Here is a 72089-nt window from a genome sequence, read left to right as displayed (position 1 = left end):
GAAGTGTTTTCTATTTCAAGACATTCGAAGATAAAATTTTGTAATATTCGTGACTTTGTATAGACGTGAATGTTGTCCATCGTCTCTCCTTATCGTGTTAACCTCAACCATCACGTTCATTCGCTCTGCATTTTAGGGTTCCAAAATCAATTCATTTTTCTCCTCTTCTCTCACAATGCATTCATGGAAAGATAAATTTACAGAAAAGATAGCCAATTTCTTTTACGAACCTTCTTCTTCTTCATCTTCTTCTCCATCGTCTTCTGATCACGATCAGGTACCCCATCTACATCTCTCTCTCTCTTTCTCTGATATGTACATTGATTGTTTTCCAGTTTTTCTTCGAATTGGCTTGCTATCATCGTGAAATTCATCTACTTTTCGCGTTCTTAAGGAACCGTATTCATGTAAATTTGGTTTTTTACGATCTGGGCATAAAAATTAGAAAGTATTTAATTCCATTTATCCAATATGAATTCATAATTTGTGAAATTTTGACTAAAGCTTGAAGCTTTGACCATGGCGTTCTTCCTTATTTGCAGACCAGTTTACCTCTTAAAGATGAAAGCTATTTGTCATCAATACTTTCTTTCTTGTTTCCCTCGCAAGAGTCAATTTCAAAAGAAGAGAATGATTACGAAGCAGGCAGCCTAAAGATTATAAAATGTAAGAATTCAGATACAAAAGACGAGAATCCAGACCTAGGGTCAGGGAAGAGCACCAGCAGTAGTGATGTGTTTGAAGATGCCATTGATCTAAAGACCCCCAAAAAGCATGTTCATGACCTAAATCTGGATTCGGTTTTTATTTCTTCCAATTTGAGCCAATTTTTTCAATCTTGCCTTCCCAATATAGTAAAAGGTTGCAAATGGGTTTTAATTTATAGGTAATAATATCTCCTTATGGTTATCATATACAAATGTTTGACATTATATGTTGTACCATAGAGTGGATGGAATGAGAGTAATGTCAAACTAAATTTGTCTGATATAAAAAACATCAAATATAAAATAGTTCAGTTCAATTCAGTCCAATGTAGTCAGTTTTGTTGAGACAAATGCACTCTTACTCTAAATTGGGTTGTTGACGTATCTTTTCTTTGAAATGAAGGGCAGTACCTTGAAACATGGCATATCACTTCGAACACTTATTCGGAACACATTTGAAGTTCATGGGCCTTGTTTGTTGGTAAGATTTGGTTACTTAAGAACAAATTGGTTTAATTTCAATATATCTGACATATTGTATTCTTTACGTAGATTACTGGAGACAATAAAGGTGTTGTGTTTGGAGGGCTGATAAATTCCCCGTTAACACCTACTCCCCAAAGGAAATATCAAGTAAGTTAGTCCCAAGTTTCTTTTTCTCCCAGTGTGTTACGGATAAAATACTTGATTTTCCAACTTCTTTTCTGCATTATGTCAAAAACAAACACGTATATATAACGTATTAGATTATGTCATTAAGTCCATCAAATCGAAAAAGGAAACACTTTAGTTTGCTAATGAGTTGTTTCTTTGACTTAATGGGCAGGTACTGGAAAGTCTGTTTGTTATTTTACTTAATCAGACAGAATGACCTAACGAGCTTAAGCCGAAATAAATAAATAAATAATTTGATTTAATGTATTAAGCCACTAATGTTTTATGTATGTTCTCTTCTGTTTTTCTACCAACCCCTCTCACTTAAAATTGACGATTATTGTGATTTTTTTAATGTATGGACATTTAGTCTCATTTATAGAATTTATGTATACAACACATTATTCAGACAAAAGCCACGGGAGAAAAGTAACGAAACAAAACTTTGAACTATAAATAAGTTAACTTCTACACTACTGTATCCACGTGATGCTATATCATACATTTTCTAGTGTTAATTAATGGGTTTCAACACTCTGCACTTTTGAATTGTTGTGGCAGGGAACAGTTCAGACCTTTGTTTTCACAACATTATATGGTGCACCAACTTTGTTTAGACCAACTGGTAAGCCATATTTGTTATATTGTAAATGACGTAAATATCATCATCCTCATTGTCATACCCCCCCGTATTTGTAATTACATTTGGTAATCCTACCATGGTTTTACCGAATTTGAGTAATCTTTATTATTACACTCATGAACTAATAATTTCTTTTTCTATTTCAAAAGGTGCAAACCGGTACTTTTACATATGTTCCAATGACATGCTAGCATTTGGAGGCGGAGGAAGTTTTGCGTTACGCTTAGATGGAGATTTGTAAGATGCTTTATGTGTTACTACTTAATAACAACAAAAATGATATTATTACTATTATTACTATTATATGTTATATCATCTTATTATCTCTTTGTGTACTTAGGTTGACTGGAACTAGTGGACCTTGTGATACATTTGGTAATCGATGTTTGGCTCATAATGAAGAGTTTGAGTTAAAGAACGTTGAGGTATGTAACACTCTAAACGTGTGCATAACATGATATAGGTGCTGTTTGTTTTTTTTTAAGCCAAAATGTCTGCAGTCTGCAGACCACATCTGCATGCCTCTGCGGCAGAAGAGGTGGACCAAATGTCTGCGGTCTGCAATAAGAAGACTGTTTGTTTTTAACGTCTGTAGCCGTTGAAATAAATTAATTTTTCAATCTTAATTTCATGTCATAAAGATTAAAAATGCATTTTCAGCAAAAAGAGAAAGAAAAAAAAACGGGTGGTCTTTTTTTTTTTGGTTAAAATGAGGTCTGAAGACCTTTGAAGACAGTGGCCCATGTCTGCGCCAGGAAGACCTCGCGCAGACGTTTTTTGGTCTGCGCACTTCCAAAAAACAAACACTCTGCGATGGCATATGTTTGCGCGTTGTCTGCGCGGCGCAGACAAAAGTGGTTGCGCAGCTCTTCACAAAAAAAAACAAACAACCCCATAGTTAGTATAAGTAGTGAAGGCTTTAAGCCTGAAGAGCTAGTGTATGAGTTTCAATTTCAATATACATCAAATATAGTGTGGGAAATGTTATTTATCATTTTTTTCTTCACCTTGCAGTTGTGGGGCTTCACTCATTCCTCTCGATTTCGTTAACCTAGTCGAAGATTCACAGCTCCAATCAACTTTGTTATTGGTTCTTCAATGACATTGATACACGAACATGCTACTTGATATAGAAAGATCCTTGTATACTTCAATGACTACTAGACAACTTAGACTTTTTTTATATTTGTTCCTACAAATGTATATAGAATGCATGTATTACATTTCAAATGACGTAATTTATTTAATTCAAAGTCATGATTTGCATGTAATGTTAGTTAACATTTATATGCATATATCATGCAAAGTCTCATATAACCAAATCTCAACAGCCGCATTTTTTTTCTGAGAACCTTTGCCATAAAATGAATTTAATATTATGGTATATTTTTACATAATAATCAATAGTATATTACATTTACAGATAAAGATCATGCTATTGATTTCCGATTTTCCAGATGTGATCACATCATTATGACATTGATTCATCGCTACAATGACAACACATTCAATCACATGCTAAATAGAATTTCTTGCTTGATACACAATGTATAAAAAATATCACCTTAATATTTATCCTATCCAATCGTTAATCTTATCATTCGCCATGACAACTTGTAATGAACATGCTAACATTGTTCTGGCTACATCTAATTCTTTCTTTAATTTTGAAATTACTAGGCAAGTTGAATCATGTTGTTGAAAAAGACAAATATACCCTTCAACTTACTCTTACACCATCAACATAAAGAGGAGTTCCTACCTTGTTGTATGCAGTTGTTGCTCTAATGCAAATGCAGATAACACCATAGCATACCATTCCTAGTGTTATACAAACAAGAATCAGAAGGTTTTTGATAATATACTATCATATAAAATGTAGAATTCATATAAATTATAATTATGATATATTAATTTTGAAGAGCATGGTGTAATTGGATAACTATTAAGTAATGTAGACTTCTCTCTTTACTTAAGGCTAGTGAAGAACTAAGCAAAATGCAAACATGTTCACCTTATTCAAGAACATAAACCCTAGAAAGAAAAATGAATGCACTATTATGTGTCTCTCGATCAACAGCTTCTCAAAAAGTAATCCAGACGAATTAGAAACAACAGGCACTTCCGGAACCTCGCCGGAGACTGGACGGGTGACATGGACAGTAAAAGATAAAGTAGATCGGATAACAGTTATGGTGCTTGATTGTAGAAAATCGTAATATATATGTATGAAGAAAAATGATGAAAAGAAGATTGGATACTTGAACAGATCATTGTGCAGGAGGAGGGGCTAGGATTTTACAGTCGATGTTGATGTAGTTGAGAGAAGTGACGACGAGAGGGAGGAGACGACATGGAGGAGTCTACACTCGACATTCTACACTCCGGGTAGGCATTCCTTTTAAAACAATTTTGGACTTTTAATTTTTGTAAAAAGTAAAAGAAAAAATTGTAAAAGATATTTGGCAAAACATAAAAATTCTTTTAAATCAACTTTTTGTTATGAATAAAAAGGAGTTTTCTAAAAGTCATAAATTTTTTTTATGGCTTTTGGCTTTTAACTATTAAAAGTCTTAAAAGTCAAGCCAAATATATTTAAAGACATCTTTTTAGAAAAAAATTCTTTTACAAAAAGTCTTTTATAAGAGGACTTTTAAGTTAAAAACGAATCCCAAACACACCCTGGATAGAGGGTGCAGGATTGAAAAGAAAAACATGGGTCAGTTCAAAAACTGTAAAGGAAATTGTTGGAAGTTTTCACATACGATAACTGTAGTAAGTTGTAGCGGTTTTGTTTTGTTCACATCTTTGTAATTTTTTTTGTACACATTTAGGTAACAAAATTGTTGGAAGTGTTCACATATGACCATTATGACCGGATGTCATATGTGAACAATTCTAACAAATTCATTACCTAGATATATAAAATAAATAAATAAATAAAGTTACCAAAATGTAAACAAAATGAAAATGTAATTATCTTGATAATTAAATTTTCCTTTTTTCTTTTAATCTAATCTTATAATTTTGATTGGTATAAAATTTAATCTAAATAGTAAATATTTTTAAAACAACATTATTTTGGTAAATATCTTTTTAAAATATACCACTTTGGTAAAAAAATAATAATAATAATAATACAAAAAATACAAAAAATAAAATATATTAATACTAAAGACATTTTGATTGACCGTCTTAATAAAAATGGATTTTCCCCCATGTATAACATGAATTTAAAATACAAATAATATAAGTATGTTTTATTTACATCGATATGCTCTTGTCTCATACATATAGAGCTAATTGATAATTATGCTATCAAAAACGGCTTCCAACATGTCCTCACAAATTTAAATGCTCATAAATGGTCATAAATATTGTTTTATATAAATTCAATTGAATATATTAATACTACAAGACATTTTGATACTCTTAATAAAAATGGAAATTGGCTTATTAAGGTAATTACCTTTTCGTTTTATTCACATTTTGATAACTTTATTTTTTATAAACATCTAGCTAATAAACTTGTTGTAAGTGTTTACATTATGACCGACTGTAACAGTCAGTCATAATGATCATATATGAACACTTCAAACAATTTCTTTATTTAGATGTGTAAAAAAACAACAAAGTTACGTAAATGTGAACAAAATGAAAAGTTAATTACATTGATAACTCAATTTTCCTAGAACGTATTTTCGTGAAATTACAAAAAAATAAAAAAAAAATTAAATATCTATCAAACTTATATGAGATGTAAATGTTTATATGATCTTATTGAAGTTAAAAGGTTAGATCGATATTTCAATTCAATTTTTGTAATTTTAAGCTCGAGGTTTTATGTAATTTAAGTTAGGCCTTTATCTTTGAACTCGATTGATAAAAAGTGTGTACGAGCTTCACTAAATTTCATAAAACTCATTTTGTTTACATCTCTAGTTATTTTATATATTTTTAGGCAAATACCATAAAGCACCAAATTATACACACTTAACTGGCAAAAGCCTTACATTAAATTTTTTGTTCACTGTAGCCTCAATAATTAGGTTGAGTTACCAATTAAATGTAAGGTCCCAAAAACCATACTAATTTTTTTAATTTTAAAGGAATATATGTAGTTTTTAAATCACCACGAGTAATCAAAACATTGTTTCACAATATATCATAAAAATTAGAGTATTAAAACATAGTGTCTCTTAAATCCAAGGTTGTAAAAATCGTTTGACGGTAGCTCGACGGTCGACTGGTGTTAAAGGATTAATCGGTCTTGACGGGGATTAATCGGAAACCATAGATTATTAATAAAATATTAAAATTAATTAAATATTAATTTATCATAAGAAAAACAAGTACTTCAAAATTAGCAAATAAGAAAAAACTGTAATTTGGAAATTTGGAAATACGAAAATATGAATATTTTGGTATAATATTTTAAATTTTGAAAATTTGAAAATTTTGGAGTAAAAAAAAGTTGCTTTTTGGAATTTTTTAAAATTTTTTTCTAATTCTTTTTACCTTTTTTTTGACTTTTTTCGACCTTTTTGACTTTTGTTAACTTTTGTTGACCGATTAATCCCGCCAAGACCGATTAATCCCGTCAAACCCGATTAATCATAAATTTCCGATTAATGCCCTAATCCTCAACGGTTGGAGAACGCCAAACGATTAATCCACGATTAATCGCCGATTAATCCCGATTTCTGCAACCATGCTTAAATCATAAAAGACTTTTGGAAGATGTGTTGTAACATCCTAAAATTCGAGTCCAAAAATTTCGTTTTTAATTAAATATTTTATAAAATCGTTTACTAAAAACATTGCCGATACCATATCAATCCATAAACCATCATGAACATGTCTCAAAATCAAAACGTCGAATAGTAATAAAACCAGAGTACAATCTCATGAATCACATAGTGCGGAAATCCGATGTGCGTGTGATGTGCAGCTACCGCGATGACTCTTTCCCCTTCGCTGAAGAGGTACCTGAAACAAAACAAAAAATTGTAAGCACGAAGCTTAGTGAGTTCCCCCATCATACCACATACCACATAATAATGTCTATTCATTGGTATCTTCCAACCGGTAGCCGGGAACTACCCTCCCCTTCGGTATCTTTTAACCGGTAACCGAGAGCTAACCTCTCCTTTGGTATCTTTCGACCGGTAACCGAGAGTTAACCTCTCCTTCGGCATCTTTCAACCGGTAATCGAGAGCTAACCTCCCCCTCGGTATCTTTCAACCAGTAATCGGGGACTATTTCACCCCTACCACTATCACATAATAATGTGTCATGATAATACTACTAGGCATGCATGGGTACAATCCACCCCTTCGGTATCTTTCAACCGGTAACTGGGGACTATATCACCTCTACCACTACTACACATATATCAAAGCATCCTAGCACATAAATATAATAAATTCAACATTCCAGACAGTTATCACAAAGATAATCATCTTTACTACATTCTCCTACTAATGGGTCGACCTTGGTGCCTTAGACCCATTTCTACTGGAAGGTAACTCACCTCGTAAACTGTTTGTCGAACCTCGCGGAGGAAGTCTCTAACAACTACTCCGATGACTCCCGACTATCAGAGACACATAACAATCAATCAGAGTCTATAACACTACTCAGGGTAAAATGACCGTTTAACCTTCGGTCCAATTGGATACTTAAGTCCCAATTCTAACTTATTACTCCTACCTCTCTTACGGTCCATTAAAGATTACCTAAGGGCCCACTCACTGTCCAGTTTCTGAATTAGACCTTATTTTCTTCAAACAGGCCCAAAAATTCCTAAGTCCAATATAATAATTCTCAAGGGCCCAATCTTGTCCCAAAAAGGCCCAATACTCAAGTTCCATATTCCTTAGTCCAAAATGATACTTCACAGTGGGCCATGGGGCCCAAAAGTCCAGGCCCATCCTCTTAGGGCCCAAAAACTCAATTTTCCCAATCTACATGTGTACGCGCGACGTACCTGGCATGTACGCCTAGCGTATGCTTGCCTTGACCACGACGGGGAGTTTGACCTAGTACGCGCGGCGTACCAGGGAGTACGCCCAGTATACTGGATAGCTTCTTTAGGACTTCATTCATGACTTAATCCGTTAAGTCTTTACATCAAAAATGAAGATCCAGGTCCTTTTAGACCTCCTAAACCGTAAAGTCACGAACTTTACGTGCTTGCATGCAAGGTTGGGGTCAAAACATGATTTTGGTCCTTTTAATAATCTTTAAGACCCCAAAACACTTGCATGGTTGTGGATTAACCATCAAGGTTCAATTTTTATGACTCTTAGTGCCTCTAAGAGCCCAAAAGGATAACTATTATGGTTTGAAATCATTAAGATTCCAGAAGCCTCAACAATAGAGTCCAAAAGCAACTTTAAACACCCCCATAAACAAATGTAATGATATAATGGCCAAGGTTGGAACTTGATACCTCAAATAAGTCAGAAAATGGTGCTAATCTTTTGGATTTACGAGCTCTTGGTGGATCCTTGCGCCTTCTTCAAGTTCCTTCCTCTTCTAAAGCACCAAAACTACACCAAAAACTCTCAAATAGCTCCCAAATCACAAGAACACACAAAAGTAGGCTAGGGTTTTCATTAGGGCTATGCGAAAAACCGCACAAACCGCACAAACTGTCCGCACCGCACCAAACCGCACCGCATAACGCGGTTTAAAATTTCGTGGTGCGGTTTGCGGTTCATCATTTTATTAAACCGCACTATGCGGTGTGGTTTGCGGTTTGTATTTATAAAAATACGGTTCAAACCGCACCGCACCGCATGTTATATATACTTTTTTTCTTTACTTTGTTATAAGTTCAAATCACGATTTAGAAATGATGTATATAAATATATTTCTTACAATAACCAAATATCTATAACGTAACATTAAATCACTATTTGATCAAGATCTGATGGTTTACAAGAATATAGCAACTATAACAGCAATATAAAGCAATAACAATGATACTTACAAAACTATAGTAGCATGAATCACAATTTATTAAAAACGATTTAACTCGAAAATTGTATTTGTTTTTATAAAATGAATGCAATCAATTTTTTTAACCTGGTCAGGTTTTTGGTTTTTGATAGATTAATGTTGAACAACTCATCAAACCGCACAAACCGCAACTAAACCGCATAAACCGCCCGCATCAAACAACACGCAGTTTTGAACATCTGTGGTGTAGTTTGCGGTTTCTAAAATATTCAAACCGCATATGCGCTGCGGTTTGCGGTTTTGACTCGAAATCGCACCAAACCGCACCGCGCACACCCCTAGTTTTCATGGAGGCTGTATGAGGGTGAAGGGAGGCTGAACAAATGGGGCTAATGTTCATTATATAGGGAGTAAACCCTAAGTTTTAGGGTTTAAAGAGCTGCACACGTACGCTGGGCGTACTCCTGGCACGTCGGGCGTACGTGCTTGGCCTCCGCGCTTCCTTTCCACGAGTACGTTGGGCGTACACGACAATGTACGCCCCGCGCACGCAGCTTCCTCAGCCCATTAGCAAGGCCCAAAGGTCAAAGCCCAAACCAAACCACTTTACACTTCAATTAGGATGAATAATAATAATACCTGGAAAATCCCGGATGCTACAAATCTCCCCCGCTTGAATTAGACTTCGTCCTCGAAGTCCATTGCCGCTGCTGAAAATAACTCGAGGTAGTGCTCTCTCATCTCATCCTCCGGCTCCCAAGTCAATTCTGAGCCTTTGCGGTGCTGCCACTGCACCTTCACCAACTCTATTTCCTTGTTCCTCAGCGCCTTCGTCTTCCTATCTATAATAGCTATCGGTCGCTCGATGTAGCGCAAACTATCACCCACATGAATATCCTCGAGAGGTACCATTGCAGAGTCATCTACCAAGAATTTCCGCAGCTGGGAGACGTGAAATATGCTATGAATCTAACTAAGCTCGGCTGGGAGATCCAACCTATATGCCACCTTGCCCACCTGGGCAGCGACCCTAAAAGGACCGATGTACCTGGGGCCCAACTTTCCCCGCTTACTGAACCGGATGACACCTTTCCAATGTGACACCTTCAGGAGGATCATATCCTCGACCTGGAATTCCAGGTCCGAACGACGCTTGTCAGCATAACTTTTTTGCCGACTCTGAGCAGTCTGAAGCCTGCTCCGGACCTACTGGATCCTCTTCATCGTCTTGAGGACCACTTCGGTACTCCCCATAACTCTCTGCCTAACCTCACCCCAGCAAATCGGGGTCCTGCACTACCTCCCGTATAACATCTCGAAAGGAGGACGATCGATACTCGCATGATAGCTGTTGTTGTAGGAGAACTCAGCTAATGGAAGGTAGGTATCCCAGCTACCACCGAAGTCTAAAACGCATGCCCGCAGCATATCCTCCAGAGTCTGGATAGTTCGCTCGCTCTGACCATCCATCTGCGGGTGAAAAGCGGTGCTAAAGTGTAGACGAGTACCCAACTCGGCATGGAATTTCTTCCAAAATATGGAAGTAAACTACACATCTCTGTTAGAAACCATGGAGACTGGCATTCCATGTCGGGCCACAACCTCCCGAATGTAGATGTCGGCCAGCTTCTCGGCCGATATGCTTTTCTAGATTGGTATGAAATGGGCACTCTTGGTCAATCGTTCCATGAAATGACCCATATGAAATCCACTCCCCCGCGCGGTCCTGGGAAGTTTGGTGATGAAATCCATGGTAATATCTTCCCATTTCCACATAGGAATATCTAGCGGCTGTATCTTTCCGTGTAGCCTCTAGTGCTCCGCCTTGACCTTCCTGCAAATCAAGCACCGCTCTACATACCATGCTACATCCCGCTTCATGCAGGGCCACCAGTAATCAGGGCGAAGATCTGTATACATCTTCATCGCTCCGGGATGAATAGAAAACCTGGGTTTGTTCGCCTCCTCCATCAAAACCTAACGCACACCCCCATGATAGGGAACCCACACCCTACGATGTAGCCTCAACAACCCATGGCTATCGTAGTCAAAAGAGGAAACATGTCCCACAATACGCTCGCTCTTCCGATGTTCCTCCTTCATGGCCTCCTGTTGGGCCTCTCGGATCTGCTCTAAGATCGGAGTCACCACTGTCATTCGCAAGCAAATGTCTCTGATCGGTGCAGCCTTGCAGCTAAGAGCATCGGCCACCACATTGGCCTTCCCCGGGTGGTAGAGGATCTCACAATCGTAATTTTTCACCACATCTAGCCACCGACGCTGCCTCATGTTCAGATTCGGCTGGTCCATGAGGTACCTCAAACTCTTGTGATCCGTGTAAATGGTACAATGGACCCCATAGAGGTAGTGACGCCAAATCTTGAGGGCGAAAACAACTGCCCCCAACTCCAAGTCATGCGTCGGATAGTTCGCCTCATGAGGCTTCAGCTGCCTTGAAGCGTAGGCGATCACATGCCCCCTATGCATCAATACTGTGCCTAAACCCGAGATGGACGCATCACAATACACAACAAAATCCTCCACGCCCTCTGGCAGGGCTAAGATTGGCGCCTCACACAATCTCTGTCTCAACCTCTCAAATGCGGCCTGCTGCTCAGACCCCTAGTGAAATCCAATGGCTTTCTTTGTCAGCCGGGTCAAGGGTACGACTATCTTGGCGAAATCCTGGATGAATCTCCAATAGTAGCCGGCTAATCCGAGGAAACTCCAAATCTCAGATAGAGACTTCGGAACCTCCCATCTCATCACTTCCTCCACTTTAGCCGAGTCGACCAGAATACCATTTTGGTTGACAAGGTGCCTAAGAAACTTCACCTCGCGCAACCAGAACTCACACTTAGAGAACTTGGTGTATAAGCTCTCCCTCCTCAGAGTATCCAAAAACCCCTCGCAGATGCACCTCATGCTACTCCTGCATCTTAGAATAGACCAAGATATCATCAATAAAAACTATCACTGACCGATCCAGCATCAGCCTGCACACGCAGTTCATGAGGTCCATGAATGCGGCAGGAGCATTGGTGAGCCCGAAGGGCATCACCACAAACTCGTAGTGGCCATAGCGAGTCCAGAAAGTAGTCTTTTGTATATCCTCATCCCTGACCCTCATCTGATGATAGCCTGACCATAGGTCTATCTTGGAAAACCAAGATGTCCCCTGAAGTTGGTCGAACAAGTCATCTATCCTCAGAAGTGGGTAACGGTTCTTCACCGTTACCTTGTTCATCTCCCGGTAATCTATGCACATGCGATGCGACCCTTCCTTCTTCTTAACAAACACGATCGAGGCTCCCCAAGGCAAACTACTCAGCCTGATAAATACCTTGTCTAGCAGTTCCTGCAGCTGCGAAGACAACTCCTGCATCTCGGGTGGAGGCAACCGATATGGTGCCTTGGCTATCAGAGCCACACCAGGGACTAGGTCGATCCGGAACTCCACCTGTCACTCCCGGGGTATCCCAGGTAGCTCCTTTGGCAATACATCCGCGTACTCTCGGACCACCGGTACATTGCTCTCCGACGCCTTGCCCGCCTCCCAGGTATCCGTAGCATAGGCGACATACCCAGCGCAACCCTGGTGAAGGTAGCGCCTAGCCCTCGCTGCTGAACATAATTTTGGTCCATGTTGTGGCCTCTCGCCCTGAATCACCAACTCTCCCCCACCTGGGGTCCTAACCCGCACTAACTGTTGCGCATAATCTATCACTGCCCCATTGGGGCTCAACCAATCCATACCGATAATCACCTTGTTTCCACGACGAAATGGGAACCAAGTCTACCAGGTAGCGCTCCTCGAATAGCCTCAGAACATAATTTCTAAAAACTGCTGATGCTTGTACTGATCTGTCATCGACAATCTCAACCTCTAAAGGGCAATCCAACATGCCCGAGGACTTGGGGAACCTCTTGCTAAGTGCAAGGGAAACAAATGATCGAGTAGCACCTGAATCGAACAACACATGAACTGGGATACTGTTCACATGGAACAATCCTAAACAAGCATACAACATGATACATCAATATCATAAGCAACATATAGTAAAAACTAGGGAGAAGAAACCATACCTGTCACCACATTGGGTGCGGCGTGTGCCTCCTTGGTAGTCAACTAGAAGGCTCGGCTCCTCACCACAGGAGTCTCTGCCTTGCCCTGCCAGCCTTCAGTGATCCGCAGGGTCGCTGGAGCTAGTGCCGCCACTAACATTGCTGCTGCTGTCAATCTCGGGCGATTGGCCTTTTTATGGCCCTTCTGATTGCAATGAAAGCAAATCAGGTCTGATGTCTGGAATGTGGGAGCAGTGGCAGTACAATCCCTACCAAAATGTCCAGACTTGCCGCACTTGTAGCAGCCTGATCCCGACCCAGCATGACAAACTCCCTCGTGTGATCTGCCATATTTCCCACAGTGGCTTTGGCCCTACTGGCCCTTCGACCTAGAGTCGAATCCCTTGGGTTTCTTTCCAGAAACCCCTGTCACCTGCCCCTCCTCCGACTTCCTCTTCCGGATGTTCTCCAAGTCAATCTCCCTCTCCCTCGCCCTGGCAATCATAGAATCCAGGGTCGGGCATGATTAGAAGCTGACATGCTCTCGGATATGTGCTTGTAACATGTCATGATAGCGGGTTTTCCGCATCTCCTCGTCTCCGGCATATTGGGGCACCAACAATGCCCTCTCCTGGAACTTGGCGGTAATTCCCGCCACTGTCGCTATCGTCTACCTCATATCAAGAAACTCCATGGCTAGTTGCTGAAGCTCCACAGCTGGCGTGAACTCAGCCCTGAACCGGGCTACAAAATCTGGCCACGTCATAGCCTCAATAGCCGAGGCTCCCAGAGAGTCACTAACTAACTCCCACCAATATCTAGCCATGTCCCTCAAACAACCTGCAACATACCGAACCTTCAATCCCTCAGGGCAGAAGCTAGTCAACTGTGCAAACTCGATGTCTGCAATCCATCTCCTGGCCATGATAGGGTCATTTGCCCCATGGAAATCTGGCGCATTGCTCCCCCTGAAGTCCTTGAAGGACAATGTGCGCAACCTTGATTGGCTAGATGTCATGTCGCTCCGGAATGCCCTAAGGCGATCCTCCATCAACTCTATGATCCCTTCCTTGATCGACCCAAAGATAATCGAGGTCTCCTCAAGGATGCCTCTGGTGATCTCAGAAGCAATGAACTCACATAGTCCCTCATCAAGTGGCTCGACACTTGATCCTGAACCTGATCCTCCTCCGTGACGCGTAGTCATCACCATTCTGAAACAAAAAAATAATTGTCAGGGTCATACACAACCTCAAGAGGTCTCATATACTACAACTTTCATGGTACTATCTTGGCCCTCCTTGACTCGAGTATGTATCCTCTACTTTCTATAGTACGGGCCCATACGACCTTCCACATCTATCCGTACTTTCCTCAAGGATTGCTTCGACTTCACCAAGTCCCTTTTTGCACTACTGTACTTAGTGCTAATATATTCCTAGGCTCACCCTACGGTAACTCCTCCAACCTACTCTCCGCCATCAACTGCATGAGAAGTTCCTGCCACTTTCACCTAACTAGCTTGCGGATACCATTACATACCACTAAGACCAGATAATTCTTTGAATGAGAGGTCCTGCCCTACAACGGTTGGACTCAAACAAGAGTTGCGAAATAGGGATAGACCTAACCTTCTGAAATTATTTAATCCTCGCAATATGTAATGTAATGTATCTGTTTACTAGTTAATTGAAAATAACTAGAACTCCTATTAGCACAAAGCAAGCAACATTCGGGCATTGAGTAGCCCGTCCCAAACATATCCTATCCGGGCTATCATGCAACTCAATAAGCGTATACAAAAGGCATAACATGCATCTTCCTAAATCCTTAGCCCTATTCTAGCATGTAGTTCTCATATACACATAGCAGGCATAAAAGGCATCCTCCGTAGATCCTTAGACCTAATCTAGCATGCATTTCTCATAACCATATCATAATAGAACATAAAGTGTGCGGGTATCTTGGGGAAAACTTACTTGAGCTCGGCCGGTCGCGCACATCACACACCTTGTTCTTTCTCAAAACTTTCTTACTTTAACTTTTAGAAAACATTTTCTTGTGAAAATCTTTCAAACCCTCAGTTTGAGTCCAGGCACCCTGAAGGTGTGTCCGAATCCCTCAAACCAAGGCTCTGATACCAACTTGTAGCATCCCAAAATTCGAGTCCAAAAATTTCGTTTTTAATTAAGTGTTTTATAAAATCGTTTACTAAAAACATTGTCGATACCATATCAATCCATAAACCATCATGAACATGTCTCAAAATCAAAACATCGAATAGTAATAAAATCAGAGTACAATCCCATGAATCACATTGTGCGGAAAATCCAATGTGCGTGTGATGTGCAGCTACCACGCCGACTCTTTCCCCTTCGATGAAGAGGTACCTGAAACAAAACTGAAAACTCTAAGCACGAAACTTAGTGAGTTCCCCCATCATACCACATGTCACACCCCAAAACCAAGAATGGCAGAAACGTTCTGGGGCGGAGGACGTCATGTAATGTATCACAACAATGTAAAGTAGTAAACAAGCAACAACATCATCCATTGCATTAATAGTATAATTTTAATTACAAGTGTGTTCTTTCATAGTACACAACAACATAATGAATAATCAAAATAAAATATGAGTCTGAATGGCTCCATCTTCACAATACCTGGTCGTCGAACCTGTCTATTTGTGACCTGAGAATACAAGTTATTTTGATAGCAAGTATCAGCCAAAAAGCTGGTGAATTCATAAGTATTAATGTGTCTTTAATTTGTAAAACTTGTAATGAAAGACTTGAAATTGTTTTGAAAGAAAGTTCGTATAAGTATGAAAATGTTTGTAAAACAACTGTAAACGTTTGAAAACCCTAGAAATCCCTATGATTCCTACTAGTATAAAAGGGAGTCTTCTACCCAGACCTAACTTTTTTGAAAGTAATCTTCTACCAAGACCTAACGGTTTTGAAAATAGTATTTTACCAAGACCTAGCTGTTTTGAAAGTAGCCTTCTACCAAGACCTAACTGTTTTGAAAGTAGCCATCTACCAAGACCTGAACTATTCTGAAAGTAGCCTTCTACCAAGACCCGACTGTGCTACTCTTATTATTATTATAAGAAATTGTATCCTTTGGTACTAGGATACTCAAATATAATTCACCTCATCGGTTGTGTGAATGAGTCACAAGATAAAGGTAATAATATAAATAACCTAAGTATTATCCTTTTGTACTAGGATAACTAATAGTGTTAACTGAAGACATCCGTAGATGTACATTTACCTCTGTTGCTAACAACTGGGTATAGGAATAGTTAGTCCTTTAAAGTATACCTGTAATGGTATCAACATCCGTAAATGTGCATTTACATATGTAGCTAACAAGGTTTTAGGAATGGTTAGTCCTGCAAAGTATCCCTTGGTACTAGGATATTACGTCCAATCTATCTCGTCGATTATGTGATTGAATCACATAATAAAGATAAGAAGGAGAATTATATAACTGTATCTATACATGTAATATGTTATAGTAACTCATCATATATTATCAATGTAAACGTACTCATGTAAGCATATCTATGTGAACGTATTCATGTAAGCGTATCTTATGTAAATGTATTCATGTAAACGTATCTATGTAAACGTATTCATGTAAGCGTATCTATGTAAACGTATTCATGTAAGCATATCTATGTAAATGTATTCATGTAAGGGTATCTATGTAAATGTATTCATGTAAGCGTATCTATGTAAATGTATTCATGTAAGCGTATCTATGTAATTGTATTCATGTAAGCGTATCTATGTAAATGTATTCATGTAAGCGTATCTATGTAAATGTACTCATGTAACATGTAATGTACTAGTATAGACTCATGAATGAACCGACTCTTGTGTGATTCCATGTACTTTTGGAATGGTAAGTAGTATCTCCTAACTATACCAATAATAGTTACTAATGGTGTATATGTATAACTTGAAGTGTGCCTTTGCTACCCAAAGGTACTAAGCTGACTGAAAAAAACTTTTATGTCTCTATATGTATACATGATATATAACTGATGGTTAAACAACCTTCAGACGGATACCTGATACCCACCAGACCACATCCCAATGGGGAAAAGGAAATAGAGCGGGTTAGCCTTCCTAAGTCCTTTAAACATTAATTATATAACTATACATATACAGGCATGCATTTGATAATATAAAAGCATAAAAGAAGTTTTGTAAAACCTTTGAAAAAGATTAATATCTAAGGAAAGATCGACTTGATGTCAGTTTATAAAACGGTTTGAAAGTATTTGTTTGATAAAACAGTTAAGTATAAAGGAACCTTTGTTTGAAACACAATTGTAAAAGAGTTTGAGATGAAACACATGGTGTATAATGAATAGTTTAATAAAGAGTTTTAAACATATAAAACGTTTAAGAAAATCATTTGAAGAAATTCGTTTGGTAAAACGGGTAACGTATAGTAAATCCGTCTGCATGTTAGTTATTAATCACATGTGATTGATATAATAACTAGCATGTTTCAACTTGATCCCCCCATAAAGAATTTAAAAACATTTAGAAACATTTAAAAGGTTAATTCAAGGGGTATGAACTCACCTGCAGTGAGCGGATCAGAAGGAAGTGTCGGATATGGTGCTAGGTGACAAATGGAGACTTGTACACACACACACACACGAGCCTAGTTATCATATAATAAACATATATATATATATATATATATATATATATATATATATATATATAACTAATTAGTCAATTTATAACTAATAAATTAAGTTGGGACAGTCCAGAACATGGAAACACTTTGATAAAAGTGTTAGGAGGCTATCGGGTTGCAACAAAGGAGTGCAAGGCTTCATACGGGAGTTTATGGTCCAATGACCATGTTTGTTTGAGTTTACAGCCCAGGGGAGTAAACTCCTGGCCGTAAACTCTCATTTGGTCACCAAAAGGGGCTTAAAACTCTAGGGGTTCAAGTGGTTAAGTGCTCCAAAGGTTAAACAAGTGTTTGGGTGAGTTTAAGGTCTTAAAATGACCCTAACTTGGGTTTACGGTTTTTGAACCATGTTCTTGGGAGTTTACTACTGTAAACACATGAGTTTATGGTAGTAAGGTTCTAGGCTACTAGTCAAGGCTTAAAAGGGTGTTTAGGGCATTAAAACACACTTTGGGGGAGTTTACGGTTTTGGGAGATTCCCAAACCGTAAACCCATATTCTAGGGGGTTTTATGGTGCTTTTCTCGTGCTAAGCACATCAAGGAAGGATTTAGACATGTTTCCTAAGCTTGTGAAGGGACTAGGGCCGTTTATGCACACTTTTGGGGTGTTTACGGTTTTGGGAGATCCCCAAACCGTAAACCCATATGCAAGGGGTCTTAAGGTGTTTTTCATGAGCTATAACTATTAGGGAAGGGTTCCATACTAGTTTCTAAGCATAAGGGAAGACTTGGGAGCACTTTGGCACCCAAAATGGTTTTTAAGGTCCATGGAGATCTTGGGTCGTAAACTCCTTCTTCTTGTGATTCTTGAGTGATTTCTAACATATCTAAACATCTAGTAAGCTTTAAAACACTCTACGGTAGAAGTACTTACAATACGGAGCAAAAGATTGAAGATCATTGGGAGAGAATTCGAGCTTTTCTCTAGATGAAATGGAAGAAATGAACTAAAAATGGCTAAGTGCCCTTTATATAGTCCGTTGAGTTTTTGGTCCAAAAATATTATTTGAGCCATGAACTCCAACCTCGTGGAGTTTTGAAACTTTCATGATGCACAAAATACTCTAGGGCATCCTCTCTCCTGCTATCACCTGAAGTGTAAATCCTAACATACTCAAACTTGTTCCAAAAAGTTTGAAACTCAACAATAACTTTTCTGACTTCTACTGTATTGAAGGGTTGTACAAAATAGAAATTTCGGGTTGTCACACCACATACCACATAATAATGCCTATTCCTTGGTATCTTCCAACCGGTAGCCATTAACTACCCTCCCCTTCGGTACCTCTCAACCGGTAACCAAGAGCTAACCTCTCCTTCGCTATCTTTAGATCGGTAATCGAGAGCTAACCTCTCCTTCGATATCTTTCAACCGGTAACCGAGAGCTAACCTCTCCTTTGGTATCTTTCAACCAGTAACCGGGAGCTAACCTCCCCCTCAGTATCTTTCAACAGGTAACCGGGGACTATTTCACCTCTACCACTATCACATAATAATGTGTCACGATAATACTCCTAGGCATGCATGGGTACAATCCACCCCTTCAGTATCTTTCAACCGGTAACCGGGGACTATTTCACCCTTACTAGTACTACAAATATATCATAGCATCCTAGCACATAAATATAATAAATTCAACATTCCAGACAGTTATCACAAAGACAATCATCTTTACTACATTCTCCTACTAATGGGTCGGCCTTGGTGCCTTAGACCCATTTCTACTGGAAGGTAACTCACCTCGTAAACTGAGTGTCGAAACTCGTGGAGGAAGTCTCTAACAGCTACTCCGATGACTCCCGGCTATCAGAGACACATAACACTCACTCAGAGTCTATAACACTACTCAGGGTAAAATGACCATTTTACCCTTCGGTCCAACTGGGACATACTTAAGTCCCAATTCTAGCTTATTACTCCTGGCTCTCTTATGGTCCATTAAAGATTCCCTAAGGGCCCACTCATTGTCCAGTTTCTGAAGTAGACCTTATTTTCTTCAAACAGGCCCAAAAATTTCCAAGTCCAATATAATAATTCTCAAGGGCCCAATCTTGGCCCAAAAAGGCCCAATACTCAAGTTCCATATTCCTTAGTCCAAAATGATACTTCACAGTGGGCCATGGGGCCCAAAAGTCCAGGCCCATCCTCTTAGGTCCCAAAAGCCGAATTTTCCCAATCTGCATGCGTACGCGCGACATACCTGGCACGTACGCTGGCCTTGACCAGGATGGGGAGTTTGACCCAGTACGAGCGGTGTACCAGGGAGTACGTCCAGTGTACTGGCCAGCTTCTTTGGGACTTCATTCATGACTTAATCCGTGAAGTCTTTACGTCAAAATTGAAGATCTAGGTCCTTTTAGACCTCATAAACCGTAAAGTCATGAACTTTATGTGCTTGCATGCAAGGTTGGGGTCAAAACATGATTTTGGTCCTTTTAACAATCTTTACGACCCACAAACACTTGCATGGTTGTGGCTTAACCATCAAGGTTCGATTTTTATGACTCTTAGTGCCTCTAAGAGCCCAAAAGGATAGCTATTATGGTATGAAATCATTAAGATACCAGAAGCCTCAACAATGGAGTCCAAAAGCAACTTTAAACACCCCCTATAAACAAATATAAGGATATAATGGCCAAGGTTGGAACTTGATACCTCAAATAAGTCAGAAGTGGTGCTAATCTTTTGGATCTATGATCTCTTGGTGGATCCTTGCTCCTTCTTCAAGTTCCTTCCTCTTCCTAAGCATCAAAACTACACCAAAAACTCTCAAATCACAAGAACACATAAAAGTAGGCTAGGGTTTTCATGGAGGTTGTATGCGGGTGAAGGGAGGCTGACAAAATGGGGCTAATGCTCTTTATACAGTAAGTAAACCCTAAATTTTAGGTTTTAAAGAGCTTCACACGTACGTTGGGCGTACTCCTGGTACGCAGGTGGTATGTGCTTGGCCTCCGCGCTTCCTTTCCATGAGTACGCTGGGCATACACGATAATGTACGCCCCACGTACGCAACTTCCTCAACCCATTAGCAAGGCCTAAAGGTCAAAGACCAAACCAAATTACTCCACAATTCAATTAGGATGAATAATAATAATGCCTGGAAAATCCCTAATGCTATATGTGTACAACCATGCTTTCAACAAGCCTTGATCATCAGAAATACCTGAAACATTTAAATATATGTAATATCCCGATTTTCAAGTATTTATCTTTTAAATCCCCCACCCCCCAGTATGATAATTGTTTGCATTTTGGGCCTTTGTGGTGTTTTGGTGATTTTGGCTAAGGACTTTCTACGTTGGGCGTACGTTGTGTACGTTGGGCGTTCATGGGCGGAGCTTAGTATGCTGGGCGTACTCCGCGTACACATGGCGTACGTGGTGGATCCTCAAACCCTACTTCTTAGGGTTTGGTCTCTCTCTCTCTCTCTCTATATATATATATATATATATATATATATATATATATATATATATATATATATATATGTATATGTATATACAAACCCTACTTCTTAGAGCTGGGTACGTTGGATGTACTCAGCATGTAATGCCTTATTTTGAATCGTTTCATAATTTAGTGCTGTGACCCGAGGACCGGTCATCATAAGGCTTAGGGCCTTTGGAAAAGAGACCTAGACCCCCTTTTTCGTGTGGGTAATATCAAGTCTATTACGGTTATGTTAGCAATCGTTATGTTTCATGATTTTGAAATTTTGCAGATGGACGTCAAAACCACTTTGCTTAATGGGAAGCTGGCTGAAGATGTTTACATGTGTCATCCAGAAGGTTTTGTGGACGCTAAATACCCTAATAGAGTGTGCAAGCTTGAGAAATCCATTTATGTATTGAAGCAAGCATCTCATAGATGGAATCTTTGCTTTGATGAGAAAGTCAAAGAGTTTGGTTTCTCTAGGAGTAAGGATGAGTCCTGTTGTATGGCAAAGCTGGTGGGAGTATAGTTAGCTTTCTAGTTTTTTATGTCGATGATATAATTCTCATAGGAAACAACATCTCAACCTTGCAGGAGGTTAAGTACTAGCTTAGGAAGTGTTTCGCTATGAAGGATATATGGGAACCTACTTATATCCTAGGGATAAGGATTTTGAGAAATAAGAGTAAAAGACTAATTGGACTTAGTCAAAGTACTTACTTGGACAAGGTGTTAAAACATTTTAGCATGGAGAATTCAAAGAAAGGGGAGTTACCGATCCAGAGCAATACCAAGTTGAGTAAGTCTCAACGTCCGAGTACCGATGCCGAGATAGCGGAAATGAGTCGAGTGGAATATGTTACTGCCTTTGGATCGATCGTGTATGCTATGACATATACTCGCCCTGATGTGGCTTTTGTATTGAGTATGGTAAGTCGATATCAAGGGAACCCGGGTAAAGCTCACTGGATAGCATTTAAGAACATTCTTAAGTATCTATGAAGGACTAAGGACTGGGTCCTTTTACTTGGTGGAAGTGAAGACTTGAGAGAGACAGGGTATAGTGACACCAACTTTCTGACTGACAGAGCTAACTTCCGATCTCAGTCGGGCTGGGTGTTTACCTTAAATGGAGGAGCAATGACTTGGAAAAGTTCCAAGTAGCAGACCGTGGCGGAATTAATGTGTGAATCAGAGTACATTGCTAAAAGCGAAGCGTCAAAGGGGGCTATATGGTTGAAGAAATTCATTGGAGACCTTGGAGTTGTACCAGCCATAAAGGAGCCTATGGAGATTTTTTGTGATAACGACGGAGCGGTTGCCTTAACTAAGGAACCGAGGGATAATGGAAGATCCCAACATATCGACAGAAAATATAATTTCATCGGATATTGGGTAAAAGAAGGACTCCTCGTGGTCAAGAGGGTATCGTGAGAAGAGAATCTAGTGGATCCCCTCAAAAAGGGTATGAGTAGGATTAAGCATGTTCAGCATGCAAGGAATATTGGCCTGATGGACAATAATAGTTCTAGTGATTAGATAGATAGTTAGAAACTTGTAACAATATAAATGTAACTGACATTTGATGATTAATTAATGGAAGATTTATTTATGAGTAAAGTATACTATCTTTTGTCAATTGTTTATCTTGTGTTTCACTTTGCATGTTTTACTTCCCGAATAATGGGATTGTTCAAATTATCCACAGTCGTTCATACTTTTGAAGTAAGTTATGAAGTAAGGTTGTCATGAATTGGTTTGTAGATTGTTGACATAGCAAAAGTTTGCTACAACGTTCATGAGTACTCCTGAAATAGTATTTGAGTATTGCATTAACTCACGATCATTTGAATCACTTCATGGAATTTATCACAAGTGATTGTGAGATGATAATATCGTATAATCTTTGAACCGAGATATATGAGTTGTTGTTTGCGAGTTGGTTGTGCATTGATAATGCGTAAAACGCATCAGTGACTTGATTTTATAGAACGTATTGTTGTGTACGATTTGATGAGTAAATAGTATAAGCATATAAGTCACAGTTTATACGTTCCCTTTATCCCAAGGGGTAAAAGCAATACCTTGGGCCTCTCGATGATTTTGTGTTCATTTATGTGGCGAGCCCGACAAGGACTGAGTTGATGTGTTCAATTATGATCCTTATCATACAAATCAGAAATCGGGAAACAAACTGGTGGACATTGAGAATGATTTTGATCCATGTCTTATCCCACAAGATATCTTGTAGAACGGAGGATTATATGATCCCTTATCTAAGGACACACAACTAACTAGGTCAGAGTTCGACAACTGCTTTTAAGAGCTACGATTGCTAATCAGATTCTGAAGTCATACTTCCATTTATGGTTACTAGACTTATCCAAGTGGGAGACTGTTATATTAGGTGTCTAAGCCCATAACTATAATTGGTATATACTTGATTTGATGGTAGCATGGTCTTTTTGGGTTGCCTTCACACTGGCAACTACACAGGATGACCATCGGAGAGAGGCTGATTTTATTTTGAATGATAAATTGGGGCATAAATATGATTTATTAATATATTATAAGAATAATATATTAATTAGAAATCATATTATCAAGTAGTATTTAATCAGAAATTAATTTAGCATTAATTTTGGGATTAAAGGAACTGATTAAAAGTGCAAGGGTAGTTTTCTAATTATTTGATAGTTGAGCTTTTGGACCATTGGATCACCCTTATTTGGGAGGGTCGAAACTCCTAGGTGGTTCTAGGTATTTTCGTCCAAGCCTTAAGATAAGGGAGTCCATGGACTTGCTTAGGCCCTAAGCTAAGGAATTAGGATTTCCACCTTAAAACCCTAGCTGACCTCAAGTATAAATAGACCCCTTGGCTCTTGATTTCATGCCACCCCTTGTGAAATCGTAGGAGAGACGATTTTTGGAGCAATTCACTGTCTCTCCTCTCTCTTATATTCATCCTCTTGCTCTAGTGTGTTTGTGAGCCATTAGAGGTACTACAATTGTGGTACTTGTTCTCAAAAGAAAGGATCTTCAAGTTTGAGTTTTTATTACTATATGGCAAGAAACGTATGTGATCTAATATTTCATATGTGATTTTTGAAATTATTAGATGCATATTAGGGTTTTCTATTTGTGTTCTTTTGTTGTATGTCTAATAGTGAAAGCATATATCCAAATTAGAGTTGCATGCACACATATGATTGTTTGTATAAAACCCATCAGTGGTATCAGAGCCTTTAGTTTTTGTTTTCAACTATATTTGATACAATAGTTTGAACTTGACAAATTAGGGATCTTGGCAATTAAACCCTAGGGCTTGTGTTAGAACAAAGTTCTATCAGGATCGATTGATTCTAAGTGCGCAAACAAGAAAGTATGTAAAGTGAACAAGAATATGGCTTGAAGACGCAAAACTCAATTGTAGTTAATAAGATGTGTAAACCATAATGCACACATGCATTCATATATATAGTCTAACCCTAAGAGATAATCACGGATGGACAGGCCCAATCCGGATATATACAAAAAGCCCTAAGACGCAACACAATAAGCCCCAACAATCTCCCCCTTTGCGTCTTTGGGACCGAGACTTCAACTTTGTTTAGGAACCGAGGGCTTCTTCATCGTCTTGAACACTCTCGGTATGATAGCTAACAGATGGTACCGAAAGGTGATATACCACCGAAGCATATCAGTAAAAAATTTCTTATCAGCATCCGACTTCTGCTTGCACTGATGTATCAGATTGATGATGTGCTCCAAGCAGTCAGTAGAAAACAGATGTTTATCTACCAAAGTGAACAAGAACTTATGAGCATCACCCTTCGTAAACATCACAGTTAAATGAGTTGAGTCAATTTGCCCAATCTTCATCTTGTTCACATCACCAGGATTTTGAGTAGGCTTAACCGTCGGCTTCTTGTTCATTACTCTTGCTATCTCCTGATCCATTGTTGGAACTTCATGGATATAGGATGCCAACATTCTTTTTAAATGTTCTATAATCGGTTCATACTCCTTGGAATTATTGAGCAGAATGTTGACTAGCAAAATCCAATCGTGTGGATTGAGATTGGGAAGGTCAGCCAGTGATATCAACGAAACAGAGTTTGTAGTCCCTCGTGTAACCTTAAAATGGACGTTCACAAACTTGCCAGCTAGAGTCGGCTTCAATACCTTGATAGTTACAATCTTTTGTGCACTCCATGTCAGATATTGAGGTTGACCATATTTTAAGTACCATTCGATAAGCTCTCGGTCAACCTTTGGACTTGGAAAGGGAACCTCAACAGTTGTGTCAAAACAGTGAAAAGTAAATGCCTTCCCTGTAATCGGCATATCAAACTGCGAGTCCTTGGAATTGTCGCAGTCAAACGAAGCAATCGGTTCTAACCAGTAGATACTCGGTGCTTCAATTGATTGACTGATCAACACATCCCGAGTCCATTCAGGAAATAGAGCCTTCTTACATTGTAAGATATCTTCGGTTTCTTTATTTTGTCGCTCTGTTTCCTCAGCCTCCTTTGTGATCTTCAAATTTTCATCTAACTCTTTATCCCTTTTCTTTCTTTTCAGGGCATCAGCAATAGTCTCATCTATATCATCACTATCGCTGTCATGTACAATCTGTTTCAGCTTTTCTGTTGGGCCAGAACCTGAAGCTACATTATCCTTCAGTTCTTTTGTGATAACTTCTTTCTGAGATCCCTCTCCCCCTTGTTTTGGAGTAATAAAAGGCTCCGAAACACCTTTCATTTCATGAAGAATAGCAAGGGCGGGAAGCAGTTTGCTTGTGAGATGATTGCGGATGGTGAGAGTTAGAATCGGATCATGAGCACCAAGTATGTTGGTCAACATGTCCTTAACATTATTGACACAAATACGAAAGACGGATCTTTCGGTCTTCAACAACGAAATTTCCTTCTCTGCTTGAGCAAGTTGGACTTGCTAAACTGCAATCGTAGAGGCTTGTCGTGTAATTTCTTCTTTTAGAGTACCCTCTTTGGCAACATCTGCACGCAGGGAGTCCAGTTTGGAGGAAACCAAACTAATGAGAGAGGCATTATCAGCTTTGTGTAACACCAAAAATTTTAAAATAATTTTTCGCATTTAATAAAGACAACTTCATTTAATATTCATAAAAACCATCATTGTTTGTAATTCGTTTCATAACATATATAAAATCCCCAAGATCACATAATATAAATATTACGCGTGTGTGCACTGATCAGGCCGGCGCCTTCCCGCGACCCTCACTAGTACCTGAAACAAATAACACCAACACTGTAAGCATAAAGCTTAGTGAGTTCCCCAAAATACCATATAACACATATTAGCCACTCGAGGCTATAACTCTGTGGGTCCGTGCACCCATACTCTGTGAACCCTCAGGTTCTAACTCTGTAAACAAGCATAGCATAAATCACATAGAAGAATGCAGTGCAACACATAACATACATAGCATACAACTACTCTATCACATAGCTCTGGTTACCTACTCAAGGTAAAGTATAGTGAGAAGACTCACCTCGTGTGTCTCGATATCTCACAACCTAGGAATCCCTCGTGCCCGATTTTCCAAGCTCTAATCCTCTTATAACATCATAATGTCCCTAGTTAACACTTTATATCTCTAATGTTGACTATCCCTAAGAAGTCAATACAGGTCTACTCTGGTCAACGGTCAACGGTCAACTTTGACCGGACTCGGCGAGTGCTAGGGCGACTCGGCGAGTCTACACGTTCTCACCAATTCTCTAAGATCCCCTTTCTACACGTCGAGTATCCCCCCTTGACTCGACGAGTTCCTCCTGGAAGAATCGCGGGGCCACCCCGACTCAACTCGCCGAGTCTGAAGAACAACTCGGCGAGTCCCAGTTAATCTTCAAGCTACTCGCCGAGTCTGTTCATCGGACTCGGCGAGTCCATGCCATGCAACCGCTCAAACTGCTTCCTAAGGTCAGGTCTGCTCCGACAATTCACAGGTCTGGCCTTCCTAAACTGGTTCATCACGTAAAGCCCTCATTTCGGTGCTCATAATACACCCCATGACTCATAATTTACATTTTGACCTAAGGCATAAGGATTCCAATCCAAAACCTCCATTGATTCCCGAAATGCGCAGGCATGGGACATTCTGGACTCCTAAGGGTCCCAATATAGGGTTCCAATCGCTTGGGGGACTAAGGAAACACTCAATCTAGCCACAAAAGGGTTCAATAAACCCTAAATCCATATACACATCAACATAGAATAATGCAACTCGAAAATATTACCTGAATAACGTTGCTCTGTGTCCCCAAATCCTCAGAATGTGGCTTCTCTTGTTGTTCCCTTAACCAAGCCTCCTCCTCCTTGCAAAATAACACTTCCCAGATCAATAATGGTCTTCAACCTTGCTCCAGATGCTCACAATCGAATTAGGGTTTCTCTCAGAGGACTAGGATGAACAATGACAGCCATAAGGCCCCTTATATATGTCCCAAACCTGGACGGTTAGGGTTTCGCTAAACAGCGCAGACTCGCCGAGTCCATATCCGGACTCGTCGAGTCTAGTCGCGAACCCGCGACCAGATCTGCGATCCTACTCGGCGAGTCTGAGCTCCAACTCGCCGAGTCCCCTCTTAAAACACCCAAAAATCATAAATATAACGATACCTGGAATTCCGGGCTGTTACAACTCTCCCCCACTAGGACTAGACTTCGCCCTCGAAGTCTCACTCTGAAAATAGCTCCGGATGCTGCTCCCGCATCTCACGCTCCGGCTCCTAGGTCATTTCCGATCCCTTCCGGTGCTGCCACTGAACTAACACCAGAGGTATCTCCTTATTCCTCAGAACCTTGATCTTCCGATCTCTGATGGCCACTGGTCTCTCGGTATAATTCAGGCTCGCATCCACCTGAATGTCCTCTAATGGAATCACTGCCGACTCATCGGCTATACACTTTCTCAATTGCGACACATGAAAAGTGTCGTGGATCTGACTCAATTCCACTGGCAACTCCAAACGGTAGGCCACCCGGCCTACCCTCGCAATCACACGAAAAGGCCCAATATACCGGGGCCCCAACTTGCCCCTCTTCCTGAATCGAATCACTCCTTTCCAAGGAGAGACCTTCAGGAGTACGAAGTCGCCGACCTGAAATTCAAGCTCGGATCGGCGTCTGTCTGCATAACTTTTCTGTCGGCTCTGGGCGGTCAGTAACCTCTGTCTAACCTGCTGAATCTGCTCTGTCGTCTGAAGCACGATCTCTGTACTGCCCATCACTCTCTGTCCCACCTCTCCCCAACAAATGGGGGTTCGACATCTCCTACCATACAACAGCTCAAAGGGCGGCATATCGATGCTCGAATGATGGCTGTTCTTGTAGGAAAACTCCGCCAAGGGCAAATACGCATCCCAGCTACCCCCAAAATCCAACACACACGCCCGAAGCATGTCCTCGAGCGTCTGAATCGTCCGCTCACTCTGACCGTCTGTCTGGGGATGATATGCGGTACTAAAATGCAATCTAGTACCCAACTCCTCATGAAATTTCTTCCAGAACCTAGAAGTGAAACGCACATCACGATCTGAAACAATCGAGGTCGGCACCCCATGCCGAGATACTACTTCTCTCACATACACCTCAACCAATTTCTCTGCTGAAGAACTCTCACTAATGGAAAGGAAGTGAGCGCTCTTCGTCAATCTGTCTACAATCACCCAAATTGCATCAACTCCTCTGGCATTCCTCGGCAATTTGGTGATGAAATCCATAGTGATCTGTTCCCACTTCCACTCGGGAACCTCCAATGGCTGCAACTTTCCATGCGGTCTCTGGTGCTCGGCCTTAACCCTACGGCAGGTCGAGCACCTCTCGACAAACCACGCGACGTCCCTCTTCATGCAGGGCCACCAATATTCTCTCCTCAAATCCAAATACATCTTTGTAGCCCCGGGATGGATCGAGAATTTCGATCGATGTGCCTCCTCCATCAAAGTAGTACGCGTACCGCCCACAAACGGTACCCAAATCCGACCCTGAAAGGTCATCAACCCTCGATCATCAGTAACGAACTCTGAAACCAAACCAACGACCCGTTCCCTCTTCTGCATCTCCGGTTGCATAGCCTCAGACTGTGCCCCACGAATGGCATCCAGTACTGGAGCTATCACGGTCAACCTCAAACATACATTTCGTAGTGGAGTGCTCTCCCCCTTACGGCTCAACGCATCTGCTGCCACATTAGCTTTGCCCGGGTGGTACAGGATCTCGCAATCATAATCCTTGACCACATCCAACCACCTCCTCTGACGCATGTTTAGGTTGGGCTGGTCCATCAAGTACTTCAAACTCTTATGGTCAGTGTATATCGTGCAACGAACTCCATACAAGTAATGACGCCAAATCTTGAGGGCGAACACTACCGCCCCCAACTCTAGATCATGCGTGGGATATCTCGTCTCGTGAGGCTTCAGCTGCCTCGATGCATATGCTATTACATGTCCTCTTTGCATCAGAACTGCACCCAACCCCGAAATAGATGCATCACAATAAACTACAAAATCCTCCATCCCTTCTGGGAGAGCTAACACCGGGGCTTCGCACAATCTCTGGCGAAGTGTCTCAAAAGAGGTCTGCTGCTCGGGTCCCCATGAGAATGCAACCCCCTTTCGGGTCAATCTAGTAAGTGGCACTGCAATTCTGGAGAAGTCCTTAATAAATCTCCGATAGTACCCTGCCAATCCAAGGAAACTCCTGATCTTAGAGGGTGACTTCGGCACCTCCCAACTCATCACCGCCTCAACCTTGGCCGGATCGACCAATATCCCTTCCTGATTAACAACATGTCCTAGGAATTGGACCTCCCGCAACCAGAAGTCACACTTGGAGAACTTTGCATAAAGCTTCTCCGATCTCAAAACCCCAAGGACCTCCCTCAAATGTTCCTCATGCTGCTCTCTGGATCTCGAATACACCAAAATATCATCGATAAATACAATCACTGACCGATCCAACATCGGCCTACATACCCTGTTCATGAGATCCATGAATACAGCCGGGGCGTTGGTGAGCCCAAAAGGCATCACCACAAACTCATAATGCCCATATCGCGTCCTGAATGCTGACTTCTGTACGTCCTCATCCCGCACTTTCACTTGATGATATCCCGACCTCAAGTTGATCTTGGAAAACCAAGATGCTCCCTGCAACTGATCAAATAAATCGTCGATCCTCGGTAATGGGTAACGGTTCTTGACCGTCAACTTGTTCAACTCCCGGTAATCAATGCACATCCAGTGTGAACCATCTTTCTTCTTGACGAACAGAATAGGTGCTCCCCACGGCGAGCTGCTCGGTCGAATGAATCCCTTACCCAACAACTCCTGAAGCTGCGAGGATAACTCTTGCATCTCTGGGGGTGCAAGACGATAAGGCACCTTAGCGATAGGCGCGGCTCCCGGAATCAAATCAATACCAAACTCCACTTGCCTCACAGGAGGTACTCCCGACAGCTCCTCGGGAAAGACATCTGGAAACTCACGCACCACCGGTACCTCCTCAACTGAACTCGGTCTCTCAGAAGTCGCTCGCGTATCCATCACATACGCCACAAAACCCTTACAGCCCTGCTGTAGACACTGCCTCGCTCTGGCGGCCGAACAAAAGGCTGATCCCGAACGCGTACCCTCGCCGTACACCGAAAGAACTCCCCCACTAGGGTCTCGTATAGTCACCAGCTGACACTCACAGTCGATGACTGCGCTGAATCGGCTCAACTAGTCCATGCCCACAATGACACAGACATCACCCATCGCGATAGGAATTAGGTCAATCGGAAACTCAACCCCAAAAATCTCTAACACACATCCCCGGAAAACCCCCGTGGCACAAATCACTCTATCATCAGCTATGGAAACTCTCAGAGGCCGACTCAATGCCTCACGACTAGCACTGATATGCTGACTAAAGGCCAGAGATACAAAAGACCGACTCGCACCCGAGTCAAATAACACTAAAGCAGGCACAGAATTCACAAGGAAGGTACCTACGCATAACCTAATATAAGCATAATATTTCAAGATCAATATAAATACATGAAAGGAAACGTACCAGCCACCACGTCGGGCGCAGCGCGGACTTCCTCCGCAGTCAGCTGGAAGGCTCTCCCTCGAGCTCTCGGTGCCTCGGTTTTCATAGGCCGACTCTCTGTAGCTCTGATGGCGGCAGGAGCAGATCCCTGAGGTGCTCCGCGCAGCTGCGGACACTCAGCCTTCCGGTGTCCAGTCTGGTTGCAGTGAAAGCACACTGCAAATCCCTTGGGGCAGTCCTTGGCCATGTGCCCCTCCTTGCCACATTTGTAGCAAGACCCCGCTCGGCAAACTCCGTCATGCCCCTTGCCGCACTTTCCGCAAGTGCGGCCCTTCTGGCTCCCTGGTCTGGGATCAGCAGGCTTGGCGTGCTTGGCGGCCGGCTGCGACTGTGCCGGTCGCTTATCCCTCCCCTGAGACTCCGCCTCCTCCCTGGCCTGGGTCTCAAGCTCGATCTCCCTCTTCCGGGCATTTGCCTGAAGCTCGGTAAATGTCCGGTACGAGGAGTTTGCAGCAAACTCCCGTATATCCCGCCTCAAGACACTCAAGTAGCGGCTCATACGTGCCTGCTCAGTGGGCACGTGCTCAGGGCAGAACATCGCCCTCTCGTGGAACATCCTCGTGATTGCTGTAACAAACTCAGTACCCTGCTTGAGGGTCACAAATTCCTGTGCTAAACACTCCCTCTCCACCTGGGGAACGTACTCATCTCGAAACATGGTGGTGAACCTCTCCCAGGTCACCGCAGAAAGCTCGGCAGGCGTATAATGCGCCGTTGCAAACTTCCACCAGTCCTTCGATCCCAAGCGAAGCTGGTTCAGCGCGAATCGGACCTTCAAATGCTCAGGAGACGAGCAAGTGAAGAAGCACCCCTCAATATCAGATATCCACCTCATCGCTGCCACCGGACCCGGGGTCCCATCGAACTCTGGTGGTTTTGTGTTGCTGAATTCCCGGAATAGTAATGCGTCCCCACCCTGCGGCCTTGCAACAGTCACCGCTGCGGTAGCCGCTGCAGCAGCAGCCTCAGTAAGAGCGGCATAACGCTCGTCGAACGTCTCAATCAGTGTGGTCTTTATGGACCCGAACATCTCCGGAATCTCGGCCCTGATGGCGGCAGCTACCTCCTCCTGGATGATCCGACGGATATCCTCCTCACTGGTACCACTGCTCTCGGACGTGAAACGTGTCCTCACCATGATTTACCGCTGAAATACGACATACAATAAATTTAGAATCCCCACGAACACACTCACACTCATCAACTCTTTCCTCCTTGATTCTTGGCATTCCAAAGATTCTTACTTGGGCTGCACCCCTCTCCGGTGCTTCCAGTAGTACGGGCCCAATACTACTGTCCGCACCGCACCAGAATACACTCCAAGTCCTCCTCTTCGGATTCCAGGTCTCAAGTACTCTATCATGCGTAGACCACTCTCTAATATATCTATCATAAGTCCCTCGCTGCTACCTACTCACTCTCAAGCATCTCATAGCAGCTCACCTCTCCCTAGACTAAGGCATCACAAATCAGGCCAATCTATTCCTAGTAGCAATGCCTAGCCTACTCTAGCATGCAGATACATCATATCAATATTAACATCACATAATGTAAGGGTATTTTGGGAAATCACCGTTCGGGCGTGGGCTGATCGTACACACATCTCTTGCTCTGCGTCTTTTAAAAATCTTTTAATCTTTTGAAAATTACATCTCAATCCTCAGTTTGAGTCCAAATACGCCCGAAGGTGTACTCGAATCCCTCAAACCAAGGCTCTGATACCAAATTGTAACACCGGAAATTTTAAAATAATTTTTCGTATTTAATAAAGACAACTTCATTTAATATTCATAAAAACCATCATTGTTTGTAATTCGTTTCATAACATATATAAAATCCCCAAGATCACATAATATAAATATTACGCGTGTGTGCACTGATCAGGCCGGCGCCTTCCCGCGATCCTCACTAGTACCTGAAACAAATAACACCAACACTGTAAGCATAAAGCTTAGTGAGTTCCCCAAAATACCATATAACACATATTAGCCACTCGAGGCTATAACTCTGTGGGTCCGTGCACCCATACTCTGTGAACCCTCAGGTTCTAACTCTGTAAACAAGCATAGCATAAATCACATAGAAGAATGCAGTGCAACACATAACATACATAGCATACAACTACTCTATCACATAGCTCTGGTTACCTACTCAAGGTAAAGTATAGTGAGAAGACTCACCTCGTGTGTCTCGATATCTCACAACCTGGGAATCCCTCGTGCCCGATTTTCCGAGCTCTAATCCTCTTATAACATCATAATGTCCCTAGTTAACACTTTATATCTCTAATGTTGACTATCCCTAAGAAGTCAACACAGGTCCACTCTGGTCAACGGTCAACGGTCAACTTTGACCGGACTCGGCGAGTGCTAGGGCGACTCGGCGAGTCTACACGTTCTCACCAATTCTCTAAGATCCCCTTTCTACACGTCGAGTATCCCCCCTTGACTCGACGAGTTCCTCCTGGAAGAATCGCGGGGCCACCCCGACTCAACTCGCAGAGTCTGAAGAACAACTCGGCGAGTCCCAGTTAATCTTCAAGCTACTCGGCGAGTCCATGCCATGCAACCGCTCAAACTGCTTCCTAAGGTCAGGTCTGCTCCGACAATTCACAGGTCTGGCCTTCCTAAACTGGTTCATCACGTAAAGCCCTCATTTTGGTGCTCATAATACACCCCATGACTCATAATTTACATTTTGACCTAAGGCATAAGGATTCCAATCCAAAACCTCCATTGATTCCCGAAATGCTCAGGCATGGGACATTCTGGACTCCTAAGGGTCCCAATATAGGGTTCCAATCGCTTGGGGGACTAAGGAAACACTCAATCTAGCCACAAAAGGGTTCAATAAACCCTAAATCCATATACACATCAACATAGAAGAATGCAACTCGAAAATATTAGCTGAATAACGTTGCTTTGTGTCCCCAAATCCTCAGAATGTGGCTTCTCTTGTTGTTCCCTTAACCAAGCCTCCTCCTCCTTGCAAAATAACACTTCCAAGATCAATAATGGTCTTCAACCTTGCTCCAGATGCTCACAATCGAATTAGGGTTTCTCTCAGAGGACTAGGATGAACAATGACGGCCATAAGGCCCCTTATATATGTCCCAAACCTGGACGGTTAGGGTTTCGCTAAATAGCGCAGACTCGTCGAGTCCATATCCGGACTCGTCGAGTCTAGTCGCGAACCCGCGACCAGATCCGCGATCCTACTCGGCGATTATGAGCTCCAACTCGCCGAGTCCCCTCTTAAAACACCCAAAAATCATAAATATAACGATACCTGGAATTCCGGGCTGTTACACTTTCATATAGGAATGAACCTCTTCAAACTTCGTTTGTTCTTCCTTTAAAGACTGGGAAAGAGAGGCAACCAATTCATGAATTGTAGCACCATTCACATCCGCATGCCCTTTCAAAGAATCTAATAAGGTGTGTGTATTGCGAATAACTTCAGTAACATCAGCAGAAGCTTTCTTGCAAACTAAAGTCGATTCTTTGACAGCATCGGTTGATTTATCCATAGCTTTTGTATATTGCTCTATAGCTGTCTCCACAAAATCTTTAAGAACAACCCCTCCATAGGCTTTAGTATCAGCAAGCAATGTATCCAACTTTTCATGAATATTTTCTAAGTGTTGGCGGTGAATAGGAGCTTCAATATCTTCATCAGATTGTAACCGATAGGGACTAAAGTATGTGGAGTCATACTCATTACTGTCGCCTCCTAGAGTAGCACCTGAATCAGTTGATTGGGTTGGCGAGAGAGGTATAGTGATGACAGGGGTTTCGGATACAGTAGGTGCCCCCGTATGAGATACGTTGACCGTTGCTGTTTGTTCAGGGATTGTAGTGGTTGTGACTGGGGTACTGATGGGAGTAGATAAAGGTGTTGTGGAAATAGAGACAGAAGAAACTGGTGGAGGTGGTAGAGAAGTTTCTGTTATAGAAGTGGGGACAACCGAAACTGGAACTTTTGGTGTCGGTGTTGGAGGTGGCTGTTTCGGAGGTTTTTTTTTTGGGGTTGTTTGTTTTGGGGAAGGGGTTGGAGTAGGAATTTGAACGACTTCTGGTTTAGGAGGTGATTGTTTTGGAGATGGAGGTGGAGCTGGAAACTTGACTTCTTGAGTTGGGGTAGGAGATCGAGGTGGAGTATTACTTCTTGGAGACATATGAGGAGATTCGGCTTCTTCATCATCTTCATTGTCAGATTGTGGAGGAGTTGGACCCTTAGGTTTTCGTGCCATTCGTTTAATCTTCTTTGGCTTAGAAGAAGTCTCTGTCTCTGACTTTCGCTTCTTGCTTTTGGAAGAATTAGAAGTTTTATGCTCAGTTGTCTCCTTCTTTGTAGTCACCTGTTTACTGCGGTTACTCGGCTTGTCAAGAGCATCCAAAGCAGCTTGTTGTTCGGTAGTGAGAACTCTCTGCTTTGTGGGATGAAGCTTGCTGTAGTCGGCCATCACCTTACCGTGCAGTGTAACACTGCGGTACATGGTCTCCAGAATGGAACCATAGTGATGAAACTTGGATGGGTCGGAGATGATGATCTTCTTCGTATGGAAGGTTGCAATTGACGCAATTAGAGTATCCTTCATTACCGGAACTTCCAGAGTATCAATGGCCCGTCGAGTAATAATGGTCCAAAACCATCCACAGGAGATTTCGGATTGACGAGTGGAAGTGTTCAGGCTCTGGACAAGACATCAGTATAGCCCTTGCTAGTCCAGGTTTAAACCAATATACAAACCATAGAGAATAGTCAAGAACCCCTTGCTAGTGCCATCTGATCCAGCACTTTGTTCTACCAAGCCTTTGATCAGTAAAGTGAGAAGACCATTCCACTGAGATGGTAGACAGGACTTCTTGACTTTGGCAATGGTTGTCAAGACATCAGTATAGCCCATTTCATACAACATGGAGAAGAGTTGTGTTGTGGTGATAAAGTCAGGAGAAACCACCGAAGAATCGACTGCGAGATGAAGTAAAGAAGAAAACCTCCCTCTGGAAATTGAGGCCTTGTTGTTGTGGATTTGGAAATATATTCGTTCCTTATTCTTGTCATATGATGCAGATGAGTAAACATGAGATAATAATGACATCGGAACAGCCTCGAACTGGGTTAGGGCAACAACTAGCGGACAATACTTCAAACACTCCACAACGTGCAACATATAGGAATCATACACGAATGGAGTGAGTTCAATAATCATGTTCTGATTAGGCTTGATGGTAAGAAAAGGCAGACGAAGCAGTTTGATCTTGTGCAGAAGAAGAGGTCGCCATTGTTGAACAAGTGAAGAAGGTGAATAGTGGGAAGCGCCGTTACAGTTTAGTAATCTTTGAAGCGATAGAAGACAAGGAATCGTGCAATCCCTTTATATACCGTTGGTAGGAGAGAGAAAATCATGACGATTGTGACGTTATCTCTAAAAAGTAGACTGAAAAAGCGCGATTTGACAGGTTGGATGTTCCTAGGTAGGCATCAACACGTGTGCGTATAGCGACCGTTCAAATTCACACGCCCAAAAGATTTCAACAATATGCATTTGAATTAGAATGTACCATCGGAACCTGAATTGCCCTTGATTCACTAGATGACAAAGATACTCAAGCATCTCATCAATAGAATGAGGAAAATTAAAAAAATTTCATGCATCAGAGTGACAAAAGATAAAGTAATAAAGCAAATGTGTATGGGTTGTGAGTGATGTTTGACAATTAGACGAAAAACAGAGGATTCCGGACAAGAATCACTTCCTTCGAAGTCAAGAGAGACTCAAAGTGCTTGTGTGGATTCCTGAGAATACGATCAAGTGTTTGTTAATAAACATTGAAAGGCTTCTTTTCATGACATAGGCTTATGGTGGCTTATCTTCAACCGAACATCAATACTTAGAATAAGACCGAGTGTCGGAGGAAGTACTTGTGAGACCGATGTGGTCTGTTGAACAAGTAGGCAGGTGTTAGTTTGTGATGACAAAAGAGTGTATAAAAATCTCAAAAAAAAGCTGGATCTTTATGGGAAGAATAGTCTTGGTAATAGACAAATTCATAAAAGACCTCGCAAATAAAAGAGATTTCATTCGGTACCAAGTAAGTTCTTGAATATAGAAATTCACCGTTAATTAATTGTGGGTGTTGAATTTTGGGTTTCACTCAGCACATGGTATATATAGTCTAACCCTAAGTGATAATCACGGATGGACAGGCCCAATCCGGATATATACAAAAAGCCCTAAGACGCAACACAATAAGCCCCAACAATCTCCCCTTTGCGTCTTTGGGACCGAGACTTCAACTTTGTTTAGGAACCAAGGGCTTCTTCACCATCTTGAACACTCTCGGTATGATAGCTAACAGATGGTACCGAAAGGTGATATACCACAGAAGCATATCAGTAAAAAATTTCTTATCAGCATCCGAGTTCTTCTTGCACTGATGTATCAGATTGATGATGTGCTCCAAGCAGTCAGTAGAAATTAGATGTTTATCTACCAAAGTGAATAAGAACTTATGAGCATCACCCTTCGTAAACATCACAGTTAAATGAGTTGAGTCAATTTGCCCAATCTTCATCTTGTTCACATCACCAGGATTTTGAGTAGGCTTAACCGTCGGCTTCTTGTTCATTACTCTTGCTATCTCCTGATCCATTGTTGGAACTTCATGGATATAGGATCCCAACATTCTTTTTAAATGTTCTATAATCGGTTCATACTCCTTGGAATTATTGAGCAGAATGTTGACTAGGAAAATCCAATCGTGTGGATTGAGATTGGGAAGGTCAGCCAGTGATATCAACGAAACAGAGTTTGTAGTCCCTCGTGTAACCTTGAAATGGACGTTCACAAACTTGCCAGCTAGAGTCGGCTTCAATACCTTGATAGTTACAATCTTTTGTGCACTCCATGTCAGATATTGAGGTTGACCATATTTGAAGTACCATTCGATAAGCTCTCGGTCAACCTTTGGACTTGGAAAGGGAACCTCAACAGTTGTGTCAAAACAGTGAAAAGTAAATGCCTTCCCTGTAATCGGCATATCAAGCTGCGAGTCCTTGGAATTGTCGCAGTCAAACGAAGCAATCGGTTCTAACCAGTAGATACTCGGTGCTTCAATTGATTGACTGATCAACACATCCCGAGTCCATTCAGGAAATAGAGCCTTCTTACATTGTAAGATATCTTCGGTTTCTTTATTTTGTCGCTCTGTTTCCTCAGCCTCCTTTGTGATCTTCAAATTTTCATCTAACTCTTTATCCCTTTTCTTTCTTTTCAGGGCATCAGCAATAGTCTCATCTATATCATCACTATCGCTGTCATGTACAATCTGTTTCAGCTTTTCTGTTGGGCCAGAACCTGAAGCTACATTATCCTTCAGTTCTTTTGTGATAACTTCTTTCTGAGATCCCTCTCCCCCTTGTTTTGGAGTAATAAAAGGCTCCGAAACACCTTTCATTTCATGAAGAATAGCAAGGGCAGGAAGCAGTTTGCTTGTGAGATGATTGCGGATGGTGAGAGTTAGAATCGGATCATGAGCACCAAGTATGTTGGTCAACATGTCCTTAATATTATTGACACAAATACGAAAGACGGATCTTTCGGTCTTCAACAACGAAATTTCCTTCTCTGCTTGAGCAAGTTGGACTTGCTGAATTGCAATCGTAGAGGCTTGTCGTGTAATTTCTTCTTTTAGAGTACCCTCTTTGGCAACACCTGCATGCAGGGAGTCCAGTTTGGAGGAAACCAAACTAATGAGAGAGGTATTATTAGCTTTCATATAGGAATGAACCTCTTCAAACTTCGTTTGTTCTTCCTTTAAAGACTGGGAAAGAGAGGCAACCAATTCATGAATTGTAGCACCATTCACATCCGCATGCCCTTTCAAAGAATCTAATAAGGTGTGTGTAGTGCGAATAACTTCAGTAACATCAGCAGAAGCTTTCTTGCAAACTAAAGTCGATTCTTTGACAGCATCGGTTGATTTATCCATAGCTTTTGTATATTGCTCTATAGCTGTCTCCACAAAAGCTTTAAGAACAACCCCTCCATAGGCTTTAGTATCAGCAAGCAATGTATCCAACTTTTCATGAATATTTTCTAAGTGTTGGCGGTGAATAGGAGCTTCAATATCTTCATCAGATTGTAACCGATAGGGACTAAAGTATGTGGAGTCATACTCATTACTGTCGCCTCCTAGAGTAGCACCTGAATCAGTTGATTGGGTTGGCGAGAGAGGTATAGTGATGACAGGGGTTTCGGATACAGTAGGTGCCCCCGTATGAGATACGTTGACCGTTGCTGTTTGTTCAGGGATTGTAGTGGTTGTGACTGGGGTACTGATGGGAGTAGATAAAGGTGTTGTGGAAATAGAGACAGAAGAAACTGGTGGAGGTGGTAGAGAAGTTTCTGTTATAGAAGTGGGGACAACCGAAACTGGAACTTTTGGTGTCGGTGTTGGAGGTGGCTGTTTCGGAGGTTTTTTTTTTGGGGTTGTTTGTTTTGGGGAAGGGGTTGGAGTAGGAATTTGAACGACTTCTGGTTTAGGAGGTGATTGTTTTGGAGATGGAGGTGGAGCTGGAAACTTGACTTCTTGAGTTGGGGTAGGAGATCGAGGTGGAGTATTACTTCTTGGAGACATATGAGGAGATTCGGCTTCTTCATCATCTTCATTGTCAGATTGTGGAGGAGTTGGACCCTTAGGTTTTCGTGCCATTCGTTTAATCTTCTTTGGCTTAGAAGAAGTCTCTGTCTCTGACTTTCGCTTCTTGCTTTTGGAAGAATTAGAAGTTTTATGCTCAGTTGTCTCCTTCTTTGTAGTCACCTGTTTACTGCGGTTACTCGGCTTGTCAAGAGCATCCAAAGCAGCTTGTTGTTCGGTAGTGAGAACTCTCTGCTTTGTGGGATGAAGCTTGCTGTAGTCGGCCATCACCTTACCGTGCAGTGTAACACTGCGGTACATGGTCTCCAGAATGGAACCATAGTGATGAAACTTGGATGGGTCGGAGATGATGATCTTCTTCGTATGGAAGGTTGCAATTGACGCAATTAGAGTATCCTTCATTACCGGAACTTCCAGAGTATCAATGGCCCGTCGAGTAATAATGGTCCAAAACCATCCACAGGAGATTTCGGATTGACGAGTGGAAGTGTTCAGGCTCTGGACAAGACATCAGTATAGCCCTTGCTAGTCCAGGTTTAAACCAATATACAAACCATAGAGAATAGTCAAGAACCCCTTGCTAGTGCCATCTGATCCAGCACTTTGTTCTACCAAGCCTTTGATCAGTAAAGTGAGAAGACCATTCCACTGAGATGGTAGACAGGACTTCTTGACTTTGGCAATGGTTGTCAAGACATCAGTATAGCCCATTTCATACAACATGGAGAAGAGTTGTGTTGTGGTGATAAAGTCAGGAGAAACCACCGAAGAATCGACTGCGAGATGAAGTAAAGAAGAAAACCTCCCTCTGGAAATTGAGGCCTTGTTGTTGTGGATTTGGAAATATATTCGTTCCTTATTCTTGTCATATGATGCAGATGAGTAAACATGAGATAATAATGACATCGGAACAGCCTCGAACTGGGTTAGGGCAACAACTAGCGGACAATACTTCAAACACTCCACAACGTGCAACATATAGGAATCATACACGAATGGAGTGAGTTCAATAATCATGTTCTGATTAGGCTTGATGGTAAGAAAAGGCAGACGAAGCAGTTTGATCTTGTGCAGAAGAAGAGGTCGCCATTGTTGAACAAGTGAAGAAGGTGAATAGTGGGAAGCGCCGTTACAGTTTAGTAATCTTTGAAGCGATAGAAGACAAGGAATCGTGCAATCCCTTTATATACCGTTGGTAGGAGAGAGAAAATCATGACGATTGTGACGTTATCTCTAAAAAGTAGACTGAAAAAGCGCGATTTGACAGGTTGGATGTTCCTAGGTAGGCATCAACACGTGTGCGTATAGCGACCGTTCAAATTCACACGCCCAAAAGATTTCAACAATATGCATTTGAATTAGAATGTACCATCGGAACCTGAATTGCCCTTGATTCACTAGATGACAAAGATACTCAAGCATCTCATCAATAGAATGAGGAAAATTAAAAAAATTTCATGCATCAGAGTGACAAAAGATAAAGTAATAAAGCAAATGTGTATGGGTTGTGAGTGATGTTTGACAATTAGACGAAAAACAGAGGATTCCGGACAAGAATCACTTCCTTCGAAGTCAAGAGAGACTCAAAGTGCTTGTGTGGATTCCTGAGAATACGATCAAGTGTTTGTTAATAAACATTGAAAGGCTTCTTTTCATGACATAGGCTTATAGTGGCTTATCTTCAACCGAACATCAATACTTAGAATAAGACCGAGTGTCGGAGGAAGTACTTGTGAGACCGATGTGGTCTGTTGAACAAGTAGGCAGGTGTTAGTTTGTGATGACAAAAGAGTGTATAAAAATCTCAAAAAAAAGCTGGATCTTTATGGGAAGAATAGTCTTGGTAATAGACAAATTCATAAAAGACCTCGCAAATAAAAGAGATTTCATTCGGTACCAAGTAAGTTCTTGAATATAGAAATTCACCGTTAATTAATTGTGGGTGTTGAATTTTGGGTTTCACTCAGCACATGGTATATGTATCTAAGATCATAAACACAGATGTTGTGCAACCATAAACCTCAGTGGTAAGAACCGAGAGTCTCAAGGGTTACTATTGTGAACCGATAGTAGATGGAGAATGGTTTGAGGATGGTGAAAGAAATGAAAGTACCTTCAACTATATAGGATGACAAAGCAGTGAAACTCTTAACTCATATGAGAAGAGTAAGGTAGCTCTAGACCGAGTAAATAAGAATTGCTTGTTTGGGAAGAAACAATAGGATTCGATCGAATCATTAAGGCCTAGCACTAGGTCGTAGAGGCTTGAGTCAAAATACAGCAGCATGCTTCCAGGGACCCTTAACTAGTTCATAAAAGACACATCATACCCGTACCGGCTCCATTTTCTGTTCTACGTGTATCCTTGGGATTGAAATGAGGCAAGAACAAATAAATATAACACACACACAAAAAAAACCAAAATTTTGAATTTTTAAAGTTTTCTGAAAAAGAATAAAAACAGAAAAAGAAAAAGGTTTAAATAAGCATTAAACAATTTAAAGACAAGAAAAGAAACAAAAACACAATACAACCGAAGCCTTATCTTAGTGGAATGAAGCGAAATAGACGGAGTGATCGGTGCATTTCGGTTCCCAAAAAAAATTTGTGGAGCCAAAATAGACCGAGCGATCGGTGCATTTCGGTTCCAAAAAAAATTGAGGAGCCGAAATAGACCGAACGGTCGCTCCATTTCGCTTGTCTAAGTTTTAGTGATAAGATTGAGGATTCGGTACCGAGTCTGCTTCCATCATACCCAATCCTTGTAAGATTCTGTTAAAGAATGCTTCAGGTAATGCCTTAGTGAATATATCGGCCAATTGATCACTAGATCGAACAAAGTGTACTTCTACGTTCCCATCTTCAACATGATCTTTAATGAAGTGGTATCTAAGTGCAATATGCTTAGTCTTTGAATGTTGCACCGGATTGTGACAAATCCTTATTGCACTTTCTGAGTCACAATAAAGAGGTATCTTCTTCATGCTTAGCCCATAGTCTCTCAGTTGATTTGAATCCAGATTACTTGAGAAGTGCAAGAGGCTGCATCAATATACTCAGCTACGGCTGTGGATAATGACACACAAGTTTGCTTCTTGGACTGCTAGCTTACAAGTTTTCCATCAAGAAATTGGCATCCACCTGTGGTGCTCTTTCTGTCCAGTCCACATCCTCCTAGATCAGCATCAGAATAAGATTGAATGAAGAATCCAGATCTTGCAGGGTACCAGAGACCGAGTGAAGGGGTTCGCTTTAGGTAATGGAATATGTTCTTCACAGCAACCATGTGAGGTTCTCTTGGATTAGCTTGAAACCTGGCACAATAACACACAGAAAACATAATGTCTGGTTCTCTTTGACTTCACCAAGTCCCTTTTTGCACTACTGTACTTAGTGCTAATTTATTCCTAGGCTCACCCTACGGTAACTCCTCCAATCTACTCTCCGCCATCAACTGCATGAGAAGTTCCTGTCACTTTCACCTAACTAGCTTGCGGATACCATTACATACCACTAAGACCAGATAATTCTTTGAATGAGAGGTCCTGCCCTACAACGGTTGGACTCAAACAAGAGTTGCGGAATAGGGATAGACCTAACCTTCTGAAATTATTTAATCCTCGCAATATGTAATGTAATGTATCTGTTTACTAGTTAATTGAAAATAACTAGAACTCCTATTAGCACAAAGCAAGCAGCATTCGGGCATTGAGTAGCCCATCCCAAACATATCCTATCCGGGCAATCATGCAACTCAATAAGCGTATACAAAAGGCATAACATGCATCTTCCTAAATCCTTAGCCCTATTCTAGCATGTAGTTCTCATATACACATAGCAGGCATAAAAGGCATCCTCCCTAGATCCTTAGACCTAATCTAGCATGCATTTCTCATAACCATATCATAATAGAACATAAAGTGTGCAGGTATCTTGGGGAAAACTTACTTGAGCTCGGCCGGTCGCGCACATCACACACCTTGTTCTTTCTCAAAACTTTCTTACTTTAACTTTTAGAAAATATTTTCTTGTGAGAATATTTCAAACCCTCGGTTTGAGTCCAGGCACCCTGAAGGTGTGTCCGAATCCCTCAAACCAAGGCTCTGATACCAACTTGTAGCATCCCAAAATTCGAGTCCAAAAATTTCGTTTTTAATTAAGTGTTTTATAAAATCGTTTACTAAAAACATTGTCGATACCATATCAATCCATAAACCATCATGAACATGTCTCAAAATCAAAACATCGAATAGTAATAAAATCAGAGTACAATCCCATGAATCACATTATGCGGAAAATCCAATGTGCGTGTGATGTGCAGCTACCACGCCGACTCTTTCCCCTTCGATGAAGACGTACCTGAAACAAAACTGAAAACTCTAAGCACGAAACTTAGTGAGTTCCCCCATCATACCACATGTCACACCCCAAAACCAAGAAAGGCGGAAACGTTTTGGGGCGGAGGACGTCATGTAATGTATCACAACAATGTAAAGTAGTAAACAAGCAACAACATCATCCATTGCATTAATAGTATAATTTTAATTACAAGTGTGTTCTTTCATAGTACACAACAACATAATGAATAATCAAAATAAAAGATGAGTCTGAACGGCTCCGTCTTCACAATACCTGGTCGTCGAACCTGACTATTTGTGACCTGAGAATACAAGTTATTTTGATAGCAAGTATCAGCCCAAAAGCTGGTGAATTCATAAGTATTAATGTGTCTTTAATTTGTAAAACTTGTAATGAAAGACTTGAAATTGTTTTGAAAGAAAGTTCGTATAAGTATGAAAATGTTTGTAAAACAGCTGTAAACGTTTGAAAACCCTAGAAATCCCTATGATTCCTACTAGTATAAAAGGGAGTCTTCTACCCAGACCTAACTTTTTTGAAAGTAATCTTCTATCAAGAACTAACTGTTTTGAAAGTAGTATTTTACCAAGACCTAGCTGTTTTGAAAGTAGCCTTCTACCAAGACCTAACTGTTTTGAAAGTAGCCTTCTACCAAGACCCGACTGTTCTGAAAGTAGCCTTCTACCAAGACCCGACTGTGCTACTATTATTATTATTATAAGAAATTGTATCCTTTGGTACTAGGATACTCAAATATAATTCACCTCATCGGTTGTGTGAATGAGTCACAAGATAAAGGTAATAATATAAATAACCTAAGTATTATCCTTTTGTACTAGGATAACTAACAGTGTTAACTGAAGACATCCGTAGATGTACATTTACCTCTGTTGCTAACAGTTGGGTAAAGGAATAGTTAGTCCCTTAAAGTATACCTGTAATGGTATCAATCGTTGACATCCGTAGATGTGCATTTACCTATGTAGCTAACAAGGTTTTAGGAATGGTTAGTCCTGCAAAGTATCCCTTGGTACTAGGATATTACGTCCAATCTATCTCGTCGATTATGTGATTGAATCACATAATAAAGATAAGAAGGAGAATTATATAACTGTATCTATACATGTAATATGTAATAGTAAATCATCATATGTTATCTATGTAAACATACTCATGTAAGCATGTCTATGTGAACGTATTCATGTAAGGGTATCTTATGTAAACGTATTCATGTAAACGTATCTATGTAAACATATTCATGTAAGCGTATCTATGTAAACGTATTCATGTAAGCGTATCTATGTAAATGTATTCATGTATGGGTATCTATGTAAATGTATTCATGTAAGCGTATCTATGTAAATGTATTCATGTAAGCGTATCTATGTAATTGTATTCATGTAAGCGTATCTATGTAAATGTATTCATGTAAGCGTATCTATGTAATTGTATTCATGTAAGCGTATCTTTGTAAATGTATTCATGTAAGTGTATCTATGTAAATGTACTCATGTAACATGTAATGTACTAGTATAGACTCATGAATGAACTGACTCTTGTGTGATTCCATGTACTTTTGGAATGGTAAGTAGTATCTCCTAACTATACCTATAATAGTTACTAATGGTGTATATGTATAACTTGAAGTGTGTCTTTGCTACCCAAAGGTACTGAACCGACTGAAGAAAACTTTTATGTCTCTATATGTATACATGATATATAACTGATGGTTAAACGACCTTCGGACGGATACCTGATACCCACCAGACCACATCCCAACGGGGAAAAGGAAACAGAGCGGGTTAGCCTTCGTAAGTCCTTTAAACATTACTTATATAACTATACGTATACAGGCATGCATTTGATAATATAAAAGCATAAAAGAAGTTTTGTAAAACCTTTGAAAAAGATTAATATCTAAGGAAAGATCGACTTGATGTCAGTTTATAAAACGGTTTGAAAGTATTTGTTTGATAAAACAGTTAAGTATAAAGGAACCTTTGTTTGAAACACAATTGTAAAAGAGTTTGAGATGAAAAACACGGTGTATAATGAACAATTTAATAAAGAGTTTTAAACATACAAAACATTTAAGAAAATCATTTGAAGAAATTTGTTTGGTAAAACGGGTAACGTATAGTAAATCCAGTTGCATGTTAGTTATTAATCACATGTGATTGATATAATAACTAGCATGTTTCAACTTGTATCCCCCCCCATAAAGCATTTAAAAACATTTAGAAACATTTAAAAGGTTAATTCAAGGGGTATGAACTCACCTGCAGTGAGCGGATCAGAAGGAAGTGTCGAATATGGTGCTAGGTGACAAATGGAGACTTGTACACACACACACGACCCTAGTTAATAAATATATATATATATATATATATATATATATATAAAACTAATTAGTCAATTTATAACTAATAAATTAAGTTGGGACACTCCAGAACATGGAAACACTTTGATAAAAGTGTTAGGAGGCTATCGGGTTGCAACAAAGGAGTGCAAGGCTTCATACGGGAGTTTATGGTCCAATGACCATGTTTGTTAGAGTTTACAGCCCAGGGGAGTAAACTCCTTGCCGTAAACTCTCATTTGGTCACCAAAAGGGGCTTAAAACTCTAGGGGTTCAAGTGGTTAAGTGCTCCAAAGCTTAAACAAGTGTTTGGGTGAGTTTAAGGTCTTAAAATGACCCTAACTTGTGTTTATGATTTTTGAACCATGTTCTTGGGAGTTTACTACCGTAAACACATGAGTTTATGGTAGTAAACTCATGGTAACCCATTGATTTCATGAACTGAGGTCCTTAGGTCGACAGTGTAAGGTTCTAGGCTACTAGTCAAGGCTTAAAAGGGTGTTTAGGGCATTAAAACACACTTTGGGGGAGTTTACGGTTTTGGGAGATTCCCAAACCGTAAACCCATATTCTAGGGGGTTTTATGGTGCTTTTCTCGTGCTAAACACATCAAGGAAGGATTTAGACATGTTTCCTAAGCTTGTGAAGGGACTAGGGCCGTTTATGCACACTTTTGGGGTGTTTACGGTTTTGGGAGATCCCCAAACCGTAAACCCATATGCAAGGGGTCTTAAGGTGTTTTTCATGAGCTATAACTATTAGGGAAGGGTTCCATACTAGTTTCTAAGCATAAGGGAAGACTTGGGAGCACTTTGGCACCCAAAATAGAGTTTAAGGTCCAAGGAGATCTTGGGCCGTAAACTCCTTCTTCTTGTGATTCTTGAGTGATTTTTAACATATCTAAACATCTAGTAAGCTTTAAAACACTCTAGAGTAGAAGTACTTACAATACGGAGCAAAAGATTGAAGATCATTGGGAGAGAATTCGAGCTTTTCTCTAGATGAAATGGAAGAAATGAACTAAAAATGGCTAAGTGCCCTTTATATAGTCCGTTGAGTTTTTGGTCCAAAAATATTATTTGAGCCGTAAACTCCAACCTCGTGGAGTTTTGAAACTTTCATGATGCACAAAATACTCTAGGGCATCCTCTCTCCTGCTATCACCCGAAGTGTAAATCCTAACATATTCAAACTTGTTCCAAAAAGTTTGAAACTCAACAACAACTTTTCTGACTTCTATTGTATTGAAGGTTTGTACAAAATAGAAATTTCGGGTCGTCACACCACATACCACATAATAATGTCTATTCCTTGGTATCTTCCAACCGGTAGCCGTTAACTACCCTCCCCTTCGGTACCTTTCAACCGGTAACCAAGAGCTAACCTCTCCTTCGCTATCTTTAGATCGGTAATCGAGAGCTAACCTCTCTTTTGGTATCTTTCAACCGGTAACCGAGAGCTAACCTCTCCTTTGGTATCTTTCAACCAGTAACCGGGAGCTAACCTCCCCCTCAGTATCTTTCAACAGGTAACCGGGGACTATTTCACCTCTACCACTATCACATAATAATGTGTCACGATAATACTCCTAGGCATGCATGGGTACAATCCACCCCTTCAGTATCTTTCAACCGGTAACCGGGGACTATTTCACCCTTACTAGCACTAAAAATATATCATAACATCCTACCACATAAATATAATAAATTCAACATTCCAGACAGTTATCACAAAGACAATCATCTTTACTACATTCTCCTACTAATGGGTCGGCCTTGGTGCCTTAGACCCATTTCTACTGGAAGGTAACTCACCTCGTAAACTGAGTGTCGAAACTTGCGGAGGAAGTCTCTAACAGCTACTCCGATGATTCCCGGCTATCAGAGACACATAACACTCAATCAGAGTCTATAACACTACTCAGGGTAAAATGACCATTTTACCCTTCGGTCCAACTGGGACATACTTAAGTCCCAATTCTAGCTTATTACTCCTAGCTCTCTTACGGTCCATTAAAGATTCCCTAAGGGCCCACTCATTGTCCAGTTTCTGAATTAGACCTTATTTTCTTCAAACAGGCCCAAAAATTCCCAAGTCCAATATAATAATTCTCAAGGGTCCAATCTTGGCCCAAAAAGGCCCAATACTCAAGTTCCATATTCCTTAGTCCAAAATGATACTTCACAGTGGGCCATGGGGCCCAAAAGTCCAGGCCCATCCTCTTAGGGCCCAAAAGCCCAATTTTCCCAATCTGCATGCGTACGCGCGACGTACCTAGCACGTACGCTGGCCTTGACCAGGATGGGGAGGTTGACCCAGTACGTGCGGTGTACCAGGGAGTACGCCCAGTGTACTGGCCAGCTTCTTTGGGACTTCATTCATGACTTAATCCGTTAAGTCTTTACGTCAAAATTGAAGATCTAGGTCCTTTTAGACCCCCTAAACCGTAAAGTCATGAACTTTATGTGCTTGCATGCAAGGTTGGGGTCAAAACATGATTTTGGTCCTTTTAACAATCTTTAAGACCCACAAACACTTGCATGGTTGTGGCTTAACCATCAAGGTTCGATTTTTATGACTCTTAGTGCCTCTAAGAGCCCAAAAGGATAGCTATTATGGTATGAAATCATTAAGATACCAGAAGCCTCAACAATGGAGTCCAAAAGCAACTTTAAACACCCCCTATAAACAAATATAAGGATATAATGGCCAAGGTTGGAACTTGATACCTCAAATAAGTCAGAAGTGGTGCTAATCTTTTGGATCTATGATCTCTTGGTGGATCCTTGCTCCTTCTTCAAGTTCCTTCCTCTTCCAAAGCATCAAAACTACACCAAAAACTCTCAAATCACAAGAACACATAAAAGTAGGCTAGGGTTTTCATGAAGGCTGTATGAGGGTGAAGGGAGGCTGAAAAAATGGGGCTAATGCTCTTTATACAGTGAGTAAACCCTAAATTTTAGGGTTTAAAGAGCTTCACACGTACGTTGGGCGTACTCCTGGTACGCAGGTGGTATGTGCTTGGCCTCCGCGCTTCCTTTCCATGAGTACGTTGGGCATACACGACAATGTACGCCCCACGTACGCAGCTTCCTCAACCTATTAGCAAGGCCTAAAGGTCAAAGACCAAACCAAATTACTCCACAATTCAATTAGGATGAATAATAATAATGCCTGGAAAATCCCTAATGCTACATGTGTACAACCATGCTTTCAACAAGCCCTGATCATCAGAAATACCTAAAACATTTAAATATATGTAATATCCCGATTTTCAAGTATTTATCTTTTAAATCCCCCACCCCCCCAGTATGATAATTGTTTGCATTTTGGCCCTTTGTGGTGTTTTGGTGATTTTGGCTAAGGACTTTCTACGTTGGGCGTACGTTGTGTACGTTGGGCGTTCATGGGCGGAGCTTAGTATGCTGGTCATACTCCGCGTACACATAGCGTACGTGGTGGATCCTTAAACCCTACTTCTTAGGGTTTGGTCTCTCTCTCTCTCTCTCTCTCTATATATATATATATATATATATATATATGTATATGTATATACAAACCCTACTTCTTAGAGCTGAGTACGTTGGATGTACTTAGCATGTAATGCCTTATTTTGAATCGTTTCATAATTTAGTGTTGTGACCCTAGGACCGGTCATCATAAGGCTTAGGGCCTTTGGAAAAGAGACCTAGACCCCCTTTTTCGTGTGGGTAATGTAGCTTAGATGATTTGGGATTTCGGTTTGTATTTTGGAGCCCAAGGGTATATTGATAAAGTGGCAGATCGGGCCTTTTATGAATTTTGGATTTTAGTTTAGAAAATTTTATAGCAAGGGGGACTTGATAGAAGTGTAGAGCTTCTCATTACCTTTTCGTGGATATAAATATTGTTGAAATGAAGTGGTTATGACTGTGTGACGTTGGGAAGGATTTAGAGAACTCATTAAGCTCTGTGCTTATGGTTTTCAGTTTGTGTTTCAAGTACTTTTGGTTCAACAGGGAAGAGCTCAAGGTGATTGCAACACATACACACTATATTTCTCTGCAATTTTTATGACTACTTAGATGTTTCATGATGTATTAGACACACTTTATTTTACTCTGGTTAATTATATGTTTGGAATAATCGTTTTAGTTATTTAAAAAAATTGAAAGTTTTTGGTATTATTTTTGGGACGTTATAAGTTGGTATTAGAGCCTTGGTTTTAAGGATTCGAACATACTCTTGGGTTTGTCTGAATTCAAAATGGGGATTTGGTAGATTTTTCAAAAAGAAATGTTTTATAAAAAGAGTTTTCTAATAAAAGAAAAGGGGCGTGTTGCATGAAATCGACCAATCTCAAGTATATTTTCCTAAAATACCCGTACATGTTTATGTTATGCTTTGAATTGTGAATCTATGAATTACATGCTAGATTAGGCCTAAGGATCTGCTCAAGTTTGCATGATAGAAAGCTAAGAGAGATTCCTTTATATGCCTACTGTATGAGCTTGTAGAATTGCATGCTAGTACTGATCAGTCAATGATAGGATGGCATGTTTAGGTTATGTTTGTTTTAATACTCGATGCTCGATCGCTGCTTGCTTTATGCTTTAAGAGTTTTTGTTAACCTCAGCTAACTAGAGAGCGAGTATATTAAGCTACATATTGTTGAGACTAGATACATTTAGAAGGTTAGATAATAACTCTATTACGTAGCTCTTGTTTGAGTCCATCTGTTGTAGCGTGAGACCTTTCATTCGAAGAATTATATGGTTTCAGCGATATGTAATTGTATTTGTGACCTAGTTAGAGTATGTTAGGGGAGTTCCTTATGCATATGAGGGTTGGGAGTAGTGTGGTGGTTGCCCCAGGTACATTTGCCATTTCTAGGGTTTTGGCTTGGGTGGGCCGGGTTGCTTTAGATCTTCCCAAGTAGTTTAGTTAGATCCATAGCGTGTTTCGCGTCTCTCAGTTGTGGAAATATTTGGCGGATGGATTGGCCTAATATGTGAGGCCTTGTAACCTAAGAGGAATTAGATGATATGCTATATTGAAATCTTTCTTAGTAGTAAGTGATTGAGATGTCCTCTGTTTCGATGTGACTTGCAGTGTTACCGCACAAATGTTGCTTGCTTTGTGATTTGTGGGACTCATGATGATATGAGGCTAATATTAAGTGAATATGTTAATTCACATGTGGCATAGGTTAAATAATCTCAGAGTGATTTATTTGACCTGACTGCGCAAGTCTCGTTTGATTCTAACCATTGTAGGGATGAGTCTTTCACTCGATGGATTATCTAAGCTTTGATGCATGTGATTGTATTCATGAAGTAGTTAACTGAGATTATTAGGAGTTCTTCAGCAGCTCATGGCAGGGGGAGGTCGAGAGCTTAGGAGAGCCTAGGATGTGTTGTAGTGGGTTGGCCTATGTTGTTTAGCGATGGGTATTTATTTGAGAACGTTTGTATAATAATGATAGGGTGGATGTAGACAAGAGTGGTTACTTAGAGGACCCGAGATGATTCTTGAGGAAAGTATGGTTAGGCGTGGAAGGTAGTATTAGGCCTATACTACTGGAATCACATGATCCATACTCGAGTCGAGTAAAATTTGGGGGATTTTAAGCAACTGGTTAAAGAAGGAGGCATGGTTTGGCACCATGATCTGTTGTGGCATATTTCTACCTTTATCAGTTTATCGGGTATGATCGTCCAACTTGAGGATGGGTCAGATGATTGTTCGGGCCTCAATGGCCAAGCCAGTTAGGTTTCAACGGTGCAGAAATATGGAAGGTACTTGATTCCAAGGTCCGGAGGTCCTTCTTCTAGTAGTGACAGTTGAGTCGCGGGACTCAAGAAGGAAGTGAGTATGAAAACTGGCTCGAGGATTGCAGCTAGAGTTTCAGTGATTGGCAGATGGATTAGGATGTCAATATCATAGTCAGGGGTTATGAACTTCCAACTTTCCGTGATCGGAGGAAAGTGGGAGTATACATGGAATTTTCAGATATGGGATGTAGTCCCGACATGAGTCTAGAAGATTGTGGTTTTCTTTGTCGATGGGTATGGCATGGTTGGAATGCACAAAAGGGTTTTGTGATATGGTTGCTTTAATATGAGCTCAGGGGTATGCTTTCTTGAAATTAGTTAGGAAAATTCCTAGTTGATTGTTTTAGGAACCAAGGCAAGTGAATCAGTAAGAGCAACTTATGTTCTCTCTAATGTATCCTGACTAACAGAATGATGCTTCTTATAATTATAAGTAATGCCCACGATGAATTGTGTGTTGGGGAATTAGGTGAGGTGTGTGGTAGCTCATTTGTTTCTTGATGAGGAAATGGTGTCATGAATGGACATAATTATTGTTGTGCATCTGAATGGGATCCTGATATTAGTGGTGGTTATGATTGGGAGGTTTTCAAGGTTTCCATCAGAGATCCATGATAACTTTGTGTTCACTTGGTCCTTATCTAGAAGGCTGGTTTGAGATGTATTATGTCTGCACCATCATTTGGTGGTAGTTCGAACCCTAAGTGGGGGAGAACCGACTATTTTGGTTGAAGGATCATTGCTATGGTTGAGTTCGTAATCTGAGCAAAATGGGTCATATGGATTTGTGGTTCGGGTACATAGAACTTCATTTTAGGATTTCATCAGGACGGAGGTTCATAGCAGGTTATCATGAGATGTATGTGTTCATTAATGTAAGAGTCATCTTCACGACAAGAAGATGTTGGATAAGGAGCTTGTTGTAGCCAGTGGTTCCTTTCAGAATTTCGTTGAATAGATCAAGAGGCATTTGGGATGCTCAGGTTGAGCATCGAGGGCTGAGGGATTCCCCAATTAATTATATAGATTGTTATCATTGTTCTAGGGTGGCCAGTATCGATCGGTAAATCAGCTTTAGATTTTGGTATGTTTAGTCTCTCAGGGGTATTGTGCAAGCAACGGATTGGGTTATTCGGTTAGTTGTTAATGTTGTCTCGGTCGTTGGCCTTTTCGTGCATCATCAAAAATGGAGGTTCTTCAAAATTTCAAGTTGTGTCATTTGAAGTTCAATGGATGCACTTACCTACCCTCAAGTTCCATGTGTTGTATATTTTTCATTGGTTTCTGGGTATGGTTACCCTTAGATGTGGTGTGGAATTTTGGTGCATAGCAGGCTAAGGTTTTGGCAGCATTTCTATACCACCTTGGGAGTTTTATTGAGCTAGTTACATAATGGTGAAATATGTTCAGTTTCAATCAAGGTGTGGGATCTTGTATCGATTGTTCATGAGGATGTTTCTATGACGGTTGAGGTTCGTCTAGTTGGCGTTGCTATCAGTATGTGCTGTGAGAGGAATTGTACATGGTAGAAGAGTATGGCTCATGTTGTGTTCGGATAGCATTGAGAGGGATGTTGTTTGGTTTCCTTCAAGTTGTTGGACTGATGGTTGAGTATCTTTAGCTCCAAATAGTACTATTCGTGAGTCTTCATGCTATGGAGGTGATGATGACAAGATCGGTTTAGTACCATAAGCTTATTGTTTGGTGGATGGCAGGTGTCAGGATGTATCGTAAACCAGTGATTGTATGATCTATATGGGTAAGACCCGATACTATTTTGATTGAGACTCTTAGGTCTTGGACCGTTAGTTTTCTTGGATTTTTGGGTGTTAGTGCATTGTGGGAGTCGGGAGATTCGAAGACCAACTGGTTGGATCATGTAAGCAATTAAAGGTTATTAGGAATGATAGTGGTGCACCAGTAGCCACTTGCAAAGTATTTGCATGATAGAATTTGGTTGCCTGAGGGTTGTTTATAAGGAGTTTGGTTACCAATGTTGGGCATCAGTTATGGAATCTTAAGCCATGAAGTCCACTGTGCATGTCTCGAGCGATCCGTCAAGTGGGGTACTGTAACACCTGATTCCCGATATGTATTAATTCAAGGTTTCTTGTATTTGTTCTGGGACTCGACGAGTTGATGGCCCATCTCGTCGAGTAGAGTCATGACCACGTGAGAGTTTAAGTGGCCTTATTTAAACAACTTATCCCAAGGTTTGCACCTTATTTAAACAACTTATCCCAGCCTCCTTCGTCCCTATCACTCCCATAAGACAGTATATCGAAACCCTAGCCTTGTTTGTGTGCTCTAAGGCCATTTTGGTGTATTTTGGTGGGTTGTGAAGCTTGAGAAGAGAAATGGAGCTTGGGAGTGCAGGTTGGGGCTTAAAGATCCAAGGGATTTGTTCCATTTCCAGTTCATTCAAGGTAAAAATCTCTTGTCTTGGTCTTCTATATGATTATTCATCTTTGGAGTTGGGATTTTGGGGGCTTTCTAAGCCATTTTTGGATTACGAGTCGGAGTGTAATAACTAATAACCATTAAATCCTTCTGTCAAAGGACCAGATGAGAGCAGAGAAGGTCCCTTAGTTGTTCAAGCTCATTAGAGGGCCTGGGAGTCATGGGACTTGACAAGTGCTTAGAGCAAGCTCGACGAGTCCAAGGGAATCTCCTAAGGACTCGACGAGTTGTTCATAAAACTCGGCGAGTCGTAGAATAGACGTGTTCAAAGAGCGAGGTGGGCTCAACGAGTTCAAGGTGAACTTGGCGAGTCAGATAAAGTTGGCACTGAGCGTAAGATCGAAGAAGAACCTATCGAGTTCTTGCCAGACTCGACGAGTGGAGATGGGGATTTGCATCGAGTTGAGGGGTATGGAGTCGACGAGTTAGTAGACCAACCCGACGAGTCAGGTCAACTGGAAGTTGACTTTGACCAATGTTGACTTTGACTAGATTGGTATGACCCCAGTTAGGGTTGCATACTCAAATGAATAACTTTGAAGTATTGTCGTGTAAGGATCGACGGGTCGTGGGTAGTCGACTTGTACGCTGAAGACAGTTCAGACACTGCACGACATCGAGGTGAGTTACCTTCCAGTAGGGGTGGGTCTAAGGCCACAATGCCGACCCACCATTAGGGGTATTTGGTGGATAATTGTCTCTGTGATAATTATCTTGGTATGTTTATGTGATATGGTCATAAGATATGTCTGTATGATATGCAATGTGTATGTTAGTGGTAGTAGTAGGGAATAGTGTTTCCCTAACATTGGTCGTTAGGATCGAAGGGTAGGTCGGTACCCAGATATGCCCGACTGTATGATTATATCTTAATATTGTATGACAACAGTGGGGGTAAAAGAGTCCCCGGTTACCGGTTGAAAGATATCGATGGAAGGTACCAGTTGAAAGATACCGATGACGATTACCGGTTGAAAGATACCGATGGCAGATACCGGTTGAAAGATATCGATGGTAGTTACTCGTTGAAAGATACCGATGATATGATATTATATGTGATATGATGGGGGAACTCACTAAGCTTTGTGCTTATAGTTTTGGTTTTGGTTTCATGTACCTCTTCGTCAAAGGGGAAGGAGCCAGCGGTATAGCAGTGCATCACATACACATGGTTTCCGCATTGGGTTTTTGGGATTGTACTCTGATTTTTATTACTTTTGATGTCATGTGTTGGGACACAACATTATGATTTTTTAATATGTTGTTTTATTGACAATGTTTTGGTAAAATGTTTTATAAAATATTAATTCAAAAATGAAAGTTTTGGTCTTTAAATTTGGGATGTTACAGGTACACCTGAGCTGACATGGTATTCGGATGCAGTGTGAGAATTTTTGGATTGACCATCCTTGTGCTCGTGGGATCAGCAGGTTGGTGATGACTTGTTAGGAAGTCAAATGCGTATTTGAGGTTGTTAGGTGCAACCTCCAAATCAGGGATTTGGTGTAATTCACTATCGGTATATTTTGAGCATTCTTTCTGCATAGTAGAATGGTATTTCTAGTCAGGGACTATGGAATGAGTGCGATGAATGAATGATCAATAGTACTAAGGAGTAATCTTTGCTATATTCTTAGGAAGTTCCTGTTTTAGGTGGTTATCTCTATGTTATGAGGTCTTCCAGTCGGCTAGAGTAAGGTAGTTGTTTTAGTTCTTAGGTAGGGCAGCCAAAATTTCTTCGTTTGGGCAGAGGGCAGGGTGTTAAGGTTCATTCCTTCGAAGGTATAAGCAATTTCTACCAAGGCATGGCTTGGATGGTAGGTTTGGGAGGCGGTTGTCGGTATGGGATAAATCTTAATACTTACTCAGAATTCAGGAAGTTTAGGCAGGATCGTGTAGCGGAGGAGGACGTAGCAAGGAATGATTTCGAGGACAAATTCTTATTTAGGTGGGGGAGAGTTGTTGTAACATCCATTAATTTCACAAATAAATTTAAACTTTTTCAAACATCCAAAAACACAATTTATTACAAATTGTTTTCAAAATAGTTTTTCATCAGATTAATTCCCATAAATCATACCACAAAACATGCGGAGGTGCACGATCAAGCCTTCGTCTTCCCGCGATCCTCTATAGTACCTGAAACAATAAACCAAATTGTAAGCCCAAATCTTAGTGAGTTTCCCCCAAAGTACCAACACCCAAACAGATAACATAACAACATGTATACTGAGCCTTCAGCCTGACTGGACCGCCCCGCAGGGCCTACAGCCTATCTGGACCGCTCTCGAGCCTTCAGCATGACTGGACCGCCTCGTAGGGCATACAACCTATCCGGACTGCTCGACAGGCCTTCGGCCTTACTGGACCGCCTCGTAGGGCCTTCAGTCTATTCGGGCAGCCCTGGGTATGTTGGCCTTCAGCACAAAGCAGGACCTCCTCAACCCAACCATACACACATATATGCCAACATACTCTTAACACATAAACAATCAACAAACAAGAACATATCGTACAAATCCCTAGGCATAACATTATCCTATCTACCAGGATATCGATCTAACAAATCATAACAACACAACAACATTCTATCTACCACGATACCGATCTAATAGATCATAACATCATAACAACATCCTATCTACCAGGATACCGATCTAACATATCATAACCGCATACAAGCATACTATAATCAGGTTAATGATCCAAAGGGCTGGCCTTGGTGCCTTTGACCCTTTAGTACAGTGAGGAAAACTCACCTCATAATGCCGAACTGAATTGTAATCCTCTAACTGCTGACTCACCGAAAATCCTGAACTATCACAATAAACGAACACTAATCAACAGTTGGATTATCAATATTGACTATGGGTTCAACATAGGATAACAGTCTGTTTTTCCCTTTCTCTAATTTGGGCCAAGGCCCAATTCCAAATCCATGATCTAAAAGGTCCAAATATACAAGGCCCATATTTGGCCCAATTTTCCAAATTGGGCCCACTCTTAAAATGGGGCCTCATCCTATGGCCCATTTCCAAAATTGGTCCAAAACATTATCATTCATAATTTCCAGCAAGGCCCCAAACCAAACTGGCCCAAAGGTGGCCCAAATCTGAAGCCCAACTCGCGAAAACCCATCAGAGGGCATATGCGAGGCATACCCCAAGGTTATGCGGGGCGTAAACGAGTCTTGTGTTGACTGGAAAATAGGGACGTTGACTCAGTATGCTGGGCGTACTGCTCTCTATGTGGGTCGTACGCAAGCTGTACCAAAACCCCAATAAGTGCTTAATGGATTAAGCATGTAAGCCTAAATTCTAGTTCCATGGACCAAATGTGTCTTAGAACCATAAAGTCTCAAACTTTATGACTTTGGACGTCCAGAAAGTCCTTAATGCAAGGTCTTAATCCATTAATACCTTTCTACCATTTGCATGGGACACTTTTAGCCATTGGGACCACATTTTTATCACTTATAACCCCTCCTAGGGTCTGAAATGACAGCTTAACATGTCTAAAACATAACATGCACAATATTGAGACTTTTTGGGACAAGAAAGGTGTCATAAAGCTATCAAGGCAAGATCTACATCATACAAACATATGTAGAAGCTTTTTACCTCCTGGAGCTTCTAGAGGACAAGATAATCTCAAATCTTCAAGCTTGTCTCACTTCTCCGACACCTTGATTCAACTTCTTCTTATTAAACTACTCAAAACACATACTTTTAGCTCACACACTCAAGAGAGAGGTTAGGGTTTGGGGAAAAATGCTCAAGACTATGGAGGCTGAAATGGTAGAGGGTTATGAGCTTATAAGGGCGCTTACAGACTACCCAAACTGTAAATATTATGGTTTTCCCCTAACGTTAGTATGCCCAGCATACACAAGTGTACGCCAAGCGTACTAGGGCACGCTTATTACGCTCATCGTACCCTTATGTACGTGTAGCGTACTCCTACTAATCTAAAGTTACAACTTTAGCCATTAGGGCATCTCATGGCTACACCCTCCTATCCCCAAGGACTAAAAATGACAAGGATGATAATAAAGGGAGGATTCGAAATATCTGTTAATTCGGGATGTTACAACTCTCCCCCAGTTTACCTAGACTTCGTCCTCGAAGTATGATGCAGCAAACAGATCTGGATAATGCTCCCGCATCTCGGACTCCGGCTCCCAGGTCCACTCGGATCCCTTCCGATGTCGCCGCTATACCTTTACTAAAGGTGTCTCCTTGTTACGCAGAACCTTTTTCTTCCTTTCCAAGACAACTACTGGCTGCTCAATAAAATTCAGGCCTTCGTCAACCTGAATGTCATCCAATGACACCACCGCCTCCTCATCCAATACTCACTTCTGTAATTGCGAAACGTGGAAGTGCTATGAATCTGGCAGAGCTCCTCTGGAAGGTCCAGTCTGGATGCCACACCACCAAACCTGGCAATAAGCCGAAACGGTCCAATATATCGGGGACCTAACTTTCCCCTCTTCCCGGAGCATATTACACCCTTCCTAGTTGAGACCTTCAGCATCACCATATCGCCAACCTGGAACTCCAACTCGGATCAGTGTCGGTCGGCATAACTTTTCTGTTGACTCTGAGCAGTCTACAATCGCTGCATGATCTGTTGAATCTTCTTGGTAGTCTATAGAATCACCTCGGTCCGACCCATGACTATGTGGCAAACCTCGCCCCAACAGATGGGGGTACAACATCTTCGACCATACAACAGCTCGAAAGGTGGAGCACCAATGTTGGAATGAAAGCTTTTGCTGTACGAGAACTCTACAAGGGGTAGGTGGGAATCCTAGCTCCCACCGAAGTCAATGACGCAGGCTCTCAATATATCCTCGAGGGTCTGAATGATCCGCTCACTTTGGCCGTCTGTCTGCGGATGGTAAGCGGTGCTGAAATGCAATCTCGTGCCCAGTTCCTCAAGGAACTTCTTTCAGAAATAGGAGGTGAATCAAACATCACGGTCTGACACAATAGAGACCGACACCCTATGGCGAGCAACGATCTCGCAGAGATACACATCGGCCAACTTCTCGGCTGACGAACTCTTCCAAATAGCCATAAAATGGGGGCTCTTGGTTAATCAGTCGAAGATGACCCATATCGCATCATATCCCTTCGTGCGTGCTCAGTAACTTAGTAATAAAGTCCATCATGATCTGCTCCCATTTCCACATGGGAATCTCCAGAGGCTGCAGCTTTCCATGTGGCCTCTGATGCTCAACCTTTACCATCCTGCAGGTCAAGCACCTCTCGACGTATCAAGCGATCTCTCACTTCATGCACGGTCACCAGTTACTCAAACTCAGATCCCAGTACATCTTGGTGGCTGTTAGGTGCATTTTGAGCACCATTTTGCACATATTTTAGTCCCTTCTTATGCATCTATTTAGCATAATTGTCCTTCATTTGTCTTGTATTTCATCATATTTCATGTTAGTCTCTAGAACAACCTTATTTGCACATTTTTGATGTCTTTTTCAGGTAAACCGGAGGTTCGAACGCGCTTTGGGAGGTGTCGGGAAGCATTGGTGAGGATTTCAGGATGATCGGGGGAAGAACGAAAAAGTTGGAAAAATCAAGTTTGGAATTGGAGTCAGAGAGGTACACGGGCCATGTTGGATTTACACTACAAAGAAGCACGGGCCATGTTGACCAGAAAAGAAGAGGCTATTGACCAAGTTGAACACAGGCCGTGTCATTTTTACCTTATGTCCAACACGGGCCGTGTTTGACCCAGAAACCAACTTTTGGCAGTTTTTCCTATCTTTCATATTACGGGTTAAGGGCCATTTTTACAGACACACAACATATCAAAGCATATTTGGAGAAGGATATTCGAAGGTTTTTGCAAGGGTTTGATTAGCAATCATTTGGAAATATTATTTTTATTATTTGTAAGTTGTAATTGCATACATTTCCATCTTTTAAACTTGTGATCTTGTTCTAGCCATGTGTGGCTAGAACCCTAGTTTCTCCAAATTCATGTTTTGACTTCTTGGTAGTGATTTCAATCATATGACATGATGTTTGTTTTCAATTTCTATCTAATGAATTTGATTTTGCTTTAATCGAATGTTTGATTCTGATTGTGATTCTTATTGGCCATTTGAATTAGGGTTAGGTCATTCAAATTATCTCTTTTACAAAATCCGTAATTGTTTTGTGAAATTGAACAAGTAACAAGCATTAAATTGATCTCTATTGAATGAATTTAGTGTAAATCTTAATCATACGCTCTTACACTCCCTAGCTTGTGAGGAGTATTGGGTGTTGTTGGGAACATTCACATAAAACTTCATGCGGTCTTTTAATCTAATTCTAAGAGCTTGTTTAGATTAGGTTAGTAAGGTTAGGGTTAATCAAAGAGCTTGTTTTGGTTAATTAATGTGGTGAATGGGAAGTGTTAGAGCTTATTAACACTTTCAAGTACCAACTTAGATAGAACTGAACAGATATTGTGTCATCTTTGAGTCACATTGCTAAGTCGTCATACATGAAGTTGGATCCCTTACAAAATCTGAATTTAATTCAATCATTTAGCTGATTACGTGTGTTTTTAATTTGTTGTTTAGTCATTGAATTCTAAACCCCCCCTCTTTATTGTTGGTGACCACAGTACCTTGCGCAAAGAGGTATAGACTAATTATCTCGTGTCTCTGTGGATCGACCATACTTGCCTTGTACTTCCATTTAGTGCAATATAGTGGGATTCTTTTGGAGTGTAGCGTACCCCTATCATGTGTTGGGTTTGACACGCCTAACAAATTGGTGTCGTTGTTGGGTACACGATGTTACTAATTTTTTATTCCTAGATCTTTTCGTATAGATACACCATTACCACTTGATTCGGTGATAGAGAAGACTGTAAGGAGAATACGGAAGCAAGCCAAGCTTCGTAAGAGGCAACCGGTTTTCGGGACTTCTTCATCATCTACTCCCATGGTCATCAACATTTGGGAGGACATACCATTCTCAACTATATCCACATCCGAGACAGAAAGCCTATCACTCTCATCTCAACCATCCTCACCCAAAAATACCACTCCACCCTCTTCACCTACCTATAATACCCTAAACACTACACCCACAAAAACTTCAACCACTACTCACACAATGGGAGATAACCATGGAGGGAATCCACCTCCACACCCACCACCTGAGCAAACTCTACCTCAATGGTCAAGGCAAGAGGTTACTCAACAACCTCTTTTCATCGCATATCCGGCAACCAAAAATCTTGAACTTAAATCCGGACTCATCCACCTACTTCCTTCCTTTATAGGTTTGGAAAATGAAGACCCTCACAAGTTCCTCACCGAGTTCCATGTTGTATGTATGGGCATGAAACCACACAATGTCACGGAGGATCAAATCAAGCTTAGGGAATTCCCCTTCGTAGTGCAAGATGTAGCCAAAGACTGGCTTTATGACCTCCCACCAGGGATGGTAACTACTTGGGTATATCTTGCAAGGTTGTTTTTGGATAAATACTTCCCAGAGATGAAAGCTTCAGCCCTACGGAGGGAAATCATTGGAATCAAGAAACATAAGAGAGAGGATTTCCACACATATTGAGAGAGATTCAAGAAACTGTGTGCCCGTTGTCCTAAACATGGAATTACCGTGTATCAGCTTCTCCAATACTTCATTGAAGGCATGACTCCAATGGAAAGAATACTTCTTAATGCCTCCAGTGGCAGATCTTTACCCGACAAGACTCCCACCGAAATCCACAACTTAATCAAGAACATGGCTGAAGATTTTAAGCATTCAACTCATGATGAAGAATGGTACACGGATGCACCCCGAGGTGTAAAGGAAGTCCAAACTCCTCAAATTGAAGCTCAATTGTCCGAGCTTACAAACGTTGTAATGATGTTGGCTAAAGACAAGGGTGTGCAACCCACACCTTGCCCTTGTGGTATATATAATCAAGTAGGGCACCCAACTGACATGTGCCCTCAACTTCAAGATGAGGAATATGAAGAAGCAAAAGCCATGGGAGGCTATTCCAGATCAAATCAAAGAGGATACGATCAACCACGGGGCAACCAAAGACGGAACAATAATCAAGGTTGGGGAGGAAATCAACAGGGAAGTTATCACCCAAGTCAACCAAATCAATACCAACAAAGACCACCTTTTCCACCACAGAACTTTCAGCCAAGGCAGCCACAACACCCTCCTCAACAAGCAGGTTCATCAAGCATGTCCTTAGAGGACATAGTGAAGAGTTTGGCCACTAGCACCCAAACTTTCCAACAAGAGACAAAAGCAAGTATAAAGAATTTGGAGCAACAAGTTTCACAGCTTGCTATTTTTGTAAGCAAAATAGAATCTCAAGGAAAGTTGCCCGCCCAAACAGAAACGAACCCAAGGCACATCGTGTGTACCATCACTTTGAGAGGTGGAAAGAGCTACGATGGTCCAAAAGTGTCGGTTGGTCAAGAAGAAGAAGAAATAGTGGTAGAAGAGGCAACCAAAAAAGATAAGAAGGAAGATAAAAAAACCGAAAAGAAGCCCTTCGTCACTGAGTCTAAAGCCACACCTGCTCCATTTCCCGAACGATTAAAGAGCACAAAGAAAGAACGGGAGGAGAGTAAGATTCTGCAAATGTTCCAGAAAGTTCACATTAACATCACACTCCTCGAGGCCATCAAGCAGGTACCTAGGTATGTAAGGTTCCTTAAGGATCTTTGTGTATCTAAAAAGAAATTGAAAGGAAACCAAATTGTAAAATTTGGGGAAAATGTATCTGCGGTTTTGCAAAAGAGGATGCCCCCAAAGTGCAATGATCCTGGTGTCTTTACCGTGCCATGCAAATTGGGGAATCTTTATGTACCTTGAGCCATGCTCGATCTAGGTGCATCCATAAATGTCCTACCATATTCTATCTTTAACTCAATTGGTTTAGGAACATTGACCAAAACCAGTATGATCATCCAACTTGCCGACCGGTCTTTGGTACATCCAAAAGGTGTATTGGAGGACGTGTTAGTGCAAGTTAATGAATTTGTTTTCCCGGCTGATTTTTATGTCTTAGATATGGGAGATGATGACTCTCCAAGTTCAAGTTCCATACTTTTATGTAGACTTTTCCTTAAAACATCTAAAAAATATTAATGTCTACAATGGAACTTTAAGTATGGAATTTGATGGTGAAGTTATCAACTTCAATGTTCATGAAGCAAAAAAGGTTCCTTCCGATGTTCAATCTGTCAATCTTGTGAATTTGATCCAGCCCTCAACTAAAAAGGGATTAAATTTGTCTAACAATGAATTTCTAGAGTTAGTTTTGTCACAAAAACTAGATAGGGACAAAGCCAAAGAGATTGCAAAGGAGTTTGATATGAATAATGAGGTGCTGGAGATTTTGGAGTTGATTGATGACAAGAAGCATATGAGGACTGATGATATGAAACCCAAGCCACCTACTACCAAAGCCAAATTCCTTCCACCGGTGGAACAAGCACAAGATTCAGGAGCAAAAACTCCACCAAACCCTTAATGATAATAAATGTTGATTAGGAGAGCACTCAGACGGTTAACAACTCAAATAAACTATCGAAGCAGGAAGAGAACGAGTTGATAACCCAGCTGAACAAATACCAAAAAAGGACTGAGTGGACAATCTCTGATATTAAAGGTTTAAGTTCTTTTTGGTTTGTGCGAAAAAAGAAAGCCAAAGGAAGGTTGAAGGATCCATTGAAAGAGGTGGCAAGAAGATTGATGTGTTGGGGAGGCCCACATACTTAGAATGAAGCATATGCGGGGGCAACGTCGAGCCAACGACTTAAAACAAGGGCGCCTAACCGGGAGGCAACCCGGCGGTATTTTTGTTTTTCTTAAAAAAACAATTTCCATTTCTTTGTGTAACACCGTAAAAATTCAAACAATTTTTCACATTTTAAAAACCATGTATTTTCAATTACATCAACATTTTAAAATATTGTATCATCACTATCTCAATACAAAACCCCCAAGATCAAAACATATGAACTCCAGTGTGCGTGTGTACGAGTCATGTCGGCGCCTTCCCGCGATCATCACTAGTACCTGAAACACCACACTTAACATTGTAAGCATAAATGCTTAGTGAGTTCCCAAAAATACCACATAAACACATATCAGCCACTCAAGGCTGTAACTCTGTTGACCCTCTGGTCGTATATCTCTGTAGGACCCTCTTGGTCCCATAACTCCGTGGACCCACTGGTCCTAACTCTTTAAACTCCGAATCGTGCATATCACATATCACAATAAATCACAACACATAATATCATACAAATACACTGGCATATAACTCTAGAATACTCTGCCACATAACTCTGTTACTACACTACATAAAGTATAGTGAGAAGACTCACCTCAGATGTCTCAGTATATCTCTGACTCGGTAGAAATATGATCTAGCCTCCGCCTAATCACACAAAGTAAATATTCTCATAAATATAACTCTCGAGACTAGACTCAACCCTCTCTAGGTGAAAGACCATTTTACCCCTCTATCAGCTCAAAGGCCACATTGTTGACCCAACCCTAAAAGTCAACAAAAGTCAACGGTCAAACTTTGACCCGACTCGTCGAGTGCACTTGGGTGACTCGGCGAGTCTACACTTGTCTACTGACTCTCTTAGTCCCTTTTGGCACGTCGAGTCCCTCCCCTTACTCAACGAGTCACACCTGGCATGAATCGCGGGGCCATCCAGACTCAACTCGCCGACTCTCAAGAACAACTCGGCGAGCTCCGCCTTGAACTTCAGTCCCCAAACTCTCCCCGACTCACCGAGTTATTTCCCCAACTCAGCAAGTCTACTCACTGAGTGATTTACGGGAAACCCTCACCCTACTCACCGAGTCTAATCTTTGGACTCGGCGAGTTCATGCCATGCACAACCTCCATAGACCTCCTGAGGTCAGATCTGTTCCTTTAATCCATAGATCTGACCTTCCCAAGCATGATAATCACGTAAAGTTCAAACCTTGACACTCATATAACATCTAAATGGTCTAACTTGGTGGTTTAGCCCCAAAAATGACATCCTAAGCCCATGGCTCCCAAAATAACTCATAAAGCTCCAATGGTTAAGGTCTCCACACCTCTTTGGGTCCAGATCCAAAGCATAGACTCGAGAAGGGACCAATTGCTCCACTTATCCATCCTCTAAAGGGGGTTAGAAAACCCTAACTCTAAGAATCAACACCAAAACTGAAGAAGGTCCGAATAAATGCCTCAATATGAACTCTATGAACTCTGAAGTCACCAAAATCGCACCTCCTTCAGCCTCCTCTTGCCTTGGTCACCTCTTTCTTGCAAATACACCAACAAAAAGATCAAGAATGGCCTCTCCTTCCTCACAAACGCTCTAGATCTCTTAGGGTTTCTCTCTGGGGTTTGGTAGCCGCAAATGATGGCCCTAAGGGCCTTTAAATAGGTCCCAAACCCAGGAAATTAGGGTTTCATTAAACAGTGTGGACTCGCCGAGTCCACTCATGAACCCGCCGAGTCCGGCTGTGAACCCGGATACTAATCCGCGACCACACTCGGCGAGTCTAAACACCAACTCGCCGAGTCCCCTCTCAATCTCCAAAAATAAAAGGAATAATTAATATACCTGGGAATCCGGGTGTTACAATTTGAGTTTTTGGGTTTTCAATGTTCCAAATGCATTTAAACATAGTTTAAAACCACCAAACGGACTTCGGGATGCAAAAACATTTCATTTGAATGAGAGTGAAATTTTTGGGTTCAAAAAAAGTGGAAGTGGCAATCAGAGGGGTACACGGCCCGTGTTCCTCTTGCCTTATAATGAACACGGGTCGTGTTCATCAATGGCAAGCACTTCGACAGTCAGAGGGGTACACGGCCCGTGTCATTTTTCCCTTAAGACCAACATGGGTCGTGTTCAGCCAAATCTCACATATTTTAGACCCAACACGGGTCGTGTTCGCGTATCAGACCTAGTGGTTTTTAATGCTAAAAATCAGGTTTTTGCCCCATTCTTCCACACACTCATTCCAAAACAGCCCCTTTCCCCCAAGAAAACCCCAAGGTCCGATTTTCATCAAAAATCCCTTGATTCTTCATGATTTTGGTTTAAATCTTCAAAAAGGTTTGATTTTCATCTTCCCCACTTCATCTCCTACATTTAATACACCATCTTATTGCATTTTCATGGTGGATTTGGGGGTTTTGACAAACCCTAGGTCCGAAAATTTCATAGAATTTTGGTGTTTTTGTTCTTAATTCTTCATGTAGGCAAGCTTCGGGAGGTTGAAGACGGTCTTTCTCACCAACAACAACACATTTCCACTAACGATTTGGTAAATTCTTTCCTATTCTTCACTTTTGGAATTTGTGTTCTTAAGGTCAAATTGCATGTATCTCTGGTCATTTTAGACTTGACAATAACTTGGAAATCAATAAAAACTGAGTTTCCCGCGAATTTTTGGTGGCCAAGCTTCAGTTGACCGGACCCGTCGACAGTTGACTTTTTGACTCGTTGACTTTTCATCTTTGCCCCATCTTTTGCATATGGAAGGTGAATGTTCTGAACGACCGAGGCATACTAAGGCCTTGGCCTGTCGTCATAGAATCCCATCACCGCCATCTAGGTCCCCCATCACCCCAGTCTCAATCCCCACCTAATTCGGCCCATGGTGGTGTGGTTTGTCTTGGCCCCATTCAAGCTGCCAAACTTGAGGCCTTTCTCCAATGCGCACATACTACCCAACAATTTGAGCATGTTCCATCTCTCCGCGAGTTGCACATTTACAACCAAGTCCACACCTTGTTCCGGAACATTGGATGGAAAGGGTTGTTAAGGTTCCACGAGCTCAGCTATAAAGTTCCAACAGCCAAGTTTTTGTCTTTAGTCTATTTGGACCACGGGGCCCCCACAGAACACACCTTTGGCCCCAATGAACCAATCCCAGGATATAGTGATCTTACATGGTGGACCGACCTTACGCGTCAGCTTCCCTATGTCTCAAGTTCGGATAAGGCCTCATCTCTCATCCACCCTATGATGAAAGTGGCCCATAGGATTATTGCTTCACTTGTTGTCCATAGAGAAGAAAAAAGCACCATTAGCGCCATTGAGCTCAAAATACTATATGCTATGGCCCACCCAGATGATAATCTCATTCCTTACTATGGCTCATTCCTGTGTAACAAACTCACCCACCTTAGCACATCATGGTCCGGAAAAATATCTTGTGGTGACATTGTCACTTTATTTTCCAAAAGTGCTCCAGTCGGGGCCCCATATCCTGGAATTCACCAGCCTCTACCTGGTGAGACCTACCTTACAACGGGAGTCCTTAAGTCTATTAGAATGTTTCGGGCGGAGGACGGGAACCATAATTGGACCATAGGTCAAAACCACGAACCAAGGCTCCTCATCACCCCTGAGAACCGGGATATCCTTACCCTCAAGCAACCTAACAACTTCACCCCCTGGCAAATCACACCATATCTCTTCCCCGACTCCTTCTCTGAAGTGGAAGAAGAGGAAGATGGAGAAAGTGACGAGAGTGGTGGGGCAGAACTACAAAATTCTCCTCCTATGGGTGGTGCCAGCTCATCCCATCAAGTTGGACGCCCAGCCTATCACCAGCAATATATGGATCAATTTAAATCGATACATACCCACCTCGACACTTACAATCAAGATCCCGCAAGCATGACTCAAAGTTTTTCTTCTTTCACCACTCAATACGCTCGGGATCAAGAGCGCCAACGTAAACATGAGGAGGACTTTTGGGCTTGGACCCAAAACTCCGATTATTTTCCTTATCCTCCTCCTCCTCCGCAATAGGTTCTTCCGCCCTCTCCAAGCATTAGCGACAATGCTTATCTTTAAGCTTGGGGAGGGGTAGAGTTGTACATTAGGTGCCTTTTTCATTTTTCATATCCATGCATCCTTTTCATTTTTCATATTCATGCATATTTTCAAAAAAAAAGAGTACAAGATGATGAAATTCTTTACATAAAATAGCTCCATGAAGTGGGAAATCGAGAACTCAAAAAAAAAAATACTAAGGTGACCGGATAGTTACTGGAAGTGTAGAATCAGCTATCATAATTAGGGGACCCAAACACCGTAATTCGAGACCCCAGCCTTAAATGGCATACTGAAACGTTTTGTTGGGCGGTAATAACAACTTTAGGATGATTTGCTTCTGAATGTTTAAAAAGAATCTTTATCAGCAACTCTAGACCCACAGAACACGGGCCTATTTGTTGACACGCGTTACCCTTGCAGTAACAGAGAGCTTAAGTATCAGATCCACACAGTCAAGAAAGAAGAATGGGTACAACTGTCATATCCAGTACCCAAATAAAAAAAAAAGATGCACTTAATCAAATAAACTTTCAAAAATTCAAAAGTTGATTGAAGAATTCAAAGCTCAAAAAGAAGATACAAATCCAAGTTTAATCAAAATTAAAGCCATCTCGAAGTCAAATCTGGTGAATGAAGAACTGTGTGATATGATACTTGTGGCTCTCGAAAAGTGAAAGCATAGGAGCTGGGGCCCTTCGGGTGGGCTCACTGTTTCAGCGAAAGCTGATTCGCCGTGACGGGTTCTTAAGGATGCGTCGATTCTGATTCTTGACCATCTAGTCTTAAGGACATGAGATCCGGACTCTGTTATTTTCACCTATAAAGCTAATTAAGGTATGGAGTTTAAATAAAACTATGGTTGGGTTATTGGGTTACATCGTTTTGGGTCTTCTTCACTTTGGGAGTCTGTGATATGTGGAAGGAAGTAGGATGGTTGCCTAGGCATTAGCGATTGGAGCCACATTGATGTAAAGCCTGATCGTACTTATATAGATGATTTACTTGTGTCTTAAACTTATTTTTGGTACATTTTGCTTCTTTAGTGCTTTTGTACATATTTTTTTTTCTTTTTCATGGTTTTCATTGTATGCATTCATTCCTAGCCTTTAGGATCCTTCTGTCCCTTTTTTCTCTATGTTTATTCTTGCCATCTAGAAATCATCCTGTTTTGTCTGGTTCTTGTTCTTTCTTGGGGACAAGAAAGGTATAAGCTTGGGGAGATTTGTTAGGTGCATTTTGTGCACCATTTTGCACATATTTTAGTCCCTTCTTATGCGTCTATATAGCATAATTGTCCTTCATTTGTCTTGCATTTCATCATATTTCATGTTAGTCTCCAGAACAACCTTATTTGCACACTTTCATGTATTTTCAGGTAAACCGGAGATTGGAACGCGCTTTGGGAAGTGCCAGGAAGCATTGGTGAGGATTTCGGGATGATCGGGAAAAGAACGAAAAAGTTGGAAAATCAAGTTTTGAATTGGAGTCAGAGAGGTACACGGGCCGTGTTGGATTTACACTGCGAAGAAGCATGGACGTGTTTGACCCAGAAACCAACTTTTGGCAGTTTTTACTATCTTTCATATTACGAGTTAAACGCCATTTTTACAGACACACAACATATCAGAGCACATTTGGAGAAGGATTTTCGAAGGTTTTTGCAAGGGTTTGATTAGCAATCATTTGGAAATATTATTTCTAGTATTTATAAGTTGTAATTGCATACATTTCCATCTTTTAAACTTGTGATCTTGTTCTAGCCATGTGTGGCTAGAACCCTAGTTTCTCCAAATTCATGTTTTGACTTCTTGGTAGTGATTTCAATCATATGACATGATGTTTGTTTTCAATTTCTATCTAATGAATTTGATTTTGCTTTAATCGAATGTTTGATTCTGATTGTGATTCTTATTGGCCATTTGAATTAGGGTTAGGTCATTCAAATTATCTCTTTTACAAAATCCGTAATTGTTTTGTGAAATTGAACAAGTAACAAGCATTAAATTGATCTCTATTGAATGAATTTAGTGTAAATCTTAATCATACGCTCTTACACTCCCTAGCTTGTGAGGAGTATTGGGTGTTGTTGGGAACATTCACATAAAACTTCATGCGGTCTTTTAATCTAATTCTAAGAGCTTGTTTAGATTAGGTTAGTAAGGTTAGGGTTAATCAAAGAGCTTGTTTTGGTTAATTAATGTGGTGAATGGGAAGTGTTAGAGCTTATTAACACTTTCAAGTACCAACTTAGATAGAACTGAACAGATATTGTGTCATCTTTGAGTCACATTGCTAAGTTGTCATACATGAAGTTGGATCCCTTACAAAATCTGAATTTAATTCACTCATTTAGCTAATTACGTGTGTTTTTAATTTGTTGTTTAGTCATTGAATTCAAAACCCCCCTCTTTACTGTTGGTGACCATAGTACCTTGCGCAAAGAGGTATAGACTAATTATCCCGTGTCTCTGTGGATCGACCCTACTTGCCTTGTACTACCTCTTAGTGTAATACAGTGGGATTCTTTTGGAGTATACCGTACCCCTATCATTTGTTGGGTTCGACACGCCTAACAGTGGCCCCCGAGTGAATAGAGAAACGAGACTTATGAGCCACCTCCAGCGCGATCTGTCTGATCCCGATAGACACCGGAACCCATGCCCGACCGCAGCAGGTCAACAACCCACGACTGTCCTGAACAAACTGGGTGATCTCGCCCCTAATCCTTTCAATCTTCCAATTTTCCTCTCGCACCCCTTAGCCCGGGCCTCTCTGATCAATCCCAATATTGGAGATTCCACAAAAATCCTCATACAAGATGTCGGAACCGAAGATCCATCCAACTTGTGGCTTAAGGCATCCACCACCACATTCGCTTTACCCAGATGTTAAAGGATCATGCAGTCATAATCCTTGACTATGTCCAGCCCCCCGTGCTGCCTCATGTTCAGGTTTGCTAGATCCATGATGTGTCTCAAGCTCTTGTGGTCCATGTAAATGGTACAGCGGACCCCATTGAGGTAATTCCTCCAGATCTTGAAAGTGAACACCATTGCTCCCAAATCAAGATCATGCATGGGATATCTCGACTCATGAGGCTTCAGCTACCGTGATGCGTAGTCTATCACCCATCTTCTCTGCATGAGGACCACTTACAATCCGGTGATGGATGCATCATAGAAAACCACAAAATTCTCCACTCTCACCGGGAGGGTCAA

At 41.1% G+C, this 72089-nt stretch overlaps 2 protein-coding genes across 2 annotated transcripts; both read left to right on the top strand.

Moving 5' to 3' along the window:
• The first annotated feature begins 118 nt into the window (after nt 1-118).
• On the top strand, nt 119-3270 carry LOC111881742 (uncharacterized). The gene is made up of 8 exons (XM_023878135.3): nt 119-277; nt 543-886; nt 1116-1188; nt 1260-1340; nt 1923-1986; nt 2154-2241; nt 2345-2429; nt 3019-3270. Exons 1-8 carry the CDS (start codon nt 176-178, stop codon nt 3052-3054), a joined length of 873 nt encoding a protein of 290 aa, XP_023733903.1. The 5' UTR covers nt 119-175; the 3' UTR covers nt 3055-3270.
• Nucleotides 3271-62680: 59410 nt separating this feature from the next.
• Nucleotides 62681-63871, top strand: LOC111881734 (uncharacterized). The gene has a single exon (XM_023878127.1). The coding sequence runs from the start codon at nt 62681-62683 to the stop codon at nt 63869-63871; it is 1191 nt and encodes a 396-aa protein (XP_023733895.1).
• Nucleotides 63872-72089: the final 8218 nt, after the last annotated feature.

Source organism: Lactuca sativa, chromosome 2 (genome assembly GCF_002870075.4).
Source record: "Lactuca sativa cultivar Salinas chromosome 2, Lsat_Salinas_v11, whole genome shotgun sequence".
Taxonomy (NCBI): Eukaryota; Viridiplantae; Streptophyta; class Magnoliopsida; order Asterales; family Asteraceae; genus Lactuca; species Lactuca sativa.
This window is presented reverse-complemented; position numbering and strand designations above follow the sequence as displayed.

Excerpts from the sequence above, each read along its gene's own strand:
- LOC111881742 (XM_023878135.3), top strand. The coding sequence starts at position 176 with ATGCATTCATGGAAAGATAAATTTACAGAAAAGATAGCCAATTTCTTT. Across the intron at positions 1,987-2,153 it reads AACTTTGTTTAGACCAACTG|GTGCAAACCGGTACTTTTAC; the intron begins GTAAGCCATATT and ends CTATTTCAAAAG. Across the intron at positions 2,430-3,018 it reads TTGAGTTAAAGAACGTTGAG|TTGTGGGGCTTCACTCATTC; the intron begins GTATGTAACACT and ends TTCACCTTGCAG.
- LOC111881734 (XM_023878127.1), top strand. The coding sequence starts at position 62,681 with ATGACTCCAATGGAAAGAATACTTCTTAATGCCTCCAGTGGCAGATCT.